Source organism: Silene latifolia, chromosome 1 (genome assembly GCF_048544455.1).
Source record: "Silene latifolia isolate original U9 population chromosome 1, ASM4854445v1, whole genome shotgun sequence".
In the NCBI taxonomy this organism is placed as follows: Eukaryota; Viridiplantae; Streptophyta; class Magnoliopsida; order Caryophyllales; family Caryophyllaceae; genus Silene; species Silene latifolia.
Window position 1 is genome coordinate 194,462,092 of NC_133526.1, and position 72,089 is coordinate 194,534,180.

At 39.0% G+C, this 72,089-nt stretch overlaps 3 protein-coding genes and 1 non-coding gene across 5 annotated transcripts; 3 read left to right on the forward strand and 1 right to left on the reverse strand.

Annotated features, from left to right (window-relative positions):
- The first annotated feature begins 8,332 nt into the window (after nt 1-8,332).
- Nucleotides 8,333-11,558, forward strand: LOC141614821 (dnaJ protein homolog ANJ1). The gene is made up of 6 exons (XM_074433551.1): nt 8,333-8,541; nt 9,421-9,583; nt 9,682-9,829; nt 10,187-10,463; nt 10,751-10,949; nt 11,048-11,558. The coding sequence occupies exons 1-6, from the start codon at nt 8,392-8,394 to the stop codon at nt 11,365-11,367; spliced, it is 1,257 nt and encodes a 418-aa protein (XP_074289652.1). The 5' UTR covers nt 8,333-8,391; the 3' UTR covers nt 11,368-11,558.
- Nucleotides 11,559-20,942: 9,384 nt separating this feature from the next.
- Nucleotides 20,943-29,797, forward strand: LOC141614832 (ubiquitin carboxyl-terminal hydrolase 8). Its single transcript, XM_074433559.1, has 13 exons — nt 20,943-21,219; nt 21,942-22,187; nt 22,932-23,067; nt 23,799-23,858; nt 23,963-24,058; nt 24,776-25,126; nt 25,214-25,354; nt 25,505-25,675; nt 26,081-26,338; nt 26,449-26,597; nt 26,996-27,547; nt 28,359-28,632; nt 29,152-29,797. Exons 1-13 carry the CDS (start codon nt 21,095-21,097, stop codon nt 29,269-29,271), a joined length of 2,679 nt encoding a protein of 892 aa, XP_074289660.1. The 5' UTR covers nt 20,943-21,094; the 3' UTR covers nt 29,272-29,797.
- A 213-nt stretch (nt 29,798-30,010) lies between these two features.
- On the forward strand, nt 30,011-32,134 carry LOC141614841 (protein STRICTOSIDINE SYNTHASE-LIKE 3-like). Of its 2 annotated transcripts, XR_012529411.1 has the most exons (5): nt 30,166-30,613; nt 30,725-31,000; nt 31,180-31,347; nt 31,454-32,015; nt 32,096-32,134. XR_012529411.1 is itself a non-coding variant. In XM_074433568.1 (4 exons), exons 1-4 carry the CDS (start codon nt 30,282-30,284, stop codon nt 31,869-31,871), a joined length of 1,194 nt encoding a protein of 397 aa, XP_074289669.1. In that variant the 5' UTR covers nt 30,011-30,281; the 3' UTR covers nt 31,872-32,134. The 2 variants fall into 2 exon arrangements, 1 of the variants encoding a protein (XP_074289669.1); XM_074433568.1 differs by having other exon boundaries at nt 30,011-30,613; nt 31,454-32,134.
- An 18,268-nt stretch (nt 32,135-50,402) lies between these two features.
- Nucleotides 50,403-50,510, reverse strand: LOC141618880 (small nucleolar RNA R71). Its single transcript, XR_012531520.1, has one exon. It is a non-coding gene; the product is annotated as a small nucleolar RNA R71 (small nucleolar RNA).
- Nucleotides 50,511-72,089: the final 21,579 nt, after the last annotated feature.

Sequence of the window (72,089 nt, forward strand, 5' to 3'; positions counted from 1 at the left end):
AATGTGTTCTGCTCCGGCGGCCCTGGCTAGTTCGACCCCTGTTATCACTGCTTCGTATTCGGATTCGTTGTTTGAGGCCGGGAAGGTGAACTTCAAAGCGTACTCAAACTCGTCCCCGTTTGGGCTGATGATAAGGATGCCGGCGCCTGCGCTGTTTGTTGTGGAGGACCCGTCGGTGAATACCTCCCATACACCGGGGTGTATCTCTTCTTGATATGTGCACTCGGCCGGAAATGCAAGTGCTTGCCCTTATCGAAGGCCTTGGTTTGTATTCAATGCCGAAGCCGGATAGCTCCACCGCCCACTTGACGAGTCTGCCGGATTGTTCAAATTTTTCCAGTGCTTTCTCCAATGGCTGGTCGGTTAGGACCGTCACGGGATGGGCGTCGAAGTAGGGTTTTAACTTCCTTGCGGCAATGACGACGGCGAAAGCCGCTTTTTCAATCAGCGGGTAATTCCTTTCGGCTGGCAACAGTGTGTGGCTGACAAAGTAGATTGGATGTTGCTGTTTGTCTTCTTCCCTGATGATCACGGCGCTGACCGTGGCCGAGGTAACTGCTATGTATAGGTATAGCGTCTCCCCTAGCATCGGCCTGGACAGAGTCGGGAGGGTCTGAAGATGAGCTTTTAGTTGTTTGAAAGCTGTGCTCTGTTCTTCCCCCCAGCTGAAGTCTTTATTCCCCTTTAACACTTTGAAGAATGGGGTGCTCTTGTCGGCTGATCGAGAGATGAAACGGGCGAGAGCCGCCATTCTCCCGGTCAGTACCATAACCTCTTTTCGGTTCCTTGGTTCCGGCAGTTTTAAGATTGCTTGGACTTTATCTGGATTGGCATCAATGCCTCTGGCACTGACGAGTACACCGAGGAATTTACTGCCGGACACACCGAAGTTGCACTTCATTGGGTTGAGCTTCATCATGTACTTCCTTAGTGAAAGAATGTTTCCGTAAGTCGGCCAAGTGCTCATTTGTCGGACTTGCTTTTCACAATAGCGTCGTCGACGTAAGCCTCGATGTTTCGCCCTTTTTGACTTTGGAATACTTTGTCCACCAGTCTGGTGTACGTTGCACCGGCGTTTTTCAAACCAAACGGCATCATTTTGTACATGTATGTGCCGTTCGCGGTGATGAATGCGCATTTAGGCATGTCCTCCTCATCCATGAATACCTGGTGATATCCCGAGAAGGCGTCTAGCAGGCTCGCATGGTGTAGCTGCCGTGGCGTCGATTAAGCTATCTATCCGAGGCAAAGGGTAACAATCCTTGGGGCATGCTTTATTAAGGTTGGTAAAATCTACGCACATTCTCCATGCCCCCGATGACTTCTTCACCATCACGACGTTGGCTAACCACTCAGGATAAGTACAAGGCATGATGAAGCCCGCTTCTAGTAATTTATCTACCTCGGCTTTGATGGCGTCATCTTTTCTCCGAGGAGTTTCTCATCCTTTGCTTGACAGGGCGAGCGGTGGGGAGTACGTTTAGCTTGTGAATGATTACCTCCCGGCTCACGCCTGGCATCTCGGCCGCTGAGTAGGCGAAGACGTCTTTGTTTTCCCTCAGCAGATCTAGGAGAGCGGCTCTGAACTTTGGTTCCAGGTCGACGCCGATAGTCACGGTGCGGCCTGGGTCAATCTCTACTTCCTCGGTCTCCGCTCCCTCTACCATGCCGACGGTGGTATCAATGGGTTTGCCATCCTGTCGTAAGGATGGGCTTTTCCCCTTTTCTGATTTCTTCGCCGTCTTGAAGGATTGCAGGTTGCACCCTCTGGCGGATGCTTGGATATTCACCACCTCGTCGTTCTCGTTCTTCGAGGTGAGTTTATGCGCTTCCCCCCGGTCCGAGACATACATCAATGTCAGAGCCCGGATGGATATCACCGCGTCAGCCTCACTCAGGGTGTTTCGGCCTATGAGGACGTTGTAGGCGGATGAACCGTCAATGACCACGAATTCCGATATAACGTTCCTGGCTGTGCCTCGCTCCCCGAACATTACTGGCAGCCTGATTGACCCCAGGGGTACCATGCCGGCCCCAGAGAAGCTGTACAACGGGCTGGTGCAGGGGGTCAAGTCTTCAACCTTCAGACCGAGGCTAAGAAAGCATTCTCCGTACATAATATTTGTGTAAGCGCCTGTGTCAATTAGGCACCTCTTCACCAAGTGGTTGGCTATGTCCAGGTGGACTGTAAGTGGGTCGCTGTGAGGAGCGACGATTCCTTCGTAATCCTTCTTCCCGATGGTCATATCGGGGATGTTGGAAGCGGGGGTTGCTAGGTTGGGCACAAAGTTGATGGCCTGATATAGCTCGTTCAGGTGCCGTTTGTACCTACGAGTGGACTCGCCGTTCTCGTTGCCCCCGATGACGATATTGATTACTCCTTTCCGTTCTGAGACGGGCTTCTTAGTCGATCCGCCGGCATCTGTTCTTCGGCCTTCGGCAATATATCTGCCTAGGCTTCCCGTTCGGATCAGTTCCTCAATGGCATTTTTCAGATGTCGGCAATCGTTTGTTAAGTGGCCGGTGCAGCCATGGTACTCGCAGTATTGGCTTGTGTCGCCGTCGCCCCTCGGCAGGGGCCTTTCCACGCCCGACCTTCGCTTTTGCTCATGGCGAAGACTTCTGCGGCGGATACGACCAGGGGGGTGTGATCATTGTCTTGCTTTCGATAGTATGGTGCCGAACTCCCCGGCGCCCGTGAGTTCTGTTTCCTTGTGGACCTATCGACCGTGACCTATTGTCGTCACGGCGTCTTCCGTCCATTTGTCCTCCCGGTGGTTCCTCTTTTCTGAGGGCTCAGTCTCGCTGGGGCCTACCCAGGTCTTGTGGTAGTCTTCTACTCTGATGGCCTGGTCGGTCATCTTCCTGGCGGCATCCAGGCCCAGGCCTCCGTGCTTGATGAGCTCGTCTTTTAAGTTCCCCTCCGGGAGGCCCTTCATTAGCGCGAAAGCCGCCAATTCGGGGTTGATCTCCGAATCTGCTTGTGACTGCCGTCGAACCTTTTCACATAGCTCGAGACTCGCCCTCTTCCGCTTGATAGTCAAGAGGTCCGATGTCTCCACGGCCCTCCTCTTGTTGCAAGAGTCTTTGGGCTAAGAAACGCGTCCTTTAGGTCGGCGAAACAAGATACCGAACCGTCGGGAAGCCCCTTGTACCAACTTTGAGCCGGCCCGTGCAGAGTCGTCGGGAAGACCGCACACGGACCTCGTCGGGTGCTCCCATACCGACATGTAAGACTCAAAGGCCTCGACGTGGTCGGTTGGGTTGGGTCCTTGTCTCCTTTATACGTGAACGCGGCAATTTCGGCTTGGTTGGCACGGCGGTGTTAAGGACATAATCACCGAGTGGTGCTTGACCACGTGTCGAATGACACGCGCGACCGACTCCTTGCATTCCTGGTCCGGCTCCTCTCCTCGTAGCGGGAAGGACTCCTTCTGCGACTTGGGCTTCTTCTCCGACTCTCCTGAGTTGGGCTTCTTTGGTTCCTCCGGGGTGTGCCTCGTAGGTGTTGCGGCGACGCTGTCCTCTCCCGAGTGCGAGAAGGACTTATGTTTACCACAACCACCTTGGGCTCCTCCGGCGTCTTGATGAGGTCAGCTTCTCCCGAGTGCTCCGTTCAAGTTTTCTGAGTCACGTTTTGGGCCCTGGTTTCTTGGACGGTCTCCGCCGCTCCTGTCGGCGTGACGGCTTGAGTTGGCGTACTCCCAATTAGGTCCAGGAGCGTTTTCAATTTTGCTACGTCAACGACATGTCCCATGATGGTGACGTGGTTGACGGGCGGCGGTGTGTCCGGTATTATCGGCATTCCGAATTCCGGTTGGATTACTCCGCCGGTGGAGGGTTGCAATACTCCAGAATGGTGAAATGTATCATCCTGGTGTAGTTCGGCTTCGTCGGTCACGACTATTTGTTGTTTTGACATCTTCTTAGCTCTTGGGGTGGGTTTTTCTTGTGTTTTTGTTTTTGTTGTTTGGGAATGAATGTGACTAGCTTTTAGTGTCTAACTTCCCACAGACGGCGCCAATTGTTCCGGGTGTAAATCCAGAGCAGATATTTGATACCACTCGTAGCTAGTAGAATGATGTCCTTGCTAGAATCCTTCCTGCGGTCTCCTGAAACGATGAACAAACTGAGGGCTCGGCTTTGGCCGAGCGTACTCACTCCGACGCTCAAGTCAGTAAACTTAGAGAGGTAAGTTGTTACTTGGCTAAGAGTGTATTGTAGAGAGATAAGGAAGATATTACGAGATGAATAGTGGTTATTAGGTCAATTTGTGGATCCTTTCCTCAATGAAGGTTGAGGAGTATTTATAGGCATTCACCTTTTGTCACGTAGTGGCCAAGTGGCTCATTAGGTGGAAAGACCGTTGTACCCTCGGCCGATGGACCTGTGGTAGGCTCGCCGAGGGTCTTGGATATGAGTACGCGGATATGTGTCCCGGCTGGCTAGTTGTCTGGCCGAGACCCAGGTGACAGGCCGATGGATTGTATCGGCTAGGCTGTCTAAGTCGTTGACTTTGCTATGGATACCCTTGACCTTGCTCAATATGTTGACTTGGTCAGCGGTGCAGAATATGCCCCATCAATAAATTTTGTAGTTTATGCGAAATTGCAATTCGATTCTTTTATAAAACTGTCTCGTATTAAAATTTATAAAAGGTACTCCCTATGTGATACGAGTCTGACCTATTCGTGGAATATAACTCTTTTATAATATATGCGATCGCGTGAAAATCATCTCGAGACCATTTTAATTTATAATTTAATATAAAATGTGTAAAGTAATAAAAAAAATAGTTGCAAATAATGTAGAACGGTTCACTAAGAAAATAAAAAACTTGTAGTAAAAAAAAAAGCATGTTTATATATATGTGAATTTGTTACAAGCTCAAATAGGAGATAAAAATGTTTTTTTTTCAACGAAACACACACTTAGTCACATTATAATTGAAGGTGAGGAGGGATTTGAACTTGGGATGAGAGATAAAAAGTCTTTGGGATGAGAGATAAAAATGATGAAATCAAACTAGTAAAGTTTTAACTTAGATGTACTTTGATACTTTTATAGTGTTTTTATCTCTCTACTAACTCTCCTCTCCCCTCTCTCTAGAAAAACCTAAAACAAAAGCCATTGTTTCCGCCGCCGCCACCAATCACATACACTCCTCCCTTCTCCACCTACCTGATCGCCGGTGATGGGCTCATCCAAGGGCTTGTCTCCGGCGATCCCCCACATCTCCCACCTAGTTTAACCCTTTATGAACCTCACCCTTTTTTATCTCGGGTCGGACACCTCGTTTTTGGGCGGATCGTGGTTGCCGCTTTAACCGTGGGACTCCTGTCCCTCTGATTCCTCGTCCTGTCGCTGAAATCCGTACATGCAATCAAGGGGTGATCCCCTTTCCCCAACCCCTGGTAAGGCTCTTGTCTTCCTGTCGTTTTTCGGCCTCCGTGGTGGTGGTGCCGATGTGGTTTCTGACGAGTTTCGTCTTTTGTTGTGTCTGTCTTTGAGTCTTGCTCTTTGGATCGGTTAGGACCGATTGGTGATCCCCCCATCTCCCCCACCAATCGGTCTTTTGCCCGGTTTTTATGCATTTCGTGTTTGGGTCGGTTTTTGGTCCGATTGGTGATCCCCCCACTTCCCCCACCTCTCGACCCATTTTCCTTGTCGTGTCGGGTTAGGAGCATAGCTTTTCGGGTCAGTTTGGGACCGTTTGGTGATCCCCCCATTTCCCCCACCAATGGGTCCCTTGTCCTGTGTGTCGGTGTTGGTATTGGTTGCATGTATGGCGGTGGTCCTGGGAGGTTTTGTGTGGTGAAATGGGTGTCCTTTGCTGGTTTGTGGCTGTTGACCGGTAGGACTGTCAGTTTTTTTGTTCTTTTATGTCGTCGTTTGTGTGATGCGTTGGTGTCCGTCTTAGTCGAGTGGTGTGAGGTCTTGGGTTTGGGGTTCTTTTCGTGTGAGATGCTTGGTAGGTGGAGTTCGGATTTGGCTGTGTTTTTGGTTGGGAGGGTTGTGGTGGTTTTCACTACTGTTAAATGGCTTTTTCCTGTTTTTTGTGTCGTCGAATAAATTTAGCCGTTTTTTCAAGGATATTTTGGGTGTCCTGTCTCATTATCCTCGGGAGGTTGGCTATTGATTGGTGTCTGGTTTGGGTTGGATCCGTCGGTAGACGGTGCTTTAATGCATTTATGGACAGAAAATTGGTCGAGGAGACTCATGTGATGTGGTTTTTGTACAAGCTGGGTTTGTTGGTCCGTCGTTCATGTGACTGTAGAGTCCGTTTGTCTTGGTGTAGGAGCTCATGCTCCATCGGATGCAGCCTATTGCCTGTCATCCACCATCCCTTTCTAGGCTCTTGTGGCGTAAGTGCACCACGCTATCGTCACTCCGCAACTCACAGGTATCGGAGGCTTCCACGAAATGTTAGCTGCTTGCACAACGACGATAAGGTGTCTTGCGCCAATTATTTAGTACTCCACCAACTTGTTTTTGCTACCAGACATGGTCTTTTGCTAGTTTTAAATTTTCGTATTGTAGTTTGTGTACTTACAAGTGTAATAAGGGCGTAGTTTGCCCGAACTTTATGTAGGTGTACCTTTCTTTACCGCTGCAAAAAAAAAAAAAAAAAAAAAAAAAACTTTTATAGTACAAGTAAGTTCTTGTAATAAATAATCGATGTAAAAGAAGCATGTATAATGTATTACTCCCTCCTATTCTGGATAATTGTCTTATTGTCTATTTTCGTCTATTTACATAACTGTCTCATTGTTCCTTTTTTGTAATGTTTTTTCTTACATAATTACTATACTACCCTTATTATTTTTCATTATTTACAACCCAACCCACCTTTAATCCATCCTATTAGTACTTTTCATTGGTCATTTCCATCTATTCACTCACTTTTTTAATTCTTGTGTCATTTCAACAATGGGATAGTTATCCAGAATAGGAGAGAGTAATACATTATACATGCTTCTTTTACATCGATTATTTGTTTACTTTTTTATATCAACATAATATATAAAGTTAAAGCAATTTTGTTGTCAATTAATGAAATAATATCGTCATTACATATTCGTGTGAAACAATCTTACACAAATTTGTTATAAAACAACTATTTTAATGCAATCACTTTATCCCCTTACGATAAATGTTTCAATCCGTGTTACACTTTACTTATGTTGTAAAACCATCGTACATATCACAAACTGGCACGTCGTTTAAATGTAGGGTTTTTTGTCAGAAACTACCTTTTATTTAGGGTTATTTGTGAACGATTACCTTTCATTTTATTTTTGGTTTTCAACTACCTTTCATTTTTTTTTTTTGCAAAAGACTACCAGAATTCCACTTCCGACTAAAAAAAGTCTACTCTCCGACGTTAAGTCGTCATTTTCATGTTAAATTTAATTGCTTACTTCTTAAACCTAATAATTGACGATAAATATTGATTAAACCCAACATTAATCACCTCAATTTGTACATCTCTTACCCGAATCAAAATCCTAATTCATCAAACAAACCACCATGGAAATTTATCAGGACATGGTAAATACTTCTTCAACAATAATGATCTATTATGGGCAAACAAAGCCGCCTAGTGTTAACTATTCGAAAATAATCATGGATTCACTCTCAGGATTACTTGTCTACTATCTCATTAGTTTTCTTATACCCACCATCTTCGCATGAAGAGAAAAAAAGGGTACTTTAATATGTTTGAGATGGATTCATGGACATTAGGTTGATGAATCGTGAGTAGTCTATAAGCTAATGTTGTCGAATGTAAAGACGTAGTTGAAGGTGACAGAAAGGTGATTTTACGACGAAGATGGAGAGGGAGATTGAGATTGAATAGACTTTTGATAAGGTGTTGGGCATGGAGAAGAGTTTTTTCACATTTTTTAGGAGGGTTTTTTTGTTAGAAACTACCTTTTATTTAGTGTCATTTGTGAACAACTACCTTTTATTTTATTTTTGGCTTTCAAATACCTTTTATTTCTTCATTTTGCGAAAGACTACCAGAAATCCACTTCCGGCGAAAAAAAGTCAACTTTCTGACGTTGACTGAAATGAAAACTAAGTGTAAAAAAAAATCGAATAAGGAAAGATTAACGTAAATTCCTTAAAAGTAGTCAGAAGATCTAGTCCCTGGTAGAACTCTCTAGAATCCCCTCAACCAATGCCACACCACATAAACCAAATTAAAACAGACAATTCTAGATCTTTTCCAATCACAAAATCAACGGTCACGATCTAATCTGAAAGCTCCTCCTTCAATCCTAACCGTCCACACTATTTAAACAACCTTATATATATACACACACAAATACTCCCAATTTCGCAAACAAACTTGGAAAAACTACGAGAAAACTCCCGAAAGAGAAAATGTTTGGAAGGGCGCCAAAGAAGAGTGATAATACGAGGTATTATGAGATATTGGGTGTGTCACAGAAAGCTACACCTGATGAATTGAAGAAAGCGTATAAGAAAGCTGCTATTAAGAATCATCCTGATAAAGGTGGTGATCCTGAGAAGGTATTTTTCTTTTTAATTTCACTTGTTTTAATTTGATTTAATCGGAGTAAGTCTCTTGTATGACGGTTTTACGTAATGATATTTGTATGGTGCAATTTGGTTGTTTTAGTTGGTGTTTGATTTTGATGAATACTCCCTACGATTCAATCATTTGTTTACATTTGATTAGAATAACCTCGCAACAATTATAAAAGATAAACAAATGGCCGAGATCAAAAGAGTGATTTTGATTGTTTTGTTTAACTTTTTTATTTGTTGGTAGAGTTATTTTAATCGAAGTTAAACAATTGATTATAAATTTGTGATGACACTATTAAATGATGGAAATGGGATTAATTAGAAGTGTAGGTAAACAAATTATCGAGACGAAATGGTACAGTATATTGGAATTTTAAAGTCATGTAAATAGTGGTAGAACCAGGATTTTAAATTGGAAAATGGGTTAGCGTTACCCGTGGCGCCCAATTTTGGCGCCACCATCTCACAAGCAATAAATGTGGACTTCTAAAATAATGGATAAATCCCATAAAATAAGTGGGGACCCCAATAATAAGAGGTGCATGTGAGAAGTGGCCCGAAATTGGGCGCCACCGGAATTTAGGCAATGATTTAGTCTCTGGCTGTCCCTTTAGTTTCGCCTATTAGAATAAAAAGCCGAACATGGGACTCCAACAATCAACTAGTAAGATGGTTTCTTATGGTATCACTTTTAGTGCGACTAAAAGGTCACAGGTTCGAATCTCATCCCCTCCATTCTAAAGTGGAAAATTAGCAGAGCCAATCTATCCGCCACTGGTTTCCTCAAAGTTGTATAGAAAACTTGTAAGAATTTATTCTTGATGGAAAACTTAATTTGGATGTTTATTTTGTGTGGAGCAGTTTAAGGAGTTGGCTCATGCTTATGAGGTACTGAGCGATCCAGAGAAACGTGAAATTTACGATCAGTATGGTGAAGATGCACTTAAGGAAGGAATGGGTGGAGGTGGCGGAATGCATGATCCTTTTGATATCTTCAGTTCATTCTTTGGAGGAAATCCATTTGGTAATTACTCTGTTCGCCTGTACTGAACTGGTCTGCTGTAATTTAGGTTATTGTGGGTAACAATGGTGTAATTATGATTATTTTTTGGTCCTGATCAGGTGGTGGTGGTGGTAGCAGCCGCGGCAGAAGGCAGAGGAGAGGTGAAGATGTGATTCACCCTCTTAAGGTGTCACTTGAGGATCTCTACAGCGGAACTACGAAGAAACTCTCTCTGTCTCGCAATGTTATCTGCTCTAAGTGCAGTGGGTAAGTACACCTACATGTTGAGGCTATTTTCCTATCTAACCGACATTAGCAGAAAACCGCCTTACTCTGTTTGAGGTGATATGATAGAGGATGTGCTTTGGAGCAATTCAAGTTTACAGATCTTTCTTTGAACGAGATTTTATTTTATTTGGTTCTAGTTAATTTGTATCTGGTCAAATTTGACACATGTTGCAGATGTCGTATGACTATTTATTAATGAATTGATCCTTTCTTAAAAAAAAAAAAAAAAGAAAGAAAGAAAACCGTCTTACTCAAGAATTTGTGTTTCATGTGATGATATTTACTGGTGATTGTGAGTTTTGAACCTGATGTGTTGATGGGTTATGCTTGTTACAGGAAAGGGTCGAAATCTGGCGCTTCAATGACGTGTGGTGGATGTCAAGGAACTGGGATGAAGGTGTCAGTTAGGCATCTTGGTCCGTCAATGATCCAACAAATGCAGCATCCTTGTAACGAATGTAAGGGAACTGGAGAGACAATCAGTGACAAGGATCGGTGCCCTCAGTGCAAGGGTGACAAAGTTGTGCCGGAGAAGAAGGTTCTAGAGGTTGTTGTGGAGAGGGGAATGCAAAATGGACAGAAAATTACCTTCACCGGGGAAGCTGATGAAGCGGTATGTAGTGTATTAACATCTCTTCTACTACCTCTATTTAGGCAATGCTTATGTCCAAGGGTTACCTGGCTTTTGTATTATGTTTCACTCACCTTCCGTTTTTCACTTCTTCTTTTCTATTTTTCGCATTTTGAGGTGTGCGTTCATCCATTAACGGTTTTAAAGGATGGTTCATATCAGCTGATCCCAAATCATTTTTTGATTAAGGCTCGGATGTTGTTGTTGTTGTTGTTATGTCCAGGGTTTGATTTTACTCGATGCTGATAATATGTTTTGTGTTTCTGCAGCCTGAGACTATCACAGGGGATATTGTGTTTGTCCTTCAGCAGAAAGAGCACCCTAAGTTTAAGAGAAAGGGTTCAGACCTGTTTTACGAGCATACTTTGAGCCTCACTGAGGCGCTCTGTGGGTTCAGATTTGTCTTAACACACCTAGACGGCAGGCAGCTGCTTATCAAGTCGAATCCTGGGGAAGTCATCAAACCTGGTTAGTGACTTGTTCCGGTTTTGACAGTATTTTCTTTAATGTTATAGGTTATTGTAGTTTCTGATTGTGTGGTGAAATCTGTCATCGTGTGTGCGCAGATCAATTTAAAGCAATAGATGACGAGGGGATGCCAATATACCAGAGGCCATTCATGAAGGGCAAGATGTACATCCACTTCACTGTTGAATTTCCGGACTCTCTTAGCCCTGACCAGGTCACAGCACTTGAGGCCGTCCTGCCACCTAAACCGTCAATGCTGCTGTCGGACATGGAGCTGGACGAATGTGAAGAAACTACAATGCATGATGTGAATATTGAGGAGGAGATGAGGAGGCGACAAGCTCAGGCTCAACAAGAGGCTTATGATGAAGACGATGAGCCACAGGGTGGTCAAAGAGTCCAATGTGCACAGCAGTAGTGTTATTATATGTAATCTGAATACTTGAAAGCTACTGCTAATTTTGAAACTCTCTTTTTAGAGCATTTGCAGTACACATTGCTGAACATTTTAGCGACTTCATGCAGATCTTTAAATGTTTGCATCTTTGTCTAGAACATGTAATTCCATTTGCTGAACTGCATTTCACAATATAGTGTTTTTGCCAGAAACGCGATGTGTTGAAGATTCGTGTTGAAGGCTTGTTCAACACTGTGACAGAAAACATGCTTTGTTACGAACACCCTTTTGTCTCTCAGTCTATCACCCACAATACAGCAGTGTGAGTGTCATCGAGTTCTTGTTAACCGATAATACCAAATGATTTTCTGGAAGAATAGTTTGGAGGGTAAGGGCGGGGGGAAAGGGTAACTATACGTTCAAAATGATTAGTGGTTACTTGGGTTGAGATTGGAGGAAAACGTAATCCATTTCCGGCGGACCAGTTGAGTACACCAGAGAGCATAGCAATCCTCCTGGCTTTCTTTCCTATACAGTGCCAGCGAAACTGCATTGTTTCCTGCTTCATTGTCTACTGGAAGCTGTTTATATTACAGGTAGACGAACTAGTTTTAAAGTTCCGTCTTGAATGCCAAATCTATGAATGTTATAGACAAGTTCATCTATTTGATTAGATGCTCGCTTCGTCTCAATCATTATTTACCATTTATATTCATTGTGTGAGATTTTCAAATTAAAGGTAAACAATTAGTTACAACTGGGTAGGGAGTACATTTTCAATTGGTCTTCCTTGTGACGGGTTACCATTTGTGGCGGATATTTTATGAGTTAAAATGGTAACAAAATGGGTTAGTGGAGAAAGGGGACCATATGAATAGTATTGCAGAGAGAGAAAAAGTGGGTACTTTGTGAGGTAAAATGGTATCCGTCACTCAAGAGTGACGGATATGTGCCGTCACAAACAAGAATTTGTGGTACATTTTGTAGTTGTACAAGGTGATGTAATTCGTGTAGGACAAGTTTATACTCCCTCTCAGTCACTATATTGTTCCCATTTCTTGTCCTACTCCCTCCCAGTCACTATATTGTTCCCATTTGATATGGGCACAATAATTAAGGAAAAGAATTAAAATATGAGTAAAAGAGTTGTGGGGTTGGTGATAGGAGAGATGAATGAATTATTAGTAGTTAAATAAAGAATTATGGGGCCAAAACATAAAGGAAAGTAATAAAATAGGAGAAAAAGAGTTGTGTGGGGTTTGGTGATAGGAGAGAGGAATGAATAAAATAAGAGTAAAAGTTTCTAAAAATAGAAAGAGGAACATTAGTTGAATAATCTGTTTTGGGAAAAAGAGAACATTATAGTGACTGGGAGGGAGTATTACATAACATGCAAATTATTCGGACAAATTAAAATTTTGCAAGAACACCGATCATGAAATGAGTGGGGTGATTTTTAATTTATATATATTCTTAATCCTCATTAAGAGTAAGGTGAGTGTGAGTTGACCACCATTCTCTTTAAATGCTATATCGATATAAATGAGAATTTGTGATACTTACTATCAAGTGTGAGTCCTCTCGGGCTTTGCCCTCTTTTGTACCCAAAAAAAAAAAAAAAAAATCAAACTCACTTGATTTTTTTTTTGTTAGAGTGAAAAGATTACGAACTATGCTATGGACTTAGCAATAGTATGAGCAATCTTATTCAGATACCTAGGACAGTGACTAAGAGAAAAACAGTGACATGATAAAATAATTGTCGTAAGACAACGGATGGTCGATTGTACATCCTGAGCTGTTTCCGCAAAACCATTAACCTGCAGGACCAGATTCAAACAATCAGAAGCCACATCCAAATGCCGAAAACCCTGAGAAGTAACGTCCACAATAGCGGCTTTAAGTGCCATAGCTTCAGCTTGGATTGGTGATTTCGCCCAAAAGGAGGAATGACCAAAGTGAAAGATAGAGCCCGAATAATCCTAAAAATACCATCCCCCTGTAGCTTTGAAGTTTGATTTCCAAGTAGCATCACATTTGATATGAATGGGAAGAGTCGGACAAAGCTGAGGACCCAACAACATATAAGGATAGTGGTTGATGATGATTGAAGCCCCCTCATGCTCAGCAGTGAGGATCTTCTGTCCCACTATTGTGTCTCATTCTGTGTCCCATTCCATATACATCTTGACACATCACTTGTTGCAAATAAAAAATACACAATAAATGTGGTAATTTGTTGATGTGTCAAAATGTGTATGAAGTGGGACACGAAATGGGACACCAAATAGGACAGAGGATCCTCACTGCATGCCCAGTAGGGTCCAAAACCTCCCTACTCGACATCCAACCATGCAACTGATTCTGAACCCAAATATTGTTATTGGTATCAACACTAATCAATCACATGGTTCCAAGAAAATCAGGAGAAGAGTTGAAAAATGGTTTTATTTCTCAAACACCATAACTGCCACAAGGTAGCAATAAAAGCGGAGACGGCTGAAATATAGTCATCTGATTTCTTGAGAAAGTGCAGCCAATTAATAATCCATTGTTGAATGAAAATTGACTCGCCAGAATGACTCCGGATACCCAGGGGTAACGCAAACCAGATACAATAATCTTCCCCGCTTAAGATTGTATACTAACAAAATAACAGTGTTTTTTGGTGTGTAAAGGGAGTCATAACTCATAAGGATGAATATAACCTTGACGGGTTAGAATTCAGGTCATGAGTATCAAATTATTACCCCTTATAATTGTACCGGCTAAGCTAGCTAACATCTCCATGATGAGAACTAAATAGGTTAACAACTACTTCTTCCGTCCTGATTATTTTGTTACCTTTGAATTGTTTACTTTGGATTTTGGCAAAAAGACCAAAGAAATAGGAAGGGTCAATCAGATGATAAGTGGATTAAATTGAGCGTGGAGGATCAAACTGTCCTCAAAGTCATTCCTAAAATAGAAAATAAACAAATACTCCCTCCGTCCCGGTCAATTGTTGTCCTTTGGTTTTGGCACAAAGACCAAGGAAAGAAGAGGGAGTCAATTATTAGATGACAAGTGGACCAAATTGAGTTTGAATGATCAAATTGCTCATCAAATGCATCCCTAAAATAAAAAAGATAACAACTGACTGAGATACCCAAAAGTAAAAAAGATAACAAATGATCGGAACGAAGGGAGTAATTGCAGTTAATAGACTATACCTCCTGTGGTATAGTATTAATATACAACCAAGGCTAGTTTAGTCTTTTCCATCCCTAATTTTTATTTTCCTAATTTATGTAAAACTAAATCAAAAATTTTGCAACTAAATGTTCAACGCAGTCCAAAATTTTCTCCCTCTCTCTCTCTCTCTCTCTCTACATATTTTTCTAACTGATTTCAATTATGTAGTTACTCAATTATCTATTCCATCAATATTATTTTTTCATCTATAGTAATTCACAATCTTTAATCAGAATCAAAGATCTATACAAGAGTTAGAATATATGGATGATGAAGTTTTTACGGTGGATGATTAAAATTTATCACCAGCAATAGAGAACGGAGTTTCTAAGGAATTTGGAATGTCAATGAAAATTGCTGCTTTTAATCAAGTATCAATGAATTTGAAAAGACAACTAGACGAGAAATCTCCTTGTCAAGGTAATAATCGTTAGTTTTATGTGTTACGTCAATATATTTGTACTGAAACTTAGAATTTTCGTCATTAAATCCATGAATTTTTGCAATGGTATCTCATAGAAGATATGATTTGCGTCAATTTTACAAGGCTAAACTAGCTCGATAAGTCTGTTGAAAAGCTCGTTATTTTTTCGACTTTGAATATATGTTCGGCTCGATAAGTCGCTTGAATAGCTCGTATAGGTTGTCAGTTTTGCTCTGTTTGTTTGATATATATTAAAATTTTAATAGCTTGATAAGTCTGTTGAATAGCTCATTAATTTTTCGACTTTGAATATATGTTCGGCTCGATAAGTCTGTTGAATAACTCGTCTAGGTTGTGTGTTTTGCTCTGTTTGTTTGATATATATATATTAAAATTTGAATAGCTCGATAAGTCTATTGAATAGCTCGTTAATTTTCCGACTTTGAATATATGTTCGGCTCGATAAGTCTGTTGAATAGCTCGTATAGGTTGTGAGTTTTGCTCTGTTTGTTTGGTATATATTAAAATTTTAATTTTGTTCGGGAAAATTACATGGCAGCTCAATAGGTTACTAGTATTGCTCATGACTGTTTGATATATATGATGATTTTACATTTGCTCGGTAAATTTACATGATAACTCAGTGGGTCGGTGGTTTTTGCAATTGGTTTCATAGTTTTGGCATCATACGTTGTATAAGATACTAGTAATTCTCTTTTTTTTTGCATCTTGTATCCTCAAGAATCAGTTGTGGACGAAGGTATTTTGGTAGATGAAACAATAGATTTATCATCACCAATGGCCAGTGAGACTTCTAAGAAAATTGATACTTCAATGGAAATAGTATTATTGAATCAATATCAATGGATTTGGAGAAACATTATGAAGCTATATCTCCTCGTAAAGGTAATAGTTAATAACTGTTTGTTTACTCAATAATTTTATTGAATAGCTCAGTAAGTTACTTGTCTTGCTCGATATGTTTTGCGTATAATACATAATTAACTTAGCTCGGAAAATTTATATGATACCTCATTAAATCATAATTTGTTAATATCGTAAATAGACGTTGAACGGTTATTTAATCTAAATGTAATACGTCATTAATATATTTTTTCAGGTGCCAACAATTCTTTTTCTTGTGTTGAAGCTGAGCAATCGGAATTGATTGGGCGTATATTTGATTCAGACGCTGATGCTTATGAAGCTTATTCAAAGCCGCTAAGACTCGTGCGAGAGAAAGGGGAGATAGAGCGGAGTTGTGCCTCTTACTAATAATCATGGTAATAGCCACGTTGATCTTCACGATATTCTGATGTCGTCGTAGGATTATCATCTATAGTTTTTTAAACTTGTAATTTAACTTTGTTGAAACTTATTTAGTAGTAGTTGTAGTCGTTTAATTCAGTGTGTTTGTTTCGTATGGACACAAATTCTATTAGTTTATGGTTGTATTTATGATGAGATTTAAAAGATGTGTCATAGTCATGGTTTATTGCAATTTAGCGTATTAAATTACCGAGCTCGAAATCTTTCTTACGCAGCTCAAATTCTTTCTTGCGGTCTTGCGGAGCTCGAAAAGTAGTCATGGTTTATGCAATCTAGCGTAAAAAATTACAGAGCTCGACATCTTTCTTAAGTAGCTCGAATAGTTACATACGTAGCTCGACATCTTTCTTAAGTAGCACGAATAGTTACATACGTAGCTCGAAACCTTTCTTACAAAAATTTGTACGTGGTCATGTTTATTTCAATTTAGCGTATAAAATTACAGAGTTCGAAACCTTTCTTTTTTAGCTCTAATAGTTACATACGAAACCTTTCTTGCAAAAATTTATACATAGTCATGGTTTATTGCAATTTTTAACGTATAAAATTACAGAGTTCGAAACCTTACTTACGAAGCTCGAAACCTTTCTTTCGGAAATTTGTATATAGTTATTGTTTATTGCAATTTTAGCGTATAAAATTACAGAGCTCGAAACATTTCTTACGAAGCTCGAAACCTTTGTTACGGAGCTCGAAAAGAAAGCCCAAATTGTATCATATAAAACTCGAAATCTTAGAATATGCCCAAAAATACGGTCATGTAATTCCAATCTTGTACCTCAAACATGAAATAGTTATTATCTTAAAAAACAACATACATAGTTACGATCTATAAGAAAATTTCGTATAATAAATCACTTGGAGACTTTTTGAACTAGCTCATCGACCAAAGAACATGCTTTTGATTTAACTTCATTTCCCACATAGTTGACAATCTCGAAGGCGTATTTGATTCTAAAAAGTTATGCGACTTGAACTTTCTTTTTGAGTGGGTGATAATTTGTTGATGAGTTTCACTACTTTTGCCGGAGACATCCTTGTCTCCAAGCGAGGAAACATTTTCAGATCATTGTCGTCATCAGTGTCTTCTTCTTCATCATTTTTTGATCTTTTCAAAGGTCTAATAAAAAGAATAGACAAAACCAATTAGGAAATAAACTAAAACAAACCTAGTTTGTAGTATTAAATTGTGAACTCAAAATCTTTGCATGAAAACTCGTAATCTTTACACCATAGCTCTACATGTTTATGTAATTTCAACATTTTTACATAATAAATAAAAGATACTATACATTAAAGCTAATAGCTCAATAAATTGCACAGAAGAATGCGTGTGACCTGCAAACTCAATATGAGGAGCAAAAGAAACTCGAAGACCGAAACTCACATTAAATTTTAAACTCAAAATCTTTGTATGAAAACTCGTAATCTTTACACAACAGCTCTACATCTTTTATGTAATTGAACATTTTTACATACTAACTAAAAGATACTATATATTAAAACTAATAGGTCAATAAATTGCACAGAAGAATGGTGCCCAACAAACTCAGTATGAGGAGCAAAAGAAACTCGAAGACCGAAACTGAGATTAATAGACAAAAAATTCCATCTGCTTAACAGACAAAAAATTCAATGTGCTTAACAGACGAAAAATTCAATCGTGCCCTGCAAACTCAAATTAACATGGTTGTGGAGTCATAAGTTCATATGTTTCAATGTCAATGTAGTTGCTTCATTTTTCATTATTGATTTGCTATGTAATTAACCCAATCAGACTAGAGTCGTAATCTTCATAACTAGCATATAGACATAAAGTATTGTGCAACCAATATTCCACTTATACTATTTTAGTATTTCATTAAAGCCCTACCAATTTCTTTGCTCGTAATTAAAAACGATTATACGCAACATACTACCATTACTGACAACAACCATTCATTGTTTATGATTTTTAATACAACCTTCAACCATTATCACAAAATTAAAATGGACCAGATTCGAACAAGATGTGTTACTTGTACAATTTCAATTCGTTACTGATCATAAACATGAAAACAATCATGAAACATCAAACAAATATGAAAATTGGGGAAAACGGTATCAAACACAAAAATTAGGGTTCTAATAATTTGGGTAAAAATGATAAAATACATATCAATAGTACAAATTGATGAAGAACTTACCTTTGAATATTGTTACATGCATTCTTCCTTCTTGATGGAATTGTCAATTGGTCTTTTTTCTCCATTTTTAGGTTGAAGTTGAGAGGGTTTTTGAGTTTGATTTTGGGAGAGGTGTGTATCGTCTGATTTGTTTGAGGTTTAGTTGTTTTTTTTTTAAAAAAAATAAGTATTAAATTAGGCTGTGAGATGTAAAGTGGGCCTGTTGTATACTATTATCATACAACAGGTTGTACAATGTTATTTGCGGAGTAATTGAGACACTCCCTTTAACTTTGGACATTTGATCAGAAGTTGGGCCCTCGCTGGCTATGTCCTTGTTTCATTTATGAGGCTTCTGAATTTGGGCCGTCTTTGACCCACTGACCCACCAATGTACGACTGCCTGCTTAGTTGTCTGTCTCCCTTTCATGGGCCATTGCCCATTGGTTAATTTGCACGTTTAGACGTTTACCACTTTACCCCGCACGCCCTATCTTTTTTGGTTGCTCGTCTAATTAGCACATATACAATTAGTTGTATAATAAGTATTGTACAATCTTATACATTAATCTGAGCTTATGTGTAATTTTTCTGAGTTTTATAAGAGCTTATTTTTTTATGTTTAAGTGTGTGAGTTCAAAAACTTTATAGCATAGCTCAGATTCTTTTAAACAAAACTCGAAACTTTAATACACAGTTCGGATTCTACATCATACAACTGCATAAAACATGTTATATAATCTACTCATTGTCTAATTAGGTACGGTCCGTCACGTTTAATATATTTTTACCTTTGTGTTTAACATCACAAATTATTCTATAAGACTATTTTTTTTATTAAAGACCTGTTTAATGGCACAAAGTTCAACTAAGTAAGTTAATAAATGTGTAAAAAATTGTTTATTTTGGTAACATAATATTTTATTTTGATAACTGTAAAAAAAAAAAATTATTTTGATAACTTGTATATTTAAATATGTCGATATTCATTATAAGATATGGGGTAACCAAAATAAAACTAAAATATGAATGTAATTATATGTTAACTTTGAACTTTTCTCCTTTTGAACCAGAATTATACTGTCAATACGAACATTTTATTGATCTTTTAATTAGTTACGTTTTTCATCATTGTCAATTCTTTAAGTTTCCATTTTAATGCAAAGACCTTAAAATCAAGAGATAGATACTTTTAAAAATTACAAAAGGTGGAAAAGTAACATGCAAATGAGAACAATAACATATATAGAATTAAGCATCCAAATATGATCAGATTGAGTTGGACCATTTCTAGTTCAGACTAGTTTCGCATGTGTTGTTTATCAAATAATTTAAGAACGATGGTTAATAGATGACAATTAAAGTTTAAAAATCATAGAAATAAAATATCTAGGTCCGATCAATTCGAGTCGGACATTTCGAGCTCAGGCTAGTTTCAACTTTAGAATGGTTGTTATCAAGTGATTTAAGGATAACGAATTTACAGGACAACGAACATCCCCCTATTTACTAAAAGAATAGGCGAAACTCCAAATTTTTCCGCCTAAACATATTTCCTTAAATAAAGTTTAGTTATTTTTAGCATATTCTATAAGGTCCCGTTCTTTTGGACTTAAAGTCACTTAATTTAAGTTCACTTCATATCCTATAAGTTCAGTTCAGATCCTATAAGTTCAGTTCAGTTCAGATCCTATAAGTTCAGTTCAGTTCAGTTTAGATCCTATACCTCACCTAATTTAAGTTCACTTCAGATCCTATAAGTTCGATTCGATTGATTGATTCGAGATCATATAAGTTGATTCAGATTCTATAAGTTGATTCGATTCGATTCGAGATCCTATAAGTTGATTCGATTCGATTCGATCCTATAAGTTCGATTCGATTCAGATCGATTAGTTTTGATCAAAAGAACAGAGCCTAAGTATGGTGGGTTATAATACACATAATCTTTCAGATTTATAGTTTATATATTTATGTCATTTAGTATTTTATATTCTACACAAAATTATCTCCAATTTTTTTATGATATAAAAATGAATTCTTTTTTTTTTGTTTAAAGAATCATACGAAAAAAATTCATTGATTTTCTATGATAAAAAATTGCGGCTAAAAATATATTATCATTAAAACTTTATAAAATAACACCATTAATCTCTCGGTAATAGGAAAAACTTTCATTGAAATACTTATTTCATGAACAATACGATTTTAACTTAAATATAACGATGAGAAACGTAAAAAAAAAAAAAAAATTAGTTAATTTAAATTTCATAAATATAATACACTAAAAAAAAAAAAAGTAAAACTCAATATATATTCACGGGAACTAAACTAGTTTATATGAAATCGAAAGCAATTCTAGACACATTATTCGGGTTGGATTATTCGAATGGATTTCATTAAATTCTAAGTGGAGAGTAACTCAACATACATTTTGTGTAGTAACATAGCAACATCCAATCGCATATTCTTTGCCATTTTGTCTGCCTCTCCGTTACCGTTTGTCTCCCTCATTTTTGAGTCATTATTTCCATTTTCCAGCTCACTTGAGAAATTCCACCACCACATACTTTCTCTCTCATCATCTTCTCTAATTATGGATTCTCTTTCGCCTGAATCTTCATCCGCCGTTCCGCCGCCAACGCCGCCGCTTCCTCCGTCGTCTTCCGCCGTCACCTCCGCCTCCGATGATGAACAGCGCGTTTACCTCGTTCCTCTCCGGTAATCGATCCTTCTAATAATCGAATCGATCATTTTTTTTTGTTATAATAGTAATTAGTTTACTAATCTCGTACTGCATTTTGATGATTTGATTTCGACTGAAATGTGATTGAATCTTAGACGAACGATGTTAGGTATGCGAATCGATAAGTTAATCGGTTTATTGATTGATTAGTGGATTTGATAATCTCGTACTGTGTTTTGATCTTGATTTATGTGTAATTGAATCTTAGACGAACGATATTATGTATGTGAATCAATGAATTAATGGATTGATTGATTGATTAGTTGATTTAATAATCCCGTAGTGCACTAAAACGATGTTAAATGTATAAATCAGTCAATTCGATAATCTCGTACTGCATTTTTGGTTTTTATTTTGATGAACGATATTATGTATGTGAAACGATGAGCTAATCCAATAATTGATTGATTAGTTGATACGATCATCTTGTTAGTGCATTTTGATTTAGGTTTTGATTGAAATGTTGTTGAATCTTTAGACGAAGGATGTTATGTATGTGAAACAGTGAATGAATCGGTTAATTGATCGATTAGGTGATACGATCTTACTGCATCTTGATTTTGACTGAAATGTAATTAAATCTTTGATATGTGTAACGATGAATTGATCGATGAATTAATTTGATAATCTTGTACTGCATTTTTATTTTGAATTCGATGGAAATGTAATTGAGTTGTATATGATGTTGTGGAAAAAGGTGGTGGAAGGAAGCACAAGATGCATCGGCAACAAATGAGAGTGAGAAAAGAGGTGTTTTATTCAGTGCATCGGCCGCATCATCTTATGCTGGTGCGATGAAGCTCATCAACAACATTTTTAGCTCCGATCTTTTGTTTAATCTCAAGAAAGAGGAGGAAAAAAGTAATGAGACTTGTGAAGCTGGTGTCTCTAGCCGTGATTATGCTCTTGTTTCCGGCGATATGTGGTTGCACGCACTTAAATGGTCAGCCATTGTTTGTACGATTTCTGTTTTTCAATAGTTTAGTCAAATCGTATTTGGAACATGCTAGTTTGTGGTGTGTTTGCGGGGTATTGAGTGATAAGTGGAGTTCAATGTGCATTTTACACGTGTGTTTTGTTCTTTTTTTGGTATTAACTTTGTCGATTATGATGTGGTGAATGTTTGTTAGCTTAGCTGGCAATAACCGTTGAAAGTCAAAGGCTTGCCTTGAAATATGAAAGGTTCAACGTTAAATTTCAGTATATAATCAGTTATCAATTCCATGGATGAGGATTGAGATGCATCTCTGTAATGTGGAAGATTCGATGGTTTAGGTGTACTTACTACGCTGTTAATTGGAGTACTTATCCCATCTAGCAAAAACTAGGGGATTGTAAAGTAAGACGACGTTCACTTCTGTGCAACCTACACAAGAGGGCAATAATTCAGTGTTGATCATTTCTCTTTACGAGGATTGTTAGTAGTATCACAGTACACCACGCGAAGTGAATGTCACCACGCCTACACAAGACTGTCAGCTTATCTATTGCATCTGTATATGATGGCTATTGAGCAAGTTTAGTCTTTGTTGCATGCTACCATCTTTCGTCATACTTATTAGTCACAAAGGGATACTTCAAAGAAGATTCTTGAGAGCTTTTCACTTTTTGGAATTTCTGATGTTTCGAAGTTCATACCTGCTCAAAGTATCTGAGCTCTGAGATTAATTCCAGAATTTCTGTGTAGGCATAGTGATTCTAAATCTGCAATAAAGCGGAACAAAAGTTTTACGGACGTTGATATGGCAGATGTCTATCCTTTACAACTCAGGCTCTCTGTTTTACGGGAAACAAATTCACTTGGGGTCAAGATAAGTAAAAAGGTATGTCTGTTTAACCTTTATTAATATCTTCTCTACGATGGAGGTCCTACGTTAATCGTTAGAATAGTTAGGTTTGTGATCCAGATGTTATTTCTTGTAATGGCCATTCATGGTGTTAGATCTTGATTTGAGACTTACTCTCAGCATCAGTTCGGCCTGATCTCGATCAATGGGCTGTAAATATAGCTGATAACTCGGTTGTGATAAAGTGTCTCAGTTCTCACTGTCGCATCTAATATTCAGCACCATGTTGCCATTACTTCGCCTAGCCCATTAAGTACGCTGCATCTTGTTCAATACCTAGACATGGATTTCTGGTTTGTGATATTGTGTAGATGATATTGAAGTTTAATCTTATGTATTGGAATAGTGTTCCTGTGCGATGGCCAAAGTGATATCCGTACATATTCAAGGTGGAAATTTAGTATCGATGTATTAGTGAATATCGTTATACTGCTGTCACTTGCTTTGTCCATCTACGTTCTCCCGTTGCTTATGACAGTTAAGGGCTAATATTTTTCTTAGTTACGAAGAGTAGAAAGGTTGAATTAGAGGGGTTCAAGATTTTTGTTTTTTCATGTTTAATTATTATGCCTTGCCTCCTCTATAGATTTCTCTGACACTTTAGATTATGATTTGGTCAGGATAAGCTGGGCTCTTTGATCATGCTTGCGAAAAATCTAATATTGAGGCGGAATCTTTTTTCTGACTTTGGATAATGCTTTTGTCAGGATAATGCTGCTGAACTCTTTAGACGAGCTTGCAAAATATTTAATATTGAGACTGAGTTGGTATGTATCTGTAGTCCTCATTCCGAAGTTCTCGTTCTATTTTTATTGAGATTTCTTCTCCTGGGAGGAGGTGAATGTTTTTGTGATTATGTCAATATGCACAGCTGCACATACGGGACTTCTCTGGCAGGACAAGCCACTTTTTCATGAATGAGAAAACCTCACCTCCGAAGGATCTCCTGCGCCAATCTGATGACGAGGTAAATCATTGAGTTGTCTTGCCTTTAACTGTTTAAGTTCATTGATTACTGGCCTTGAAATTGTACATGCACTTACTGACGATGACTGTAATTTCTGTACATGAGAAACTCTGTCTGCCATATTTTGTTAATACGGAGTATAAGTTTCTTCACTGCGTAATGGATATTGACAGTTGTTGGTTACTATATCTTGTTTCTTGGTAAACAAACTAAAACCATTTTATCCTTTCTGGATTTTTATTTCTTCATTTGGGGAACAACTGTCCTAGAAAATGAATGTTGATCGGAAAGAGATAGATTCCTATGTAGATTAGCAATGTTGTATATAACGTTAGAAACCCAAGGGGCAGTAAAAGCAGATAGAAATTGGCCTCTTCATGTTTCTCTTTGGTTAGGATTTTGCTTCAATTCTAACGGACCATTAGCTATTCATTGTTGTTCTGCAAGTCTGAGGAGATAGTGAGATACGACCATGGGAGTATCGATCACATATTTTGGGTGTTTTGAATGTGACTTGTGTGTCAGAATAGTTCCTTTTCTTTTTGGTAATATGTCAGTGTGAAGCACCTTGTTTTCTTGTCTTCTTTCGTTGCAAACAACATCCTAGCCACTAGTTTAATTCACACTCCGTTTATTGCATGTGTCCCAACTCCTAACTTTCAAATACATTCCGCATGCTTCATATCTTGATATGACAGTCCGTTGTCTGTTACTTAGATCCTCCTGGAATTGCAAATATATGGTTTGTCGGATTCACCTAGATCCAGAGATGGGAGGAGAGACGAGTTTTCTGAGCTGACCGATGCAGCAGCCTCTTCTTCAAGTGTGTCTACAACATCAAATGGCAGCACTGGAAATATTTACCATTTTCCTAGGACTAATTCCACTACTTTTAGTGGTAGCGCTGGCGAGTCAGGTCCTTTGGGATTGGTAGGATTGCAAAATCTTGGTAATACATGTTTCATGAACAGTGCTCTTCAATGCTTAGCACACACTCCGAAGCTTGTTGACTATTTTCTGGGAGACTACAACAAAGAAATCAATCGAGATAATCCGTTGGGAATGGATGTATGTGTTACATTCTGCTGTTAAACTGCATTTTGTTGTTTTACTGTGTATGAATATTATCTAATGTTTCATGTACCCTGTCACTAGGGTGAAATTGCTTGGGCTTTTGGAGATTTGATAAGGAAGTTGTGGGCTCCTGGAGCGACTTCCGTTGCACCGAGAACATTTAAAGCAAAGCTTTCCCGTTTTGCTCCTCAATTCAGTGGTTTCAATCAACATGATTCCCAAGTCAGTATACCTTTCAATATGTGGTTTAAGAATTCTTCGATTATTGTCTTTCCTGCCTGTCTCTTTCTTGTCCACTTATACATCTTAGTTACCTTCAATTTAGAGAAGTTTCAGTTTTGAAAGTGGAAATTGCCGACTTTGATCATGCAGGAGTTGCTTGCTTTCTTGTTGGATGGACTCCATGAAGATTTGAACCGCGTTAAGTTAAAGCCCTATGTAGAAGCTAAGGACGAGGATGATCGACCGGATGAAGAAGTGGCTGATGAGTATTGGCAGAACCATCTGGCTCGAAATGATTCTATCATTGTTGATGTGTGTCAAGTAAGTTTGCTTCTCTAGTCCATTTATCCTGTACGCTTGATTCCATTTCAAGAAGGAAATAATTATGGAATAAAGCAACTTGGCTCAGTAGCCTAATGTTTTTTTTCTTTCCTCGAGGTGAAATAACAATCACTTTATACAATTCTCGGTGCAATTTTGATTCCTCTATGTATTGCTAATAGAGGGTTAAAATTGTATGCATGTGACCGCCTCATAGCCCGCAATTCACAGAAACCCTTGTAGCACTTGGGCAATATTTTCGTTGTTGTTGTTATTGTTATTGTCGAGTCATAAACTTGCCTTTTGAAACAGCTCTTCTGATGGATAATAATGTAAACCCTTCTGCAGTTTTACACTTGATGTTGGCTCTGGACTGTTGCTTATATTTTCGTTCATCTGTTGTAGGGTCAATATAAGTCCACCTTAGTTTGTCCAGTTTGCAGAAAGGTTTCTGTTACTTTTGATCCCTTCATGTATGTATCACTACCCCTACCTTCAACCACAATGCGGACGATGGCATTGACAGTCATGGACACTGATGGTGACACCAGTCGTACGGTGGTGACAGTCACTGTGCCCAAGTATGGGAAAAGTGAAGACCTCATTCAGGCCTTGGCCACTGCTTGTTCGTTGTCTGTGGATGAAACACTATTGGTGGCTGAGGTAAGCCTCGCTTGTGACTTGTTTAATTCCCGTATGGAATTTAATACTGTGAGTTTTCACATTTAATTTGCCGATATCCTCGTTTTTAACATGGAACATATTATTTTCAGATATTCAACCACCGTATTATTCGTTTTCTGGAAGATCCAGCTGATTCATTGTCCCTGATAAGAGATGAGGATCGTTTAGTAGCTTATCGGCTACCAAAAGATACTGAAGGAGCAGTTACTGTTGTTTTCATGCATCAGGAGCTGGAAGAGTGAGTACAATGTTTTTTTTGCTATCCTGGATATTGATCTTTTGGATTGAGTTGGTTGTCTAGGAGTTTGTGTAAGACATCATGTGGAGATTTCTTAATCATAAATAGTGACAAGTAATCATTTGATAGCTTGGATGATGCAAGCTTAAAATTTGGAAAGATACTACTCATATTATTATAGTTGACATTTGATCATACTGCTTTCTTTGTAAGAAATTGTGTCGAGTTTTCGTAATGATGAAATACTGACAAATAATAAGTTAGTCGCCTGTGAGAGCTTGGATGATTTAAGCTTAAAATTTGCATAATAATATTATTATGATAGTTGATAGCTGATCCTTTCTCATTTTTTCACGCCGTTCTGTTTTGGTGTACTCTGATAAGAAGTTCTATTCCAGGCAGTATATCCATGGGAAGCCTACTTCAAGCTGGAAAGCATTTGGCATGCCTCTCGTGGCTAGAATCAGCAACAAGATTAATGGATCTGATCTCTGTAATTTATATATGAGGTTGCTTCATCCTTTCCTTATGCCTAAAGATGATATGGCTGTGGATGCCAATGAGTGCACCCAGGTGGCGACTATGGCAGAGAATACTGCAGATCTTGTCAATAGTGATTCAAGCATTGATTCAAAAGATGTTAGTAGCGACAGTGTTAACATAGCAGGTGATAGTGAGTTCCTCTTTTATCTTACAGATGATAAAGGATTGAAAAATACCAAGATAGAATTAGCCGATCCTGTGGCTCTTGAGGACTTGCCAAAAAGATTTAATGTTGTTGTTTCTTGGCCGGAGAGGAAGACTGAACTCTATGATACTGTTCTTCTAAGCACTCTACCTGAAATTTTTAAGTCGGGATTTCTGGCCAAAAGACCCCAGGAATCTGTCTCTCTTTATAGATGCCTTGAGGCTTTTTTGAAAGAAGAGCCTCTGGGACCTGAGGATATGTGGTAAGTTCATCTGCCTTAGATTTTGAGAATGTGATATTTGCTGCATAACTCTATATCCTTATCGTTGGTGCATTTGATGATAACGTTTCTTGTAAATTTTTTGGGGTTAACGTTCACTTTTCTCATCCTCGCTTTTTCAACGCGATCATCAACTTTAGTCTTCTGCTATTAGAATCTTCTCATGAATTCATTTACCATCTTTTATAGCGTTTCACATGCATCTGGAACAGTTAATTTCTTGGCTTAATAATGAAGTAGGGTTATTGAGTATTGACTATTCTTGTCTTTAGCTGCTCCTCTCGTCACTTTTAGGCTTGTAAGTTGAACTAACCTTATCCAAGTAGCGTGGGTATTTTGTGGTGCTGCACTAACCTATCCAAGTACAATTACAATAAAGCTTGATCTAATGATCCTAATTTTGCGTTTCGGAACTAAGGCTATGCTATTGTCATACTTAGAATATCCCCCAATGTCTCCGTGGTAATGGTAATCACCACCAGGCATCTGGCATTGGTTTTTATTGCTTCACATAACTACCCCTTTTGTAAATAATTATATATTGGCGCTGTTATATTACTGTAGAGTAGACATCCATTTATGACCGGGAGTCTGGGATTCTCTCAAAAGTAAAATTACACACAAAAATCTGAACTATTTATTTATTTTATGGCCTTGTACAAAACAAGCTGTCAAGGTCCCTCTTCTAAAATGCCCTGGCTTTCCGAATTCAAATTAAGTAATGAACTTATTTCCTTAGGCTGTCAACCTTTTTTCCGGTTCTCAACGCCCTTTTCTTGATTCTTTTTACTAGGTACTGTCCTGGATGTAAGGAGCATCGTCAAGCAACTAAAAAACTAGATCTTTGGAGACTCCCAGAAATCCTTGTTATTCACTTGAAAAGATTCTCATACAGCAGATACACAAAGAACAAGCTGGAGACGTTTGTTGACTTCCCAATCGACGATCTTGATTTGACTACGTATATCGCCCAGAAGAATGTGCAAGCACCCTGTCGTTACGTGCTTTATGCCATAAGTAATCACTATGGAAGCTTGGGAGGCGGCCATTACACTGCTTTTGTTCATGTAAGTCTCTGTTTCTGGAGCATCAATTATCTCTTTTCCTCCGAAAGGCATTCCAAACAGGAGTCCTCCCGAATTTTAGTTAAATCACAACTTTCAGTAGAGCTGATTCCGGTGCCCCCCCTATTAACACCTGACAGGCTGACATCCAGTAGCATTTTGACAATTTTATAAATAATGCTTATATTATACCAAAAAAAAAAAATGCTCATTAACTGCTTGAGTTTCATGTAAAGGCATGATTTTGACTGTTTCATTTAAAATTGAGCAAAAGACTCGCTCTTCTTTGGCTCTGGAAAATGTAATCGCTTCTTATATTATTTAATAGTAGTCGGTCGGTGCCATTCTAGACGCAGGTTTCATTATGGGTCATCATCACATCTCTCTGTTTCACTTCACAACGGTAAAACTGCGTACATCCGACTCCCCTTAATTTAACATAGGAGGGAGGTAAAGTTGTTGTATTGCATGGATTCAAACACATTAACTCAACATGTACAATTCAATTTTTTGGTGATGTAGCATGGAGGCGGAAAATGGTACGACTTTGACGATAGCAGAGTCTACCCCATCAGCGAAGATAAGATAAAGACGTCAGCAGCTTATGTTCTTTTCTATAGAAGAGTTGAAGATTCAGAGTAGCCATTGTGCATCTGTCGTCGTTGGGGGGACACACCTGAGATGAGTTGTACTCACCAGAAAGCCATCAATTTATTTATTCATTTATTTATTTAGTGCTCCGAGCATAGAGTCTAACTAAGAGGTAGGCATCTGTTCGTCTCTGGCTCCGTATTTTCTGGGGTGCTTGGGAGTTACTTGAGTAACTTGACGATGAAACAAAGAAGAGTTGAAGACTGTCAACTTCGTTAATAGAACCAAGGCTGACAATTAATAGTCGAGTAGCCGAGCTTGATACTAGGGTAAGCCATCTTCACCACATTTTCCGGTTATAGATTCCTCTACTAAGTACTAACCCATTTTTTCGAAGTTATAAGTGCCTGTAGCCCTAAACACATTGTATTCTTTGTTCTCCCTTGTTCTATTTTCTTTCGATGGCTGCTTGTGCGATTCGCCTCGAAGCTGCATTGTATTCTTTTTAGTCTATTGTAATTGTTTAGAGATGTACTCGACTTTTCGATTAATCAGATAAGCAACTCATTTTTAGCTCCGTGTCCGACAGTTTTATCTATTCCTACTCTGATCTACATTCCTTCATTCTTTCATTATTTGTTCTATTTTCATACAGATTATTGGTAAGATATAATAATAATAGTCCTTTCGGAATGCAAGTTTCGATCAAACTCAAGTTCCAAACCCAAAGTTGTTCTATTTTCATACGGATTATTGCTCTATTTAACGCTGAATTGCGAGAGCGCTTTAGCAAGTTTATACATACATTTATAGTAGTTAACAAATATTCCGTAAATTACAATAAAAACAAAATGATTTCATTCTCATAACCTTTCTGTTTGTTACCTGCGCTTCTTGCATTTTCCAAACTTGACGTCGTTCCAATTGCATATTCTTCTCTCAACTACCATATTTCTTCCATATATTCATCACCACTACTACATTTCTCACCAAAGCTTCTTTCTTTTTCACTCACACACATTAACAGCACCTCAATTTCCCTTAAAACCCGATCTGTACCCATGAACGGGCGCACCAGGGTACTGGCGGGCTTCCTTTTGGCTCTAGCTGTGTACTGTGCAGTTGACCCGTTTAAACACAGCGGAATTTCTGATTTTCCGGATTTTGTGTCTTACAAAGTGGACTTGCCTGTCTGGTCTGTAATCCCAACCAACAAAGACCCAAATAACCTGTTGCAGAAGTCTGAAATTAAGTTCCTGGGTCAAATCCATGGACCTGAAAGTATTGTGTTTGACCCACTTGGGCGAGGTCCGTACACTGGCGTTGCTGATGGTCGGGTCGTATTCTGGAATGGTGATCATTGGACTGATTTTGCTTACACTTCTCCTAACCGGTTTGTTCCTCTCCTGTCAATTTTAACAAGAAATATTTTTCCTGCAATGTATACTTACAGTGACTGGTTGCATTCTCATCATAGACTAAAATCCTGTGTTTTGAAATCCAGGTCTAGTTTATGCGACCCAAAGCCGTCTCCATTAGACTACTTACAGCACGAGCATATATGTGGGAGACCATTAGGCCTTAGATTCAACAAGAAGACCGGTGAACTGTACATTGCAGATGCTTATTTCGGTTTGATGAAAGTCGGCCCAGATGGCGGTCTGGCTACATCTCTTGCAACTGAAGCAGGAGGAGTGCCCTTGAGGTTTACAAATGACTTGGATATTGATGATCAGGGAAATGTTTATTTCACTGATAGCAGTACTGCCTATCAGAGAAGGTATGTTTCTCATGTGTACTTTTAAAACTCGCTTGAGGAAAATGAGTTTACGTCACCAGGTTATATCCAGTGGAGCCATACTGTCTTCTGCTGGTTAATGTGTTTTAATAAAACTGTGTTAAAAGTTGATTATTTTCGATTTGATGACTTGAGATCTGATAAGAGTAAAATGGTTTTAGGCATTTCATGCAGCTGGTATTCGCCTCGGAAAATAGTGGTAGGGTGTTGAAGTATGATCCAGTGACAAAAGAAACTACTGTTCTCATGAGTAACATTCAATTCCCTAACGGCGTTACACTGAGCAAAGATGGCTCTTTCTTTATTTTCTGTGAAGGTACTATTGGCAGGTACTGCATTGTATTTAGCCGATTACTGTGCTTCGATGTAACGATATGAAATATACTGAGTATAAATTTTCAGAATAATGTACTTAATGTGTGAAATTTCAAACAGGCTGATCAGATACTGGCTGAAAGGTGAAAAGGCGGGAACATCAGACATATTCGCAATCTTGCCTGGATTCCCAGACAACGTGAGGACCAATCAAGACGGGGACTTTTGGGTAGCGTTGCATTGTCGACGTAGCAGCTCCAATTACTGGTTAGCAACCCAAACAAAATTACGGGATTTGCTACTGAAGTTACCAATCAAAGCGAAGTATCAGTTTATGCTCTTTGTTGGGGGATTTCCTCATGGCATCATTGTCAAGTACAACCCTGCTGGTGAAATCTTGCAGATTTTGGAGGATCGTTCTGGGAAAGTTGTGAAAGCGATAAGTGAAGTAGAGGAGAAAGACGGGAAACTTTGGATTGCGAGTGTCTTAATGCCTTTCATCGCTATCTATGACCTGGGTTCATCATTCTCTAGCTGATATGCTGTTGAATTGCTGACATTCGTGTTTTGTTCTTATTAAGTTCAGTGTTCGAGGTTCAGTAGTTGAGTCGAAACAACAGGAGCCCGACTGTGGAAATCCCGGAAATCTTGTAGTATTACATGTTTAATGGTATACATTGTTGTACATCTCCGACTCTTCAGTGATTTCTGTCTCACTTGGATACAATGATGTCGAAACACATACATAACAATAATTTTCAGATAACCTTATAATATAAATTGTGACGACAATTGCATCGAGTAAGATAATCAAAATTGTGCTATGAATTGTATCGATTAGTAGTCATTCTCATAATAATCACATTAGTATCATTACATTTCCGTGTTTTTACAACCTATACAGAACGTGATTTTACAACGTCATTATATAACAAAATCTTTTTTTTTTTTAAAGATTGAATTGGATTGTAGATAGGATCGTAAGATCGTGGGATAAATACAACGATTTAGTGATGAAACTTACGTTATATTCTTTTCTCTGAAAAATTACTTCAACCAAACGACTGGGAGTCTGGGACAGCGAAAAAGCGGCCCAAAAATTACGTAAGTAGCTCAAGAAAAACAAGATACGGAACCAAATAAAAAATACAGCATACAAATTACAAAACCACAAGTCAATTTCATTCAGGATGTCATAATTAAAGATTAATGTTTTTCAATATGTTCTACCAAAAGGCCTACTAAATTACTACGGAGTACTTAATTAATACGTAGTTCCGAAATACTGATAACTTAGACTAATCTAATACGGAGTAGAATGCAGTCGCAACCATCTTCTACTTTCCACATTCAAATCCGCCGCCTCCCCTTACCATTCACCTCCCCCCTTCTTCCCCTACCTATCACCGGAGATGGGGTCCTTCCTTGACCCATCTCCGGTGATCGAACATGTCTCCTTGCTGTTGCGGTCCCCTTTGGCCTGATTTCGCTCCTTTCTTTTTTCCGACCGCGTTTCCGTTCTGATCGTCCGGTGGGTTGGCTGGTCTGTCGTGTGGTTGTTCTGAGGTCATTCCGTTCCGCGTTCTCCTGTCCTGTCATCGAAGTGGCGCATGCGTTCTAGGGGTGTTTCCCCCTCCCTCGCCACTTTCCCCACCCCTGGTTCGGTCCAGTTTCTTGAAGTTCGTCAGTCGTTGTTGTGTTTGTGTCCGGTCGATGAGCATAGCTCATCTTGGTGGCGCGTTTTTCTGTTAGTGGTGGCGGATTTGGGACGATCTGGTGTTTCTCCTCCCCCTCGCCCCCACCCCCACCAGATCGGTTCATTTTCCGGTTGTTTAGTGTCGGTCTGTTGTGATTTGGTTGGTTGTTTTTGCATGTCTGCCGATGGTCCGATGGTCGGGGGGGGGGGGGGATTTGGAGTCTCGGTGGTTTGGTGTTTGTTGGTTGTGCTGTGTCTTTCGTGGATGGTTTGTCGAGTCAAGCTGCTATTTGGGTGGAATGAGGTCATTTTGCTGGGGTCCTCTCTTTTCGGTTTGAGGTGTGTTGGGTTGGGTTGGGGGGGGGGGGGGGGGTGTTAGAGGGGGGTATTGGTTGGGGTCGGAGACGGTGGTCAATGGTGGTTCTGTTTACTTTTATGTCTTGTTTTTTTTCTCCTAATAACCTCCTTCTATAGGAGCTATAGTCGTCTCTTTAGTGATAAGTCAAGTTCTTTAAACGGTGTTGGTATTGAGGTGCTTGTGTCTCTGGGGGTTCGTGTTACTCTTTGCATGTTGGATGTCTCAGTCCGTTTGTCCTACGATCAATGGGTGCGATCTCTAAGGTGTAGGAGATTTATCTCCGCCGAGGGCGGACATCGTCTTGCCTTTCATCTTTTCTTTCTACGTTCTTTTCGCAAGAGCGTAAGTACACCTTGCTATTGTCACTCCAGCGTCTGTATGTATCGACAGTATTTAAAGGTCTTCCGTGTTATTGAAGATGATATCGGCGTTCGTGACCAAAATGCTGTCTTTTGCCATTCTACCATCGTTTATCTTGCCTATCTTAATGTCGCATATTTTCTTTTTTATAAATGTTATGTTATTTCGATGTATGGCTTTATAGTGCTAGATCTAGTCGTCAAGTGTCTGGTGCTACCTAGTCGAGTAGTTTACTTTGTATTGGTTACAATAATGTAAGTTATTCAACCTTCTGTCAAAAAAAAAAAAAATCCGTTGACAGGATGTAAAAACTGATCGCCACAGATTTTACATCCACGAACAGTGTGAGGACCTATAACAAGACAGAACTAGTATTACTAGTTTATAGCATTGACAGATGGAAGTATCGGAAAACTTGTGTAAAGGAAAACATACGAGGTTGGCTGACATGAATACTCATTTGATAAATTGGTAAGGCGTGTAAGGAAACTACAGAAAACACGAAGATTACAGCAACTTACGCTGACTAGGGGCGTCCAACATCTTACAAACCTTGGCACCAATCAAATCAGCACCGGGACAGAATAACTCAGAGAAGAATAACTTAGGCTGTGAGGAGCTGTGACACCCCCATATACCATGGAGCCTTAACAAGACCTTCCCTAACATTTAAGGGCATCACCATCTCGGTTGCCCGAGGTAAGTAATCATCAAAAGTTGATAAAAGAACATTTATAATAACTTTACAAGTGATACAACCAAACTATTAATACAAAAGATACAACTCGTCCAAAACTATATAAACTACTTATGTCATTACTCGTGAAGACTCATCCCTGCCAGGACTCTAGCTACCATCCCAGATAACACCTGTTAAGACTGACTGCTCACCATAAGGGATCACGGAAGACACAACATAAACAACCAAAAGACAAACCACACAAGGTCAGTAACTAAAGAGACACACTAACCACTAGCATAACAATACAGAACAACAACATACACACAAGCCACATCTCCACCAATCAATCACCGTCACCGACTGTCCACTGGACCAGCCCTGCCAGTGGAGGACCGCATCCGTACCCACCAAATCCTCGCTCATTATACCGAGCGATAACCTTGTCCCATTAATGTGCACATCCCCTCCCATGGCGGGTTCTATAATACCCGCCCTTTTAGAGACCCGTTGACCAGCATTGACCGACCTTGGGAGCGGTAATGGTGCTTAGGTTTGCGTGCCATAGTACTTTGTGTCTGGAGTTGTGGGTGGTACTCGATAGAGTAGAGGCTACTCGATAGAGTAGAGGCTACTCGATCGAGTAGGGGCCACTCGATCGAGTATGTTAGTTACTCGATCGAGTAGCGTCTTTTCAGCGAGGGTTTATAATCGTGTTTTCCTATATCCGCAAATCATTTCCGCCTCTTTCTTCTAAACCTAGATGTCGTCCCTTCCTCTTCCCTTCACCAAATACCTTTCATGGGAGCCTTTGAAGGTCCTTGTGCCTTAGGAGTGCATAGCTTGAGTCGGGTAGCGGTCCTTTGTCAGGTTTCCTCATGTAGGTATGTCGTCATCATCATCCGTATCCTTGTCTTTGAAGTTAGGGTTGGTTTGGTAGTGATAGATGTTTGTACTGTGTGTATTGGTGTTGCTTGTTTGCTGGGTGTTGCGTGTATGGGCATGAAATCGTCGCAGTCGCTTAAAGGTAGGTTCGCCTACTCAGTTTCTGTTGAGTGTCTAGTGTGTCGGTTGCTGTGTTGTTGTTGTAGTGCTGTTGTATTGTTGTGGTATTGTTGTTGTGGTTGTATAATTGAGGATACTGGTAGTTGGTGGGTGTATGTTGGAGGTCGGTTGTCATTGTGTTGCAGCTATCTGTGATTGTTTGTCTGTGGTTCTCGAGGTGCGTCCTCGGCTGAGTGGAGTCACTTGCGGAAGTGGCTTCACGCCCTAGTTTTGCCCTCCGTGGAACCCGCCACGGGAGGGGATGTGCACATTAGTGGGATAAGGTTATCGCTCGAGATGATGAGCGGGGCTTAGGTGGGAACGGTTGCGGCCCCCCACTGGCAGGGTTGGTCCAGTGGACAGTCGGTGACGGAGATTGATTGGAGTGGGTATGGTTGTGCTTGTGTTGCGTTAATGTTTGTTGTTGGTTTAAGTTGAGTCCTGTCTCAGTTACTGACCTTGTGTGGTTGTCTTGTTTGTTTATGTGTCTGTCGTGATCCCTTATGGTGAGCAGTCAGTCTTAGCATGTGCTGATGTGGTTGTTAGCTGGAGTCCTGGCAGGGGTGTGTCGTCACGAGTTCGGATAGAGATAGTGTGTAGCTGACGAGTTGTATCTTTATTTTAGTTGGTTGGTTGTAACACGTGTAATATCACTATAATTGTTCTTTCATCGACTTTTGATGATTACTTACCTTGGGCAACTGAGATGGTAATGCCTTAATATGCTAGGAAAGGCCTGGTTAAGGCTCCTCATTATATGAGGGTGTTACAGGTTCCACGGAGGGCGAAACTAGGGCGTGAAGTCACTCCCGCAAGTGACTCCACTCAGCCGAGGACGCACCTCGAGCACCATAGACAACCAATCACATACAACTGCACCATAACAACAACCAAGGGAACAACACACACCAACCGATTACCATATACATACAACCACACAGACACAACAACAATACGACAACCGTCACACTAGACAACCAACAGAAACTGAGTAGGCGAACCTATCTTTAGCCAAATGCAGCGATTCCTCGATCAACCATATGACATCGACCAAGCAAGCAACCCCTATACAAACAGTATTATAGTCTATTACTACTACTACAACCCTACAAGAAACAACAAAGACAATGATGATGATGGTACCATACCAATGTATCTCACAACGGCGTTGAAGACCGCTACCCGACTCAAGCAACTCATCCTCAAGGCACTAGCATCCTCAAAGGCTCCCATGGAAGGTATTTTGGTGAAGGGAAAGGAGGGAGGCGACATCTCGGTCTGAAGGGAAGAGGCGGAAATGATTTGCGATTCTAACAAAACACGATTATAAACCCTCGTTGTAAAGACGTTACTCGATCGAGTAACCAACCTACTCGATCGAGTGACCCCTACTCGATCGAGTACCCAAGCTACTCGATCGAGTAGCCTCTACTCTATCGAGTACCACTCATCCTCATATACTAACAAGACACTAGGCATCCCTGACACGCATTCCCAAGAACCATCGCCTGTCGGTCAACGTCGGTCAACGGGTCCCTAAAAGGCGGGTATTACAGGAGCGGCTATTAGCATCATATGCTTTGAAATTGCAGTGATACCAGTGTCCACAATCTAAGTGGTGATAGCTTCCAAGGGTTGCAAAAACCTCGTAAGAAGTACCATGCAACCAAGATGAATGAATACAAATACAAATACAAATACAAATACAAATGGTTATTATTATTATTATTATTATTATTATTATTATTATTATTATTATTATTATTATTATTATTATTATTGTTATTATTGTTATTATTATTATTATTATTATTATTATTATTGTTATTGTTATTATTATTATTATTATTATTGTTGTTGTTGTTGTTGTTGTTGTTGTTGTTGTTGTTGTTGTTGTTGTTGTTGTTGTTGTTGTTGTTGTTAGTGTCTTCTATGTGTGGGGTCATGAGATTTGGTAAGAAAGGGAAGTTGAGTTAGAAGTTCATAGGACCGTATGAGATCTTAGACCGTGTTGGAGAGGTTGCTTATCAGTTGGCTTTACCGTTTGCTTTGGATAGGGTTGTGACACCCTTGATATTTAGCGTTATCTAATTACTTAAATGCGTAATTTCTACAGAAAAACTGGTAGGATATGTTTGTAAATGGTTCAACTAGTCCAAAAACCTGCAATTTCAAAAATTTTCTAACTAAACCATTCACAACCAATTCCAACTCAGGAAGAGTGTCAAAAACCCTGCAACAACTGATAAATTAATTTACATACATAGCTTAAGACGCGGAAATATAAAGATACAAACCAAAAATAGAAAGGGAGACATATGTCCCTTCAAATTATATACAAACCAAGAGTGTAAAAGGTTTACTAATAGAATAGCTAAAACTAGGTCCAAGGTTCCTTGCTCACTAGCCGTCTGTGACCCCAACTAAGCATCAACAACCTGTCAATCGCATTTTATACAAACACGAAAGCCACAATTCAGTGGGGAGTAACTTCGAGTCCTCCCAGCCACGAATCGTCAAAATTAATGTAACATATTTTAGGGAAGGTGACCTTCCCACATCGGTAGAAGAGGGGAACGAAGCATGGTTTATAATCATGTGGCTACCTCTTCCTAGTGTGACGCGTTTTAAAGCCGTGAGGGAGTTGTGTCTCCCAGAGCGGACAATATCACGCTAGCAGGTTACCTTGGGCTGTTACAAATGGTATCAGAGCCGGGGCCTGTGCCGGTGGGCAGCGAGGACGCTGCCTTCTCCTCTGGGGAGGAGGGAAGGTGACCTTCCCACATCGGTAGAAGAGGGGAACGAAGCATGGTTTATAATCATGTGGCTACCTCTTCCTAGTGTGACGCGTTTTAAAGCCGTGAGGGAGTTGTGTCTCCCAGAGCGGACAATATCACGCTAGCGAGTTACCTTGGCTGTTACAAATGGTATCGAGCCGGGGCTGTGCCGGTGGGCGCGAGGACGCTGCCTTCTCCTCTGGGGAGGAGGGAAGGTGACCTTCCCACATCGGTAGAAGAGGGGAACGAAGCATGGTTTATAATCATGTGGCTACCTCTTCCTAGTGTGACGCGTTTTAAAGCCGTGAGGGAGTTGTGTCTCCCAGAGCGGACAATATCACGCTAGCAGGTTACCTTGGGCTGTTACAAATGACCTTCCCACATCGGTAGAAGAGGGGAACGAAGCATGGTTTATAATCATGTGGCTACCTCTTCCTAGTGTGACGCGTTTTAAAGCCGTGAGGGAGTTGTGTCTCCCAGAGCGGACAATATCACGCTAGCAGGTTACCTTGGGCTGTTACAAATGGTATCAGAGCCGGGGCCTGTGCCGGTGGGCAGCGAGGACGCTGCCTTCTCCTCTGGGGAGGAGGGAAGGTGACCTTCCCACATCGGTAGAAGAGGGGAACGAAGCATGGTTTATAATCATGTGGCTACCTCTTCCTAGTGTGACGCGTTTTAAAGCCGTGAGGGAGTTGTGTCTCCCAGAGCGGACAATATCACGCTAGCAGGTTACCTTGGGCTGTTACAGGGTACATAATGTGTTTCATGTGTCTTAGCTGCGGAAGTATGTTAGTGATCCGTCACATGTGTTAGAGGTAGAAAACATAGAGCTGGATGAGTTCTTGTCTTATCTTGAGGTGCCTAAACAGATTCTTGACCGGAAGGTTAGGAAAACTTGACATGGTGAGACAGTGTTGCTTAAGGTTCTTTGGTCTAATAATGAGGTTGAGGAGGCTACATGAGAGGCGGAAGAGGCCATGAGAGAGCGCTACCCGTCTCTTTTTTATCAGGTATGTATGGTTACAGAGACGTAACCTTGTTTCTTTTAAGAGGGTAGGAGATGGTCGCGAAGAGTTTTTACATGTTTTTATGTTGATCTTGGTATAGTTAGTAGTTGTTTGAATCGGGTTGAGTTTGGTTTGGTAAGTATGTCTTGGAGATTTATGTTAAGTTTTGTTTTTGTTGTTGTGTCGGGAGAGTGTTAGTGTGTTTTTGTTTTGTTGTGGTTTGAACTTCGGGGACGAAGTTCTTTTTAAGGAGGGAAGACTGTAATACTACGATTTTATGAGTCTCTGGGTACTCTATCGAGTGGGGCTTACTTTGTCGAGTAAGTATGTTTGGTATACGAAACAGTAGTCTGCCTGTAGGGTACTCGATCGAGTAGCCTTGACACTCGATTGAGTACGTGACTTACTCAATCGAGTAAGTCGGGTTATGGGTGTTATTTGACGGGTTTTGTTAATAAGGCGGATTAATATATAATAAGTTTCGTCATCTTCTTTAAACACTTTTACAAAACCTAATTCACTGTTAAGAGAGGTTTCAAGTTACGTTGCCTTGTTCTTCCGCATTATTAGCAAATCCCGGACTTAGATGTGTCGGTTTCCTTTGTTCTTAATACCGTTGTGATCCTTGCGTCAAGGGAGGAGGGTTCGTAGAAGAGAGGTTTTGAGACAGCTGCTAGATCGTCTGATTCTGTGATTTCATTCCAGGTAGGGTTTCTCTACTCGGTATTAATTACATGATGTGTTGTGATGGTTGTATTGTTATTGTTGATTTATCATACAGCTGGTGATTGTGACGGTTGTTGATTAATATCACTGATTGTTGTTGTTGTATCTGTCTGTGATCTTCGGGGTGCGTCCCTGGCTGAGTGGAGTCACTTGCGGGAGTGGCTTCACGCCCTTGATTCGCCTTCTGTGGAACCCGCCACAGAAGGGATGTGCACATGAATGAACATGGGTTTATCGCTCGGTGGAGATGAGCGGGGTTTAGGTGGGAACGTCTGCGGTCTCCCACTGGCGGTGTGGAGTATCTGTTGCGATGGGTACTCTGGCAAGACTACACACTTTAGTGTGTAGCCAGTTATGTGGAGATTGATTATGGAGTTTGGGGTGATGATTGTGCTGTTTGCCATTTGTCGTATTGTGATTTGTATTGTGTAATTAGTACTGACCCCGTTGTTTGTTTTGTAAAACTGTGGTGATCCATTCGGCGATGGTGAGCAGTTGTTGAGCAGGTTTGATACGTTGCATTTAGGCTAGCTGGGATGAGTCATCACTTGGCATTAGAAGAGTCTTCCGCTGTGTCAGACGATATTTGTAGTTGTTCAGTTTTGGCTAGTAGACAGTTTGGTTTTGGAATTGTATTTCATTTAACAGTTTTGGTTTGAGACATGTAATCACTTAAATTATATTTACTTTTAAAGTACGTTTCTTTATTGTCTTATGATATTCATTGCTCGGGTAACCGAGATGGTGACGTTCCTATACCTGAGTGGTCCTGGTAAGGCACTTGGAGTATGGGGGTGTCACAGTTAGTCACCCTAAAAATCTCATCTTTTCTAATCCAAACCTGTCTCACAATTTTCCTTTTGACGGGTGAACTAGATCGACGAGTATTGGTGTATCTAGATCTCGCTTGGTTAATACTAGTTCGGGTTTGATTTAGCATTGGAAGTAGTAGTATGAGTTTTCCTTTGATAATCAAGGTTTATTGGATTTTTAAATCCACCGTCACAATTCCATCTAAACTCATTATTATTAGTTTCTTCATGTTCCTTCTCTTCTAACAAGTCCTCTTCATTAAAGCCCGATTCTCTGACAAATTTAATCCCTTCATTTTGATCAATTTACGCTTGACACATGATTTTAGGATATGGCTGGTTTTACCGCAGTAAGTACATATTAAATACTCCGGTAAATCCACGTATTTCCGTTTCCTAAAATCACGATCAGAAGGGCTAAACTTGCATTTTTCATTGTCTCTACGGCTATAGCACTCATGTCCTAACCCCATTTTCATATTTTTATCTGATTGTTGAGACAAGAAATTAAGAACTTTAGCGCTTCCTTCCCATTTGTCATAGACCATTCTAGCATGTCTAAGTAAATCTTTTAAGGACTCTATCTCTTTTTGACACTCTTTATGGTCAGATTCCGGCTCTCTAGGAACATTATTTTTTAATAGATTATTGCGAAAGTCAAGAAATCTTTTGTTTAATATATGGACTTCAAGAGAATGTTGTTTCTTAATATTTCTCAATTCGGACTTCAAATCATTCAATTGCTGAGTAAGAAAATCGTTTTTCTCTTTTAGTTCTGAAGTTACAGTTTCGTGAGCTATAACCTCAGATTTTAAAAGGTTGTTTTTCTCTATTAGATCTGAAGTTATAGTTTCATTAGCTATAACTTTAGATTCTAGAAAATCATTTTTCTCTTTTAGTTCTTTAGTTATAACATCATGAGCTATAACTTTAGATTCTAAAATAGCTTTTTGAAATTTAACTGATTCTAAGGTTGTAGCTGAATCAGTTGTAACCTTAGAACTAAGCTTCTTAACCTTTGATTTTAAAACTTGATTTTCTTCAGCAATCTCAAGAATTTGTTCTTTCAAATCAATTAATTCAAGATTTTGTTCATGACATTGATCAAGAGTTTTCTCAAAATATTCAATGAGTGAATTTTTTGACAATTTTTTGACTTGTTTCTTAAGACGAATAAAACTTACCTCGTCGTCTTCTTCTTCTTCGGAGTCAGATTTTCCCATAAGACACACATCAGTCCTTCTTCGACCGTCATCATTATCATCAAGATCTTCATCATCTTCTGAATCCAGATCTCCCCAACAAGATGCCATCATAACTTATTTATATATACTCATTCTTTGTTTTCTCTCTTTTAGCCTTGGATTTTATTTTTTTTCCACGTAGGACAATTTTTAATCATATGATCAACCTCGCCACATTTGAAACAACCTTTGTTTGACATATATACATTTGAACCACTAGGTTTATCGTCAACAGTTGATTTCTTTTGCCTGTTCTTAAAAATAACATTTTTAAAACGGATAGCAAAAGTTATTGTTTCATCCTCAATGTCAGTATCTTCATCGCTTGAAACAGCTTTCAGAACTATCCCTTTACTTTTTCTTGAATTACTTGCACGCTTGTTAAGAGTAAGTTCGTGCGCCATAAGTGAACCAAACAACTCTTGATAAGAGAGTAAGGATAGATCTTTAGCTTCTCCGATCGCGGTAACCTTAGGTTGCCACTTTTCAGTTAGGCTCCTTAAGATTTTTCTGACAATATCCTCGAACTCGAATTTTCTACCAAGATTTTTAAGTTCATTGGTAATATTTGAAAACCGAGTAGACATGCTATTTATACTTTCATCATCCTCCATAGAGAACAATTCATATTGTTGAATAAGCAAGTCTACTCTATGTTTTCTGACAAGAGATGTTCCTTCATAGGCTAGTTCAAGACTATCCCATATTTCCTTAGCAGATGTACATGAAGAAAACCGATCAAATTCAGTTAGATTTATGCCTTTTTCCAAAAGAGTCATAACTTTTGAATTTTTCTCAGCTTTCTTGTAGTCTGCCTCGGTGTAGTCATCCTCATTCTTTTCATGGGCAATGTCTTCACCGGAAAGTACCATAATTTTGTTAGGACCTTTTTTAATAATTTTCCAGCATTCCAATCATAACCCTTAAATTAATGAGTCATCATATTTTTCCAAAGACCGTAATTTTTTCCATCAAAGAATGGACACTTAAGATATTTGGAATCCATAATAGAAAGATATTTTAAAAATAAATAAAATAAAATAATAAACTAACAAAAATAGAAAGATGCCGGATCAGCCTCTTTTGATGTTAGGCAATCAAGAGCACGAGGGTCTGATACCAATTGAAGAGTCTATGGATCTCTATGAAATACTAAAGGGGGGGGGGGTGAATTGAGTATCTACCACTTTTTCGACTTTAATCGGATCTGTATTTGTATGATATTTATACTTTGAATTTATCGATTAAATTCAAGTAATACAAATATCACACAATATTAAAAAAAAAATAAGCGATAAATAAACTTGTACAACGGATTTTGGAAGTGGTTCAGCTTCACACCCCGAAACCTACGTCCACTATTCTCGATTAATTATTTTAGTACATTTGCACGGATTACAAAATAATCAACTCCTTTTACAACTAACTATAGACTATAGTTGTAATAATGAGTATCGTTAAACACTAGACTTCCTCTCGTTATACAGAAAGTAATAAGAGTATCTCAAAAATTGTTCACACAATTGAACGAATAAGAGATAAATATATGACCACTATTCTTCAGAACGATACTAAACAATTGTTGACTTGAGTAACACGACTTTCCAAAAAGAAAATAAATCTTGCAATTAAAAGCTCTTTAAGACAAAGACAAAATTATGCTCACAAATTATATGTTTGGAAAAGTTGAGTTATATGTCTTTGATTACCTCTCTATTTATACTAAAGGTAAATAAAGAGTTTGTGGAGTATTACATTTGTTCAACAAGTAAAACACCTACAAGTACATAAATTGTACCATATAATCTTTTTGGAAAAATCTATCAACAAGGACACTTAGATAAAATTAAATAGGAGTAGTTTTAGTTGTACACAAAGTGTAGCAACCATTGTGTTTGTGTACACCTGAACCAAACACTTTTTTTGGCTAGAATCCGTTATTTATTCCAATTGACAAGTCCAAGTGAAACTCTATTTGAGCCAACTTTTTTCTGCGTGTGACACAATAAAGTAATACTCCCTCCATTCAACTCCACTTTACAAGTATTCTATTTCCGTCCATTCAACTCCACTTTACAAGTTTCCTTATTTGGACATGTAAAACCTTTCTATCCTTATTGAAAATCTATATTTACAAAAAATGACATTCATACCCCACACAAATACACCATAAAACTCACCTTTATATTTTTTTAATATCTTTAACCCCACCATTCCCTTTCCCTATGTACTTTTAATAGTTTTTTTAATCCGTTTCTTAATACCCGCGCAAAAAGCAATGTTGCAAAGTGGAGTTGAATGGAGGGAGTAGAAATTTAAGTCCACCTATAATTGTAACTAATCATAAGTTGTTACATAAAGATAAACTTATTTTAATATATGAAAAGACTATGTTGACTCCAAATAGAAAAACTTTTTTATTAATTAAAAACACATTAAATATTATTTATAAAATATAAAATAAATTTTCTTTCGAAAATGTCGTGTTACGTAGCCACCCTAAGTTATAGCACAATCGACTACACCTTAGAGTATGAGTGTATCAAGTTATAATCATTACAATTATAACTTGAGACGGACTCAAAACAATTATTAAATATCGTAAAGGAGAGACGAGCTAACTACTGACTAATCTTCCTTGAAAATTCTTCAAATGCAAGTTCTTTTCATCGTCTTGATCACGAACTCAAACCGCATTTATTAAATCGTCATTTTGCAATTTGTAACCTCGTTAATTTATAGGGTTATTTCATGGGAATAATCCAACCTATCACAGATCTTTTCTAAATAATCCCAATTACATTTAATCCCATAATAATCCCGACTTTGTGCATCTTATTCTCAAAATAGACTTGGTGACTTGCAACCTGATTAACAGGTCATCTCCAACTTTACTCTATGCTCCTCCCTCTCAATATCAGTCATATCACTCCAATCATCCTTGACATCACCATTACAAACACCATCGCATGATCCCACACTTTTCACTGCCGACAATCTTAACTACTGTATCATCCGTCATTGCAATTCACGCCTGAAAATTTAAACGAAGAAAGTGACAACCACTAATTGAAGTATCAACCGAAGGCGAAAAACGCAAACTTCAACCAAACAGAAACTCATAGAGCAGAAAATCTCGAAAATTAAGAGATGAATGCAGGACAAGCAAATTAAACACAAATTATAAACAGGGTCTTGTTGTTTATATACACTTCCTTCCTCTAGTTACCAATACCAGTAGGAGTAGGACTGTATTAACTCCTTTGTTTTTTATTTACTATTTTTTCTGTCGAGTTATTCTAGTTTAGACTTATCAATCACATCAAAATGTCTCTGATTCTCATCAAGCCAATGCAATTGATGAAAATCATTGCTAAATCTATCAACGCGATCAACAAATTGAGGAGGAGACAAGTAATCTGATTTGCCTGGGAAGAATCGGACGCCACCTCTGGCAACCAGGTCATGGCCGCCACCACAGGCGCGTCCAAATCCGATCACTACAAGGCCTCACGACGTCGGTCACTGTGGACTGAGCCACACTGTGGGCTGCTGCGCCGGCGACGTCGGGGAGAGAGCAATGTTGACAACTTTCACGGTGCTGCGAGCGGTGACTGTAGAATATCAAAAGGGTGATGGAGGATGAAGTGGTGGCACCTGGCGGTTTCGGCGAGATGTGGAGTGAGTGCAACGGCGGAGAGGTGAGACGAATCTGGCACGGAGGTAGAGAAGCGGTTCACGGCGACCGGAGAAGACATTGAATTGGAAGATTGTGTAAGGTGGTGTTAATGGAGGGAGGTGTTTTAATGGGGGTTATTGTAGAAGGGGAATGTGGTAAGGGGGGAGGAGAAAGAGGAGAGAGTAAGAACCAGTCACTTTTAACCTAAAATCACAGGTGAAAATTCAATGAGTGTATTTTAAGAAGATAGTATTAAAAGTTGGGATTATTATGGGATTAAATGTAGTTGGGATTATTTAGAGAAGACGGGTGATATGTTGGATTATTGCCATGAAATAACCCTAATTTATAAAGACTAAACAAACAATTACGTGCAAACTTATATAACAATTATTATATACTTGTCATCATCAAAATATAAAACGTATAAGACACGATCCTACAGAAATGCAGTAGTGTATACACTACCCTTAATTTGAGATAAGCTAGCGTCCTCTTCGAATTTTTACTCGAGAAAGGAGGTAGTGGAAAATTTTAACCATGAGATATTTTTTTTTTTTTTTTGCAATCACACCATTGTTTTTGTTGTTTCTATGAGCATCTCATAAAATAATTGTAAACACTGAATTTGTTTTTCTGAAAATTATGGAAATCAAAGTACCAGAGCTCGTAAAACGAGCTTAGTATCTTGTGAAGTTGTACAGTAATATTTTTCTTTCTTTTCGAAAACTTGTAGTTGAATTTGTACGTGAAGGTCAAAATGTTTATATTTTTGTAAGGTAAAAAAAGTCACGATGGTGGCTGGTGCAGAATTACCTGTGAGACCGTCTTGTACTCGTGATCAGAGACGAAGCTCAGTCAGGGCCAAATGGGCCATGGCCCGGGCTGAACTTTCAAGAATAAGTAATAAATGGTCATATTTAGAGCACTATTCAACAGTAGCAAATTGGTAAACGCAAGTGAGGAGAGGAGTACTCCCATGAAGTCACTGGTTCGACTCATGCAAGCGCCTAGTTTTAGAATTTTCCTTTTTTCCTTACAATTTTCTTTTTTAGAATTTTCCTTTTTTTCCTTACAATTTTCTTATTTAGCATCGATTATACTCCGTCCTGCAACGACTTGACCTATTACATTTTAACGTCGACAAGGATTTTTGTGACTAAAAAGTAGGAAACTATTTTTATCTCATCAGGAATGGTCCTAATTTAGTTAACAATATTACCATTATTATTCCACTAGCAATTGTTTTACGACTTTACTTCATTTATAATAGAACCGTCTTAATATAGGTTTCTTATCACTTATGTTCTGTTTTCGATTTGTTTCATCGTAAAATATAAAAAAAAATGCACTATATATAAAATAAGGAGTATGTCGGTTGAAAAAACTAATGTATAATTTATTAACTACATAAAAGTAAATATTAATTTGTATGTTTCGTAAATTATCTAATCTAAATATATATTGAAAATAATAAAATAATGATTCGAAATCTATGATAAATGAGTGTAGACGGTAACATTGGACGAAGTGAAAATCGGCCCAGGTTATAATTTTACCCTAGCTTCGTCTCTGCTCGTGATCATAAATACACGAAGAAAAGCCAGAATGTTGCACCAAAGACATGTTCGTATTGAACAGAGCAACCAACAGAGGAAATGCATTGACATTAAAATAAACACTAAATTAAAATTAAGTACAAATAAAGTTTTGCGGTAAACTCCCCCCTTAATGTCAACATTAGCAATAATGAAAACTAAAAAGTCTCTTACATTAATTAAATAATACTCTACCAATAACTAAATGGTGCAAATATAAACTCAAAATTCTACAATAAGGCTCATTATCCTAACATGAATTTTCGACCAACCAAAAGAAATTCTCTTTCTTAGCATAAAACAGATCTTCAATGTCAACTTCAATGATGTAATCAAACCCCTAACCGACAGTCATGTTAGCATGAAGTGTCAATTCTCCTTCTCCTCGAGGGTCCACTTCTCCTCGGTAAATGATGCCGGGGAAGGGATGAAACATGGATGTCGGGTAAAAGGTGGCCATAAACGGTCCTTGATCCTCAAGTTCTCTCACCAGATTAGGCACATAAAGATCCTTCTTATCGATGTAAGCATGGTCAATGGGGTAAAATCGATGACCTATCGAGTAGTAGGCAATCCGAGAGTGATAGCGGTCTCGAATACTAAAGTTGGGTATGGCTGACGATCGCGAAACGGTCGCCAGACAAATGGTCCGTCTCCTTGAGGTGGGGTAAGGACCGTGAAAGTAATGTGTAACCCATTTCTCGCCCTACCTATCTTGTGACAATAATCAAGCATGCGAGCTAGGTGATGATGGAAACAGATTCATGAACAATTTATAATAACACAACTAGTTTTATAACCCGTGAAATTCACGTGGTTAGCTATGTTGTTACGTTGGTTGGTGTTATGCAAGCCCGAATTTACAGGTCATACTCGGCCCTGATACCAAAAGAGACTCGTAGGAAAAATGTTTTTCTTAATCAATACCTATATTTTCATAATATATCGTCAAAGTAAAATATTTGCCACATATTATTAATTTTATGTCACGAATATTGTTATGTTTATTAGAGTTTTATCACGATTACGGTTATCATTATTATTGTACTCGATATTAACAACTACCAAATGAAAAATATATAACATTTCAACCAACATTTCATCATACGAAATCAGTTTAAGAAAAATAGTATGAAAAACCTTAATCAATTCATTAACACGTTCAATTACGAAAACTTCAATTAAAATCTCAATTTAATGTAAAAAATTAATTTAATATTATATAATGATGTGTTCATTTTATATATGCTTTTACCCCTCATTTTAGCTCGGTTTTGATTGCATATCATACTTTAATTAGTATATTTGTGAGTTAATCTTGTGTTCTAGGTGTATTGCTTGTATTTGTTACATTTTGTAGGAATCTAAGCATTCAGAAGCCTTTTCCTATCACATTAGCAAGCACCGAGTTCACTAAGCTAAGTGGAAACAAGATGGACCAAGCATGACCATGGAAGATTTGTTTCCAAGCCCAAGGAAGAAAGTATGGAGCAATGGATTGATAAATGAAAATGATCACACAAAGAGCTCAATGAGAAGTCCAAATTCATGTGAAAAAGATCAAGCTTTGGATGCTCTTTGGAAGGTCTTAAGTTGCTAAATATCACATTTAACTGGGTGATTAAGAAGGCTTAATTACATTGCACAGGATTCCTTAGAGCATTTAAGCAAGAAATGAAAAACAATAGCCGGAAACCCACGCCCCAGATCGGGGCTGGCAACCCCGATCGGGGTTGCCCCCCTCTTGCAATTTTCCGTTATGCCCCTATTTTACTATAAATATGGGCCTTAATCCGTCATTAGGGATATCTTTTTCATACGTCTTCATACACTATTTCACTCTATATTAGCCTTAAGCACAAAATTCTCTCTTAGTTTTCATTGTAGTTTTAATTTTTGTTTAAAGGCCTTATTCATTGATTAAGTTTGTTAATTCGTTCTATATGTCGAGAGGCACGGAATCGGATTAGAGTAAGCATGTGTAGTAGGATGGCCTAGTCATAAACGAGAGTTTCTCTAGGACCCGGTTTATGGTTGACACTAATATCGTGAGGTGGGTGTCTTTAAGCCTAAACAATTGACAATGTTATTATTTCCGAGTTTAACATGAATTTATATATTTACAATTGCATGTGTGACCCGACTCCCCTAGACTCCTTTAATCATATTTAGTTATATCACTTTATTTGCTAATCATCAAACCAACCAACAAACCAAACCAATTGTAATCGACCTTGATACAAATCTATTCATAGCATTTCATAGCGCAATTCCCGTCTCCTTGTGTTCGACCTCTATTACTACATTAATTTGTGTCTAGGGAAATTATCTTTGCATAGGTGTGCGACATAACCTATCAAATTTTGGTGCCGTTGCCGGGGAGCACGATTTTATTGCGTTTAGATTTGTCGATTTCTATCTTGTTTTCTTTTGTATGGAGGAACACTTGTTCCTCGAGACCACTATTTACGAATTTCTTGAGATTGTTGTCTTATGCCCAGGTCTTTTCGTGTAGGAGATTTTCTTTCACCGGATTCCGAGCCCGAGAAAACCTTTCGTAGAAGACGACGTTTTTGGAAAGAAATTAAAGAAGTCGCATCTCCCGTACAAGTTAAAAGTGCAAGAAAGTCTTACTTAGACAATCTTCAAGTTTCTGAAGAGGAGGAGGTTTCTAATTCATAATCTCCACCACCACCACCACCATCTCCAACAAAAATGATGGTGAAACTTTTCGATCATTTCAAGCCCACCGCGACTATTATTCCGACCGGTATCACTACTACTCAAATTACCGCGCCGGAATTCGAGATCAAATAGACTTTCATTAGCCTTGTGGAGAGGAAGCAGTTTGGGGGAAGTCCTTTGGAGGATCTCAATTTTCATGTGCAAAACTTTTGCGATTATTGCTCCATGATTCGACAAACGGCTGTCACTCAAGCCCAAATTAGGGAAATACTTTTCACTTTCTCTTTGAAAGACAAGGCAAAACTTTGGATCAATAGGCTTGATCGTACCGCCATAGAAATCACAAATTGGGAGACATTGACTCTTACTTTCTATCAAAAGTTTTTTCCACCGGAGAAAACTCAAACCTTGAGGAGCCAAATCACCGGATTCCGTCAACAAGCTCTTGAGAGCTTATATGAAGCTTGAGAGAGGTACAGAGAGTTGCAAAGGCAATGCCCACATCATTGGTTGGATGCTTGGTTCCTAGCTATAACATTCTACAGTGGATGTTGTGCCGAGTCCCGAAGGATTTTAGATTCCGCCAACAAATTCTTTATCAATATGAAAGGTCCGTTTATATTCATTCGTTCAATATCTTTGTTTTCTATCTTATCAATTGTAGATTGTGAATAATGTTGTTCATTGTTTTTTCGGTTGTTGGTCAGGTACGATCAAGTTGACAGGGTTTGAATTTTGTGATGGTGTAACTATTCAAGAATATTGTATGCCATTTTGAAACTTCTTAATTAGAGTAATTTCATCCTCTTACCCAACAATTTCCTAGCCAACCTTATCACTTTTTGCATGCTGAAATTAGTCCTTATCGGTTTGTTGTTTCAAGTCCAAATGGTATTTGGTACTTATATTCCATTATTACCAATTGATTACGTACCACAAATCCTATGTTTGGGATTAGGGTGTCTTCTTATCAACTTCGTCCGTCCAAATTGTTAACTCGTCAGGTAAATTTCCGACGTTGATGTCAATTTTATACTCTCTCCTATTCATTTTAACTCTCCCCTTTCAAAAGGGCACGCAAATTAAGGGGAGAGTTATTTTATTGTAAAGTATTGTGGTGGTGTAAGGTAATTGAAGAGAGTGAAGGTATTATTGTGGGGTAAGATGATTAAAATAAGTATTGTTGTGGGGTAAAGTGATTAAAATAAGATAAAATATGAGTATTGTGGAGTATTGTTGTGGGCTAAAGTGATTAAAATAAATATAAATAAAACTTTACTAAATAAGGAAAGGGAGAGAGTTATATAAATAGATGAAAAAGGAAAGAGGAAGAGTTAAAATGAATAGGAGGGAGTACTTCGTATCAAAGTCTAAGTATGCTATAAAGGTATCATTGGCCATTGTAAAGAGGCAGCCGTCTTTTTTTTCTTTTTCTTTCCTATATAAACAGGTGATTTCTCGCGAGCATCAAAATTGTGTTTAATTTATATTAGTCTTAAAGAATTACTCAAATGAAAAAGATATGTATGCAATTTCAAATGAAAGTCAAAGACTAATTATTAGGATTCACTAGTGTTGCACGGTTACATATATCGATACTCAACTTCGTAGAAATTAGTGGAGGTTATCTATAAATCACCTTAAATAAAACAACTCATGAAACAAAAGAAATAAACCCGTGAACTTCACGGGTCATTAAACTAGTTAAGTCATTAACCAATGATTTAATGATAACTCGTGCTAGACTGCTAGTAGTCGTCAGTTCGATTCAATCATTTGAACTTTAAGGTATGCTTCGTAGAATAGCTCTCAATCTTGATGCAATCATGACTAATAATAAATGAGTTCATTTATCATGACATCACCCTAATTATATACTTGTGATTTAATATGCCAAGTCAAATATAGTAAAAATTGTTTACCCCTTGTTTTATTACTACGGAGTATACGGTTATATAGACAAATTCAATGTCTATAAAACTCTCTCGAGTTCAATTGATGATGACATGATAATCAAGTGACTCGAGTCCACGTGCCATTTCCAAAATTCAATCTACTTTAGCCACTATAAGGTTGAACAATGTTTTATTTTCAGCACAAGGTCTCCTTTTAGAGTTTAGACGGTCATTTTTGTCTAAAGGTTTCAGATAAGCCATATATCAGTCATTTACATGTTAAATGTGACCCAGTTTACTTATGCGACTCATTTACATCTGAATGTGATCCATTTTAAATGATTACATTTTACAATAAAAATGGTCACATAATTAAAACCGTCTAAAATGAAAATTAGCGTATTTTCAGAAGAAAAGAGTGACAACAAATAATTCACTTACTACTATGAAACTAATTCACCATTGATGAATTAGGAAGAACACAGGAAAAGAGAGTAAGGAGAATTATAGAGAGAAATGTATTTTATTATAAACTTGATTTGTATTTTATGAACTTATGTTTGTTACATCATCTACCATCAGTATATATAGGCAGTTTACAATTAGGTCGGTTATAACAACCTTCTAACAGCTCTAACTAACTCCCTATATTCTGGGTAGTTATAGTTAGTTATATTTGCTAATTATCCTGGCTCATATCCCCCCTCAAGCTGGAACTGCTGTAGGAGGAAGATGCAGGCCTAGCTTGGAAGAGAGAAATCTGTGCTCATTTGCCTAAAGCCTTTGTCATGAGATCAGCCAGTTGCAAAGAGCTCTTTACATGCTTAGTCTGCAGAAATTCCTCTTGTAGTTTATCTCGCACGAAATGACAGTTCACATTGAGATGTTTAGTTCTCTCATGAAAGACTGGATTCCTTGCAATGTGTTCTGCTGCAGTATTGTCACAGTGTAAGGTAACAGGCAATGAGATACTCACATGTAAATCTGCTAGAATATTGACAACCCAAACTAGTTCACTGGATGTGTATGACATACTACGATACTCAGCTTCTGTGGAGCTCTTACTAACAGTCTTTTGTTTCTTAGTCTTCCAACTAATCAATGGCTTGCCTAAGAACACACAAAACCCACTAACTGATCTGCTACTGTATTGACAAGTAGCCCAATCTGCATCAGAATATGCTTGCAGAGATAGATCAGAATTTGCAGGATAGAAGAGCCCTGCATTCACAGTCCCTTTTAGATATCTAACCACATGCTGTGCTGCTAAGTAATGAGTCTCCCTAGGCTGGCTCGAAAACTGACTGAGATGCTGAACACTATATGAAATATCAGGTCTTGTCATATTCAAATACAAGAGCCTGCCAATCAATCTCCTATAGTTCTCAGGCTTCTGCATTATCTCACCTGAATCAGTGGACAATTTAAGACCTTTCTGCATAGGGAAATCAGCAGACTAACAGTCTTCAAAACCAGCATCCTTGATTATATCAAGGATGTCTTTCTTTGATTAACTTTTATTCCAGTAGCATTTCGTGCCACTTCTAATCCCAAGAAATATCTCATTAGCCCCAAATCCTTTATTGTGAACTTGTCATGCAAAGCCTTCTTTATTGCTGATATCCCTGGCTCATCATCACCACTCAGAATCAGATCATCCACATACACAAGAGCAACAAGTAACTTTCTTGTGACTGGATCAGTTCTTGTAAACAATGAGTAATCATGCTTGGATTGCAGAAAACCCAAACTCAACAAATATTTAGTCAACTCCAAGTTCCACTGTCTTGAAGCTTGTTTCAACCCATATAATGATCTCTTAAGTTTGCAGACCTGCCCTTTCTGAGCTTTAACATATCCAAGTGGTGGCCTCATATATACCTCCTCATCCAGAAATCCATGAAGGAAAGCATTGTTTATATCAAGTTGATATAAAGACCAATGCTTGACTGCTGCAACTGATAAGAGAGCCCTAACTGTGGTGAACTTTGCCACTGGAGAGAAAGTGAACTTATAGTCCTTATCTTTAATCTGAATATAACCCTTGGCTACAAGCCTAGCCTTGAATCTCTCAACTGTCCCATCTGCCTTGTGTTTAACCTTAAACACCCACTTGCTTCCTATAGCCTTTTTATCAGATGGCAATTGAGTAAGCTCCCATGTTTGATTACTCTCTAATGCCTTGAGCTCCTGGTTCATAGCAGCAACCCACCTTTCATCAGTACAGGCCTGAGCATAAGTACTAGGCTCATGCTCCTCGACCACAGGGAATGTACATATTCCTGATCAAAATTTGCAAGATCATTCAATGTCTGCACATGTAGTGCACTAGCTTTTCTCTTAGATACTGGTACAACATAATCAGATAGAAGGACAGATGGTTTCCTTGGCCTATCTGACCTCCTAGTCCCCTGCCCTGGTAGATCATTCTCCAGAATTAAACCAGGAGTAATATCTGAAATTGTGTCTGCAGGAGTAACAATTTCTTTAGATGTCACTTCAGGTGATACTTGTTGTTGAACAATTTCAGAAACTGAAGTATCCCTTGCAACAGTCTCAGGAACTTCAGCAAATTGGCCCTGCTCCTCCTCAGGAAACAAAATGTCCTCAAGAGGTAATGACTCAGCAGTGGTTGAAGGAACCTGTGTTTTGTAAGGATACAAATGCTCCTTAAACACAACATCCCTATTTGTAAAAACCACATGCTTTGTTAGGTCATATAACTTGTTGTAGATACCTCATTTCTGCACCTCCCACAAACCACCCGGTGATGATTGGGCCGCATGTTTGGTATACGGAACGATTTGTGACAGTTCGTAAGTTTATCGTCAAGTGATCGCTCAAACACTTGTGTCTACCTCTTAATTGTCATCTACGTGCCGATACGGTCGTTTTGGCAGTAATTAGAGTACATTTGGAGTCCGGGTCAAAAAACCGTCTTCATTTTCTAAATGCCGAGTCAGAATGTTCTGGAATGTTCCGGATATTTCTATTCCATATTTTCCAATCTTTTGATCTTTGGTAAAATATTTCCCGTAATATTCACACAAAATATTAAGGAAACGAGATTAATCCGCTATTCCATAATAGAAACGCGGAAATCTTTCTTCCGCAGGAGGAAACCACTGAGGAAAGGACGCAGCAAGTGTTGCGCCTCTTCCAAGGGACGCAGTGTTGGAGATTGTGTCCTCTACAAATTAGTGTGATAACATTTGTAAATCTCTTACAGGTTCACAAGGGTATACTTCGTATATTTAATCAGTTGATTAACGTTTACCTAATAACGGTTGGCTTGCTAGAAAGTTTGACGTTATTATCATACAGATGGCGGTGATCAACTGGTCCCTAAAGGTCACACCTATAGGATGTCTTTGAGAAATGTGGTTGTAGAAATATAATCACATTGATGCCTAATATGACTAAAAAGCTAGTCAATGTTTTGATGAGACAATTATTTAATGAAGATTAAATAATATTAGTTGAGACGAATTAACTGTCAATTCGTAAATTGAATATAATAAGTTATATTTAATTAAATGTATGTAATGTTAGCTTGGACGAATTAATCTGTTAATTCGTAATTAAATGTAATCAGTTATATTTAATATCAACAAGATGAATGTGTCATAGTGGTAATAGTGAGGGTACACAAACCAAGAGGTCATGGGTTCGATCCTCACTAGATGACAATTTAACACATTTTATACATTTTTTGGAAAGACCAAAAATAAGGAGATTACACTCCTTATTTCGGTTATAGTGGGCCGAATTAGGGAAGATTAAATCTCCCTAATTCACACCCATATCTCGGTTACAATAAGTAGAATAGGATGATCATTATTCAATTCGAATTCTCTTTTAACCTAGCCTCCTCCTCTCATCAGAAAAACACAAAAACAACTAAATTTTACAGAAAATTTTAGATCGATTCTAGCATTATCATATGGCATATCTCATATCGTCTTGGGTGCAACCAATAGGCGAATATCTATTTTTATAATGTTCTTAGGCCGTTTTTGCTAGGACCGAAGGTTAATTCTAAATCCTTTATTTTGTTTATGTATTTTTATTTTATGACTATTGATCATCACTGTTAAAATCGTTATAATCCTTACATAATAAGGGAAGTATACAGATTATTTCCCACAAGTGGTATCAGAGCCAAGGCCACGAATTTTATTTTGATGATTTTTCATAAAATTGTATGTAAACAAAAATTGGTCTCGAAATTAGGGTTGCGGCTATAATTTTTTTTTTTCCTGCCGTAGCTGTTTTGGTTCGCGGTACGGTCGATCGACCAACACCCCTGGTCGATCGACTGTCTCGACTGGTCAGCCGAGAGGTTTTCAATTTTTGATTGTTTTGATTTCCATTTGATTCATCTATATTATTGTTTTAATCAGTTAAGATAATAATAAAATGAATTTGTAGATACTTTGATTTAATTCGGATTAAATTGAATTGTGAATGGAATCGTCATGTTGATGATATAAAATTCGTTTTTGCTATATAGTTTTTAGCATATACGGTTAATCACGTTTCATTAATTCATATGCTAATCGTGTTCTAATAACAACTGTAAACGATCTTTCTTCATCTTATTTTTGTTTTAGGGCAATTTTTGCCGCAAGAATTTTTTTTTGACGGCTGTTTAGGGTTTGCCGAGAACAAAAGGAAATTTTTTCATTTTTTGTTGCGTTTTCAGAAATGCCGAGCAAAACATAAAAAAGGGGTTCTGTTGTTTTTTTTGTTTTTGCTATTTTAACGAAAAAAGGGGCTGTTTTTTTTATTTCGGCCGTGAGCTGAATTTAAAAAAAAAAAAAAAAAAAATCTGTTTTTCTTTTGCCGAGACCCAAAAGGAAAGAAAAAAGGTTTTTATTTTTGTTTTTGGCCAATTAGTTATTGTGAAACGGTTCACAATTAAAAGATACCGAATTATTTTAAAGCAGTTTAAATTTTTGACGGATAGAATTCATATTACAAGTTTAATATGGATTAAGGATGAAATTAATGTGATTAATTGAGGAATTATCACTTAATTTAATTTAAATAGGTGGTTTGGATAAATTAATCAACATAATTAAGGAATTGTGTCATGTATGTTTGATTTATTTTAGTTGATGCTTTTTAATTTTGTTGAATGAATCGAATGAATGAATTTTATTTACGTATTTAATTTTGCAATCGGTTGTAAATTGTAATACTTAGTGTGGCCTTAGTCAAATTATGTTTTCGTAATGAAGGAAACATGATTTTTTATGTAATTATGAGATCTCGAATCTCCTTTATTTTAGTTTTGGGTTTTGTAATTAGATTGTAATAAATAGGTTTATTATGTAATTTTAATTATTGTAATTTCAAAGAAGACTAAAGATGGAGATTGGAGCTCACTCCCGCTACATGGATCAAGATGGAACATCAAGACAAGCTTCTCGGGTCCAAGGATGGATTCCAAACTTGTATTTATTGTTCATTTTGATAGGATAGGCCACACTAGGACTTTTACTGTTTTTACGTTTTCATTCTTATTGCTTTTCATTCACATGTTAGTTTATGCATCATATTCCGCCTAAAACCAAACCACATACTTCTAAAATGCATGAAAATTGACTCATATAGGTTGTATGTTAGTTTTCATGGACATACAGATGTCACAGACTTATTAAGCCATCACCTTAGTTTATTCATTCTCGCATGCTAGATATTAGTTCACTTAAAATGAATTAAAACAAAGTTGATGTGATCTTCCTCTAAAACGGAAATTGAGATTAGTCTTTATAATGGCAAATAACTATGAATCCCTTCTTCGTCGGTAGGCCTAATATGACCCCTTCTACGTTGGGTAAGTAGTTGTGTTGACTTAGTTTACCTCAACATCATAGTCCGAAGAGTTTCTCGTGATTATGATGGACTAAAGATAGAATTTACAGAAATTTATCGACCAAGAATTCTAACGGTAGAATTAGCTAAAAGGTTAGCTTATCAATTTACAGAAATTGAGACTTGGGATCATTTATATAATTCTTGAGGAAGGTCAATTGTATAAATGCATGAGTCTTCGCGTTATAACAGTATTGCATTAGACTTAAAAATCAAATCGATGCATAGGCTTATTATTCAATTTTCTTTTTGTAGTGTAGAACACGTTAATTTTACTGTTACAACAAATGGCTGGAAATAACGAAATCCCAATGCCAAGTGCCACACTTGATCGCGCGTCCTGGCTGAAAGTTTTTATGGACAACATGAATCAGTTCACACGTCTGAAAAATGATGGGTCCAACTTTGCGGATCGGGAGGCAAAGCACTACGGAATGCTGCCATTGCCATTCGACGGTAAGCTCAGGTACTTAACTGAGCCAATACCGGTAAACCCAGGCCCCAATGCAGGAGTCAACGAGTCACTCGCTTATAGTGACTTCGTTATGGAAGCGGGTGCGATAAAGAACGTACTTATCTTTGCAATGGAAACCAATTTGCAGAGACGCTTCATTGCCCAAGGTGCAAACAAGATTTTCACCACGCTCACTAACGAGTTCTCAAAAGCATCGAGGATCGTTACTTATGAGCATACCTGTCGCTTCTTGGATGCGAAACTCCAGAAGGGCCAACCGGTTAGCCCACACATTCTTCACATGATTGAGAATGTCGAGAAGCTGGAGGCACTTGATTGCAAAATCAGTGAGAGCATTGTCATTGACCGAATGCTTCATTCTCTTCACGATGGTTTTGCCCTTTTTAGGGTGAACTACTACATGAATGACTTGAAAAAGAGTCCTCATGAGCTACACTCCCTTCTCGTACAGACCGAGAAGGATATGAAATTTAGTGGGAGCATGAAGCAGGATATTCTCACGATTTACAACAAAGGTAAAGGTAAGGGCAAGGCTCATGGCGACCTAGCTGTAGGTAAGCCAAAGTTTAAGAAGCCAGGAAACGGTAAGAGTGCGCCTGGTGAGACTAGTGGCTCACAGGGCAAGGCAAAGAGCAAAGGCGGTGACATAGAGTGCCACCATTGTCACAAGACTGGACATTGGAGGAGGAACTGTCCCGTCTACCGTGAGGACATCAAAGCAGGCCGCGTCGTTCCTGTTGGTATGTCATCTTATATTCATATGATTGAGATTAACCATGCAAGTTTCGGAACTTGGGTACTTGATACTGGTTGTGGTTCTCATCTGTGTAATCATTTGCAGGGCCTAAAGAACATCATACCTCTCGAAAAAGGTGACGTGGACCTGCGAGTCGGGAATGGAGCACGAGTTGCTGCTGTCTCGAAGGGAACATATGTAATCCAACTCCCTAGTGGTTTTGAGTTATTTTTAAATAACTGTTACTATGTACCCAGTTTGTCTAAGAACATTATTTCTGTTTCCGTACTTGCTAAAGACGGTTTTGCATTTTCAATAAAGGATAATAGCTGTATTTTCTCTTTTAATGAAATGATTTATGGCAAAGCAGTTTCCATGAATGGAATTTACATCTTAGATCAAACCACGGAAATATTACACATGAATAATAAGAAATTAAAGGTTGGTGACAAAGATTAAACCTATCTATGGCATTGCCGGATGGGACACATAAATGAGAAACGCGTGAAGAAACTCGTCGATAATGGGACTATTCCCGCATTCGATTTTTCTACATATGGCACGTGTGAATCATGTCTCATTGGCAAAATGACTCGAATTTCCTTCAAAGGTGTTGGAATGCGCGCTAGTGACCTATTAGGACTCATACATACTGATGTTTGTGGACCTATGTCAATTACCGCTAGAGATGGCTATAGATATTTTATCACTTTCACGGACGATTTGGGTAGATACGGATATGTCTACTTAATGAAGCATAAAAGTGAGTCCTTTGAGAAATTCAAGGAATACCAGAATAGGGTACAGAACCAACTGGGTAGAAAGGTTAAAGCACTCCGTTCAGATCGGGGTGGCGAATATCTTTCAAATGAGTTTGATCAACACCTTAAAGACTGTGGAATCGTTCTACAGTTAACTCCACCTGGAACACCTCAACTGAATGGTGTGTCCGAACGGAGAAATCGAACCTTACTTGATATGGTTCGATCCATGATGAGTCACACGGTAGTGCCTGATTCATTATGGGGTTATGCTCTTTGTCAATTTGCTCTTATACTTAACCGAAGTCCGTCTAAAGCTGTCGACAAGACTCCATATGAAATGTGGAAGGGAACGGTACCTAACTTGTCCTTTATTCGGGTTTGGGGCTGCGAGGCTTATGTCAAGTGGAGACAGGAGGATAAGCTCGGCCCGCGATCGGTCAAGACATACTTTATAGGTTATCCAAAAGGAACATTTGGTCATTACTTCTATTCGCCTACCGAACATCGAGTTTTTGTTGCGGCTAGTGCGACGTTCTTAGAGAAAGAATTTCTCGAGAACAAGACGAGTAATAGAACCTTCGAGCTGTCGGAGATTCCAGAACCAACAACCGAGGAACGGATGGAGGAAGTTGTTCCTCCAACTGATGATACGGTTAATATTCCTGAGGAACCTAAGAGGTCGGGTAGAGTCTCTCATCCTCCGGACAGATACATTGGTATGGTCGAGGAGAATGACGTTTTACTCCTAGAGAGTAATGAACCCGCTACCTATAAAGGTGCTATGGCCTGTTCCGACTCAAAGCTATGGCTCGAAGCCATGCAATCCGAGATGGACTCCATGTATGAGAGTAACATATGGGATCTAGTTTATTTACCTAATAAGGTAAAACCTCTACAGTGCAAATGGCTTTACAAAATAAAGCGTTCTGTAGACGCGCAACCAGATACCTATAAGGCACGACTTATGGCAAAAGGTTTCACTCAAGTGCACGGATTGCATTATGATGAGATTTTTGCACCTGTAGTCATGCTACGTTCCATTCGGATAATCTTAGCGATTGCCGCATTTCATGATTATGAGATTTGGCAAATGGATGTGAAAACCGCCTTCTTAAACGGTTATTTGGAGGAAGAGTTGTACATGGTGCAACCCGAAGGTTTCATAGATCCTGAGCATCCTAAGAAAGTATGCAAGCTTAAGCGTTCCATTTATGGACTTAAGCAAGCTTCTCGGAGTTGGAATCATCGTTTCGACCAAGTGATAAAAGAGTATGGTTTCACTCGATCGGTCGAGGAACCATGCTTATATATCAAGTCGAGTGGGAGCAAGATTGTATTCTTGATATTGTATGTCGATGACATACTCTTGATTGGGAATGACATTCCTCTCCTATCTTCGGTTAAAGAATGGTTGAAGAACCATTTCCAGATGAAAGATCTGGGTGAGGCACAACGCATTTTGGGAATCCGTATCTACCGAGATAGATCACGACGGACGTTATCACTTAGTCAGGAGTCTTATTTGGATAAGATTCTTGAGAAGTTCAGCATGACCAACTCCAAGAAGGGGAACCTTCCTATGACGACTGGGATGCAGTTGAGCAAGTCTCAGTCACCCACGACGCCTGAAGGGATTGAGCGCATGAGTCGTGTTCCTTATGCATCTGCAATAGGATCGATCATGTATCCCATGATATGCACACGTCCAGACGTGGCATATGCATTGAGTATGATGAGTCGGTACCAAAAGACTCTAGGTGAAACACACTGGATAGCTGTTAAAAACATCCTCAAGTACCTACGGAGGACTAAGGATTGGGTATTGACTTATGGAGGCGATACTAAGCTATGCGCAATCGGTTACGCATATGCTAGCTTCCAAACGGATCGAGATGACTCAAAATCTCAGTCCGGGTTCGTCTTCACTCTTAATGGTGCTGCGGTCAGCTGGAAGAGTTCCAAACAGAGTGTTGTAGCAGATTCTACTACTGAATCCGAGTACTATGCCGCTTCGGAGGCAGCAAAGGAAGCGATATGGATGCGTCAATTCTTACAAGGACTTACGGTAGTTCCTAGTTCGAATGATCCGATCACCATCTATTGTGACAATAGAGGTGCCATCTTCCAGGCTAAGGAGCCAAAGTCTAGCAACAAATCTAGACATGTACATTGGAAAGCTCACCTGATCCGTGCTTACGTGGAGCAAGAGGAGATAGTGATAGACAAGATTGCGACGGATGATAACATCGCGGATCCTCTCACTAAACCGTTGAATTATGATAAGCATGTAGGGCACGTTAATTCCATGGGAATTAAACGAGTTCCTGAGTTGTAGTACTTGATTATGGATTTGATACATTATCTTTTTCATATACTATTTATAACTTCATCGTTTTATATATAATATTTTGTTTTTCATGTGGATTGTACTGACAACATTGAACGCCACAAAGTGAACTGAATTACATTATATTTGTTTTGGTCCGTAATCGCCAATGTGAGCTGATAACTCCGGCTATTATATTGTGCAGTCGATTGATGGTGGGTTCAACGAGCCATAAGTCAAACGGTTGACTGATCGATCACAGATGCGAGATTATAACGATACCTCGTAGGACAACTTTTTGTGACAACGTAATGGAGTCCTAAATGTTTAATAACATTCGGTGCCAGGTCGTGGATAGGACATCCATTGTGTTCCTAGAGTCGATTGTTTTGACTATCGACTGTCTCTTGAGATTAAGGCAGTTTTTGGGTGACTTTGGTTTCTTTCTCACGGTCTGCCGTAACTGGAGGCTAAGTAGATTTTTTTCGGGTCATTTCATCGTGCTTAAATCTGCAGGATTCGAGTTGAGGAAAATATCCAACCCTTATCAGGTATAGTTATTTCTCAGGGCCACTCGAGGAGTTGTAACTGAAATGCATGACCATGCTCGAATGTTGATTCGTTTATCAGTTAAGTTACTCTCTAGTCGGGGAAACCACTCTTGATATTGATCGCTTGTAAAATATGACCTTTGTTATTACGGATTTGAAAATTGTTTTACATTGAGTGGGAGAAATTTTAGGATATGAGAATCGTTTATCGCACATACACTTGTGAGGACAAGTGGGAGTTTGTTGGAGCTTGTGTCCTCCACAAATTAGTGTGATAACATTTGTAAATCTCTTACAGGTTCACAAGGGTATACTTCGTATATTTAATCAGTTGATTAACGTTTACCTAATAACGGTTGGCTTGCTATAAAGTTTGACGTTATTACAATACAGATGGCGGTGATCAACTGGTCCCTAAAGGTCACACCTATAGGATGTCTTTGAGAAATGTGGTTGTAGAAATATAATCACATTGATGCCTAATATGACTAAAAAGTTAGTCAATGTGTTGATGAGACAATTATTTAATGAAGATTAAATAATATTAGTTGAGACGAATTAACTGTCAATTCGTAAATTGAATATAATAAGTTATATTTAATTAAATGTATGTAATGTTAGCTTGGACGAATTAATCTGTTAATTCGTAATTAAATGTAATCAGTTATATTTAATATCAACAAGATGAATGTGTCATAGTGGTAATAGTGAGGGTACACAAACCAAGAGGTCATGGGTTCGATCCTCACTAGATGACAATTTAACACATTTTATACATTTTTTGGAAAGACAAAAAATAAGGAGATTACACTCCTTATTTCGGTTATAGTGGGCCGAATTAGGGAAGATTAAATCTCCCTAATTCACACCCATATCTCGGTTACAATAAGTAGAATAGGATGATCATTATTCAATTCGAATTCTCTTTTAACCTCGCCTCCTCCTCTCATCAGAAAAACACAAAAACAACTAAATTTTACAGAAAATTTTAGATCGATTCTAGCATTATCATAGGGCATATCTCATATCGTCTTGGGTGCAACCAATAGGCGAATATCTATTTTGATATTGTTCTTAGGCCGTTTTTGCTAGGACCGAAGGTTAATTCTGAATCCTTTATTTTGTTTATGTATTTTTATTTTATGACTATTGATCATCACTGTTAAAATCGTTATAATCCTTACATAATAAGGGAAGTATACAGATTATTTCCCACACGCAGTGTCTGCTGCGCCTCTTCCTCGGTCCTTTTCTGCGTATTTTCCGTATCTTTTTGATATTCACTTCCAAAGTTTCTCCGAAAACCCTAATTCCGTGATTAGTATAAATAGAGACCTTCGGTCCTCATATTTCTCACGCGAGTGTCCGCCCTTCTCTTCTCCCTTTGCATTCTAGACCACGTTCTTACTTTTTGGCGTCTACGCGCTTGGACTTTCGACCATGTAAGCTCGGATCTTTCTGAGCACCAGCCTCATTTTGCATGACCGACCAATTTGACCAACTCCACATCAATCAACTTAATCGATCTGTTTAATTTCCTCTTAGAGGGCACTTTCGTCGTACATTCGAGTCGAGCATCACTAAACGTTAACTTAGTTCATCTCGTTTCGTCAAACATGTAAGTCTGAGGGTGTAAATCCTCCTTTTATTACTGTTCTTTATTTATTGTAATTATCATTGTAAGATTTATGTCGAAAATATTCTTAAAACCGATTTGTAAAACCTTGTTTCAAACCCTTTTTACGAATTATCAGGAGACAAACGTTGAGAAAGGACGCAGCAACTGCTGCGCCTCTTCGAAGGGACGCAACACCTGCTGCGCCTCTTCCTGAGGCTGCTGCAGTTCCTGCTTCCTTTCTTCTTCCTTCGTCTTTTGTTTCGTCTGTTTGTTTCGTTTTCTTTGCTTATTCATTGTTCATATACGCGATATTTCTAACATAATAATTTGACATGTAAATCATTAATGTTTAGTTCATCTTTCAGCATCCCGACTTAAATCCCTTATAATTCATGTTTGCGGGTTTGCGTCATTCAAATCAATTCGGGTTTTTAGAGGTTCGATTCATCCATATTGAGTCTCTGGAATTCATCTTTGATATATTTTCATTCGTTATTCATCGTCACCATCATTAGTTCGTCATTAATAACCTGTTTAACATAATTAATTTGTTTTGTATCATTAATCTCGTAATTAACCTTATTAATCTTGTAAATAATTCATCCTAATTAGTTTTTATCCATGTTTTATCGTTTTTATGACTCAATCACATGTAAATAATACGTTAAATCACTTCCATCCGAGTCAAATAATATAATCAACCATTGGAATCACCAATGAATATTAACGAGATGCAGTTCCGGCTTCACAGCCAGAACTCAACCCAGGAACAGACGCAGCAACTGCTGCGCCTCTTCCAAGGGACACAGCTCTGCTGCGCCTATTCCCGGTTGATTTCTGTCCCTGAACTCCCGTTTCTGCTTTGACCTAGTTTATTAGTTTACGTATTTAATTTACTATTACTCGTATTATCACCCATAATCTGTTTGTTTATTTATTTATTCTTTCTTTTCTAAAACCATCCGTTTTAAATGTATTTTCGACATAAATCAATAAATCCGATGTAATTATTGTAATTTTCTTTATGGTATTTTTATTGTATTTCTTCTATCGTATTGCTTGTATGCTCTCACATGTAATCGATCTTAAATTCCTACTTTGACTCAATTGCATGTTAATTTACGTGATAACCGACTTAGTATTAATTCTCACATGCTAGGATTAATCTAATGGATGTTGCATTGCATGCATATAAATCGACAACATATCGAGTATAGACAATTTCCCTAATCATTAGTAGAGGCCGCTATCGAGGCGGGCGGGATTAGGTGTTCGATCAAAAGAGCTTCCTAATACGTACCCTCACCCCTTACTCCAGATCTCTGTGAACATCCGTGTTCATTGGCATCCACGAGAGTCATTCTAGACATAGAATGCTAAGGGTAACGAGTTCTTGGTGTTCATGTCACTACTTTGTGTCTTGACATGGCATGAGGTATTTGAACGGTTTCCAATTTTCCACAATAAATTGGTGGCGACTCCACAAATGCAACAAAAGAAAAGCTTGCTTCGCTTTTCGCCCGCGTCCACAGTTTGGCGACTCCGCTGGGGAATAATACACTTATGTGTAGCCAAGGGTGAAACTTGAACAAGGTTAGGGAATAGTTTGTACAAGACAGTTGTTGGTTTTCATAACTCGGTCTTCCTAGATCGTTTTATTCGGCCTTCCTAGGCCCAACCCAACCCATTCGACCAATCGTCCCGTCTAGACGGTCTAAATTCTTATTTGGGCCTAAGGATGGATAGCGATTGACGTCATCCATACCATGGTACTTACTCTTGTTTGTATCAAGGGCTTTCACTACTCGAGGAAATGGACTAGGAATCGGCCTTACTCCTGTTTGTTACGAGCCTCTCCACAGACCCCGGGTTTGATCGTTCGGTATGGCAACCCACCCTTTTAAGTCAAAACCCTTTTAAATGCACTCAGCATCCCGTTATAATGCCTGTATAAATGCTTGTATTATATGTGATCACCATTTCTAAATAAAACCACGACGAATTTTGTGAAAATCAAAACCTCTTTCAAAATGAAAACTTTTCGAAATAGGCCAATATTAGCGCAAAATCAGTCAAAACTCTGTCCAAATGTCGAGTCAAACTTCGGGCCTAAAACCCATTTCAAAGCTAAATACAAAACAGCAACAAAAAAATAAAAAGAAAAAAAAACCAACATATTTTTCAAACCGTGTAAATGTAAGTATGTAAATTCAATTGGGCTAAGTTAGAGTCAAAATTCAAACCGACTATGTCTTAGTCGGAACTCTGTCGAGTCATAAACTCGTCTTCCTTTACATTTTGGGTCTTTTCAAAATTCAAGTCAAGTCCTAAGGCGTCACGCCGTCATTTTGGACCCCATACCCCAATTCAATTAAGAGCTAAACATTTCCACACCTAGTCTCACACACTCGAGGCTAACACATTGAGTCATTCCCATGTCCGTTTCTTGAATTCTCCTAGTACACGTTTGGGACACACATACCCGAACCTCGAGTCAAGTATGTCTTAAACACACGAATTAGAATTAACACGTGTCGCCAATCCCGTCAATAAAGTCAACCACATAAATGTCACTCTGTCAAAGTCAACACTCGAGTCTAAAGGTCAAGGTCAAACACAGTGAATCCAAACACGAGAAGTCACTCACGACATTTCCTGGATTCACAAGTCAAGAGTCTAGTCATCTCGTCTCGTCATGTATCCTTTGTTTGTTGCCTTAGTATGCGTGATCCCATGTCAAATCAAGTCGTAATGCGTATCATTTTCTTCTCGGTAGGAATTTTGCAATTTCCAATGAAAGTGTTCAAGAACGTTTATCTGTCAAAGTCGAAGAACTAAGTGCTGCAGTCATTAAGCTTTAGGCCACCATCGAAGACTTGAGAACTCGTGTCACCAATATGGAAGACAAGATAGACATGATGAAACCTTTACCATCCTCCCATACCCCAAGGCCAGGGCATAGCTTCAACACAACTCACCCATCTAAGAAGGTCAATGAAGACTGGGGAGTTAACTTCTTGCAAACTTCACACAGAAGGTCGGGACGAGCTCATAGGGAATTCCTTGACCTCGGAACCACATATGAAGTAGCTCTACAAATATTAGTTTCCCAAGGAAAACTTCATCCAATTGGCCCAACCCCGGATCCCGAAAAGATACTGCCTAGATGGAAGGGCAATTCATATTGTCATTACCATCGAGGTAGGGGACACAATACGGAGGAATGCTTTTGTCTAAAACATATTATTCAAGATATGATCGAGGATGGCAAGCTTCCAATGCCACCATTTGTGGAGCAATTTGATGGGACCGACCCTCTTAGGTCTAACAGCACTAAACACGATGAAGAATCATTCCTAGACTTTTCTCATCTCCTCGATCCTCATGATGACAAAGAAATCAAAGAGCCGAAGGAGGACGATGTCCAAAGTGGAATGCTCATGCTTTCCAAGATAGAGGGAGCCATTGATACTCTAAACTCTCGGCTTTCCAACATGGGGAATCAATTTGCTGAAATGGATAAGAAACTTGAGACCCAATCTTTCAAGATGAAGAATGTCCAGACAAACCTTCAACCTCATGGTCTCGAGGAGAAAGCAAAAAGTGAGCAATCTATTCCTAATTCTTCTCATCCAGGAGTCAAAATCAATAAAGGCAACCTCATGGAGCCTTCGTCAAAGAAATTAAACAACTCTCCCAGGTCATTCACAAATCGAGGAATACCTTATGCCCTAGCCTTGGACAAATTATCCTCTCTAGGCCTTCTTCAACCAATATGACCTACACCAGATCCAGAAAAGAAATCTAAATTGTGGGATGGCAATTCATATTGTCAATACCATAGGGGTAGGGGGCATGGTACCGAAGATTGTTATAAGCTCAAGCATGTCATACAAGATAGGATTGAGGATGGTAGGATTTCTGTCTCACTCCTAAAATGTTTGGGTACAGAAGTTAAGCGATCTTATAGGGAGTTCAATATCACAGATGATCAAAAAGATGAACGATCCACCAATCATTTGGTGAAAAGAAGAAAAATAGATTCACAAATACCCGACCAGTCGAAGGAGACAACATTAGTTGAGGACGTTATTGACTGTCTACACCCAGTTTACACCTCTCATTTGAAAGGTGGCATCAAAACCGTCGAAAACTTATCGGCAGAGATTGTTCGTATCAATGAAGTCATTCAAAAAGGTTCACCGTCCACATCTACACCCAACAATCAAGCAATCTACATTACCGACGTAAAGGTTATAGAACCTTCACCAGAAAGAGGAACTCGGCATTCGAAGTCATACTCCAATTTAGGCATGCCTTATACGGTAGCCTTTAAAAGACTCTTTGCCAAAGGACTGATCTAACCAATCGGTCCAACCCCAGACCCTAAGTACGAGAGGAGAGGTCGCTTCTGGGATGGTTCTCAATATTGCTTATTCCATAGGGATAATGGACACGACACTGAAGAATGCTCCAAACTCAAATATACCACCCACTATATGCTCGATCACGGCAAGATATCTTTATCGACCCTCGTTCCGTTAAGAGAACAAAATGACCCTCATGGGTGTCTTACTCTTCAAAGACAGGAAGGTCTCTTGGGCCTTTACCCTTCTAGTATTCCCAATGATGAGGACGAGGTGTTCAAATGGATGAATTCTCAAAGTCAGATGAAAAACCCAGTTGCTGGAAGAGAAAATGTTCAAGCATGGGCCGAGGATTACGAGTCTGGATCTAAGATCGCGTCAAAGTCCGAGTCCGAGTCCGAGTCTTAGGCTTTCTATCTCATATCTTTCTTCATTTCCATTTCTAGTGACAACCTGAGGGTTGTCCCACGAGTCACGTGTCTTCTCATGTCTACGTTAAAAACATTCATTATTCATTTCAATAAAAATACAATTTTCACTCCACATATTCTATCATATCTCTTCTTTTATCCTTTTCCTGTGACAACAAGAATTGATTTGAGGCATTTTTTAAAACGAACAACAACCACACGTTCCAAGTCGATGTGAGTGCACTTAAATGATGTCCCATTCCAAGCTGTAGAGGACCTGAAACTCCGTGTTCTTTTCTTACCTATTCCATGTCTGCAATAAAAACCTCACTATAATCCCAGTTTAGGACGAGCCTATCCCAAGAGATTCTAGGACGAATCCAGACCGTCTCCCTTGTTAACAATCCATGACGGAAGGCAAGCCCATTCCCCACAATAAACAACCCGTGTTACTAAAAGACCAACCCGTTTCACATCAAAAGGTGCTAGTCTGACCCAAGTCCATCCATGACGATACGAGCCATGATCAAAGACAAAAGGCTCAATCAAGAGAAACTGAGGTCAATATCCAAAGCCACAATTATGCCCATAATCCAACACAAAAGAGTCAAAAGAAGAAGGCTCAATCAAGTAAGCCATGTCAATATCCAAAGTCAAAGTTATCTTCAAAAACCTGAATCAAGAATCTGAGCAACAGCCGAGATATATTCTAGACCAAGAATCCGAGTCTGAATCAAGAACGAGTATGAAATCAAATGCTGAACAGAATAATGCTAAATTTTATCAAGACATCGATGAAGATGGTCAGCTAGCACCCACACTTAGCCTTTCACATCACAGACCCTAAGTCCTTCTCGAGACCGTTACAAGAGATAGTTAGGAATTTTGAGAATCCTATCAAGCTCGTCAATTATACCCATCCTTTAGAGCCAAGACATGGAAACTTGATCCCACATCATTTTAACCCACCTTTATGTGCTCAGGCTACATCAAGCCAAGAGACTCCATTTCCAAGCCATATTACAAGCCATAACCCCATCAAGCCTTCAGTCCACAAAATCAAGCTCCAGAGATTTGTTCATCAAAGCCTCTTATGTCCAAGCTCCACATTCCAAATATCCAATCCAGTTTCACCTTGACCCATACACGTAGTCTTCAAATACTTTGCTAGCTAGAATGGGACATACCCATATCATCCTTAGGGTCCACTAAATGTGCTCACACGACAAGGAAATTTTTTTACAAACTTAATTATACCTCTTTGGTCTATAATCAGAGGGAGTTATCTCAGATCAATTCTTCGAGTCACCAAAGGAATATTACCCTTGTGACCCCTGCACTTTAAGGTCTTAACAACATAGCTTAGGCACACACTTGAACTACGAGCATGGTTTGATTTCACCTTTTCAGGTGGATACGTAGGCAGTCCTTTCTTACACAAGAAGGATACAACCACAACACCCAAACAAAATTAACCAAATCTCAGAACTACGATCTGGTTTGATTTCACTTCACGTGAATACGTAGGCAGTCCTCAAGGACACAACCATCCCCACTTCCAACTTTCAATCTCAATTATCAACCACCTCAACCATCAACTTTCAACCTCTATTTCAACCTTTGAGCCTCAATTAACATCCCTTCCACAACCAACACCGCTATACTGGGGGCTCCTTATTGTCGTTCAGCCTCTTTTTTACCAAAGTCCAGAGTCATCTTCTCATCCTGGGGGCTTCTTTTCCAAGATGCCACCCTTCCTTTATTACTCTAAGTCTAGCTAGTACTCGGTCCGGACAATGACAAAGATCTTAGATCAATTCTCCAAGTCATCGTGCCACAAGAGGGGTCTCTTTTACAACAAACGATAAATATGTCCAAGTAGACAACTGATCCATGGCACATGCCTTGCCTTTATATGCCTTCATCATTCTTGCAATTCTTATACCTTTGGAACTGATATGCATTGTCACCCACACTTGGCTAGGGGTTGCGCATACTTAAACAAAGTCTGTCAAAGTCATCCCTGTGTCGCATCAAATCTAAGTTAGTGTCGCGTCAGTCAAACCTAAGTCTACATTTCGCATCGCGTCCTAGTAGATCTGTGTTATGTCAAGTCCTATGTCTAAAGCCCATTGAATATGCATAACGCATTACAAACGACAAATTTCTTTGAACAAGTTTTAAACAACTTTTATAAAGAAACAACTTTTTGCAAAGCCTATGTGTTTCCTAATTCGAGGTCCATGTGATAATTGCTTACGTGCATATATTAGATTGCATTCTTGTGTGGCTACTAACCATGCAGGTAGGTAACATAAGCAGTACTTTATCAAGACTTCGCTTGCAACAACGAGCGGATTTTATCTGACGGTGTTTCGACACACCACAATAATCCCCCAGCGAGAGCCGATTGTTCTCGAGACATGGAGATTCAACCACAATAATCCCCCAGCGAGAGCCGATTGTTCTTCTCAAGACATGGAGATTCAACCACAATAATCCCCCAGCGAGAGCCGATTGTTCCTCTCGAGACATGGAGATTCAACCACAATTAACCCCCAGCAAGAGTACACGGACAGCCAATCGTCCCTCTTGAGACATGGAGATCAGTTCCCGATTATGTTCCCCTAGCGAGAGTACACGGACAGCCAATCGTCCCTTCCGAGACATGGAGATCAGTTCCCGATTATGTTCCCCCAGCGAGAGTACACGGACAGACAATCATCCCTCGCAACACGTAGAGATCAACATCGACCCCAAGCTCTTCCGAAGTTTGTTTGAAAGACAACCCAAGCAAATTTCTCTCAGCAGTTCCCGCCTACGTCCTGCTACCCTTAACATTTTTGTTTCCTCACCGAGTTCCACAAAGGTGTCGTTCTCCAGAAGTTCCCACACCCTAGCACAATCCTTACATAACTTTTAGGCCTTACCCTTAGCTCCTACGCTTACCCTTAGCTCCTACGCTACGCTTAACCTTAGCTCCTACGCTTAACCTTAGCTCCCACGCACCTCCGGAAACATCTCGAGAAATAAATCTCACGTATGGTCTCTTCTTATAGCTGGCGAGCT

Coding starts and splice junctions, on each gene's coding strand:
- LOC141614821 (XM_074433551.1), top strand. CDS start 8,392: ATGTTTGGAAGGGCGCCAAAGAAGAGTGATAATACGAGGTATTATGAG. Junction 8,542..9,420: donor AAGGTGGTGATCCTGAGAAG/GTATTTTTCTTT, acceptor TGTGTGGAGCAG/TTTAAGGAGTTGGCTCATGC. Junction 9,830..10,186: donor ATCTGCTCTAAGTGCAGTGG/GTAAGTACACCT, acceptor TGCTTGTTACAG/GAAAGGGTCGAAATCTGGCG.
- LOC141614841 (XM_074433568.1), top strand. CDS start 30,282: ATGAACGGGCGCACCAGGGTACTGGCGGGCTTCCTTTTGGCTCTAGCT. Junction 31,001..31,179: donor AGTACTGCCTATCAGAGAAG/GTATGTTTCTCA, acceptor AAATGGTTTTAG/GCATTTCATGCAGCTGGTAT. Junction 31,348..31,453: donor TGTGAAGGTACTATTGGCAG/GTACTGCATTGT, acceptor AATTTCAAACAG/GCTGATCAGATACTGGCTGA.
- LOC141614832 (XM_074433559.1), top strand. CDS start 21,095: ATGGATTCTCTTTCGCCTGAATCTTCATCCGCCGTTCCGCCGCCAACG. Junction 24,059..24,775: donor TGCGCCAATCTGATGACGAG/GTAAATCATTGA, acceptor TCTGTTACTTAG/ATCCTCCTGGAATTGCAAAT. Junction 25,127..25,213: donor ATAATCCGTTGGGAATGGAT/GTATGTGTTACA, acceptor CCCTGTCACTAG/GGTGAAATTGCTTGGGCTTT.